At 39.5% G+C, this 58328-nt stretch overlaps 7 protein-coding genes and 1 long non-coding RNA gene across 8 annotated transcripts; 2 read left to right on the plus strand and 6 right to left on the minus strand.

Annotated features, from left to right (window-relative positions):
• Nucleotides 1–1836: 1836 nt before the first annotated feature.
• LOC116057870 (olfactory receptor 142-like) lies at nt 1837–2769 on the minus strand. The gene has a single exon (XM_031310457.1). It carries the CDS (start codon nt 2767–2769, stop codon nt 1837–1839), a length of 933 nt encoding a protein of 310 aa, XP_031166317.1.
• An 8071-nt stretch (nt 2770–10840) lies between these two features.
• Nucleotides 10841–11767, minus strand: LOC116057903 (olfactory receptor 11A1-like). The gene has a single exon (XM_031310487.1). It carries the CDS (start codon nt 11765–11767, stop codon nt 10841–10843), a length of 927 nt encoding a protein of 308 aa, XP_031166347.1.
• Nucleotides 11768–16284: 4517 nt separating this feature from the next.
• On the minus strand, nt 16285–17221 carry LOC116057902 (olfactory receptor 11A1-like). Its single transcript, XM_031310486.2, has one exon. The coding sequence runs from the start codon at nt 17219–17221 to the stop codon at nt 16295–16297; it is 927 nt and encodes a 308-aa protein (XP_031166346.1). The 3' UTR covers nt 16285–16294.
• Nucleotides 17222–24588: 7367 nt separating this feature from the next.
• On the minus strand, nt 24589–35385 carry LOC116057910. The gene is made up of 3 exons (XR_004106899.2): nt 35374–35385; nt 26010–26014; nt 24589–24670 (listed from the first exon to the last, which is right to left on the minus strand). It is a non-coding gene; the product is annotated as an uncharacterized LOC116057910 (long non-coding RNA).
• Nucleotides 30295–31221, minus strand: LOC116057904 (olfactory receptor 52D1-like). Its single transcript, XM_036001662.1, has one exon. It carries the CDS (start codon nt 31219–31221, stop codon nt 30295–30297), a length of 927 nt encoding a protein of 308 aa, XP_035857555.1.
• A 617-nt stretch (nt 35386–36002) lies between the features above and the next one.
• LOC116057873 (olfactory receptor 11A1-like) lies at nt 36003–39579 on the plus strand. The gene is made up of 2 exons (XM_031310458.1): nt 36003–36918; nt 39368–39579. Exons 1-2 carry the CDS (start codon nt 36003–36005, stop codon nt 39577–39579), a joined length of 1128 nt encoding a protein of 375 aa, XP_031166318.1.
• A 570-nt stretch (nt 39580–40149) lies between these two features.
• LOC116057874 (olfactory receptor 11A1-like) lies at nt 40150–41224 on the plus strand. The gene has a single exon (XM_036001108.1). The coding sequence runs from the start codon at nt 40298–40300 to the stop codon at nt 41222–41224; it is 927 nt and encodes a 308-aa protein (XP_035857001.1). The 5' UTR covers nt 40150–40297.
• Nucleotides 41225–52128: 10904 nt separating this feature from the next.
• LOC116057875 (olfactory receptor 52D1-like) lies at nt 52129–53492 on the minus strand. Its single transcript, XM_031310459.2, has one exon. The coding sequence runs from the start codon at nt 53053–53055 to the stop codon at nt 52129–52131; it is 927 nt and encodes a 308-aa protein (XP_031166319.1). The 5' UTR covers nt 53056–53492.
• Nucleotides 53493–58328: the final 4836 nt, after the last annotated feature.

The raw sequence follows: 58328 nt of genomic DNA on the forward strand, positions 1-58328 counted from the left end.
GTAATATAGATATACGGGTTGTAGATTAACCCCCTGTAAACAGATACTTCAAATAAGACCAAGCAGACTATAGGGAGCAGCAGTAACCGGAGCAGCGGTAGCTCAGGGAGCGGTGCGGGCCTGGCCTATACACGCTAATGAAGGGCGGGTCTTGGCGTGCCATAGTGGAATTTGAAAAGTGTACTTAATTACAGTAATGAAGTATTGTACTTTGTTACATTCCACCACTGGTGGTAGAGTTAGCACAGGAAAATGGAGTGCGCGAGGGAGCCACAAATCGAGCTGGACAGATTTGATGCCCCGTGAAGTTTCTACTTATAAGCGCGAGGTCGACCACGGACCAGCTGATGAGAGATGGCAGCAGCCGGTGAGAAAAAGGCGGGCCCGTGACAGCGGTTGCCAGGGTCCTAATACATCCATGGATTCTCCTGGGAATGAACTCTCAGGTGACGTTGTCACGCAGAGGCTGGTGCTGGTGGTGTCGCCTGCAAGGGGGCAAGCCAGCCTCCACAAACGTACCTCCCAGGTGCCATTCATGCTACCTAGCGCTCACCCGCCGTTAGCATTCCATTGACTGCCATTCATGACCAAGCGACAGCTTGGTAGTAATGTATGTTCATTTTAGTTTCTAGCTTGCATGTAAGTTAGATGGCACCAACATTTGGTCTAATCATAGCTGGTCTGGCAACCCAAAGGCCAGGGTTCTGTTTCCAGATTTGTGTGCATTGTGACTTATGATGTTGGGGGGGGGGGGGGGGGGGTCTGGGGATCCACCCCCTGAACATTTTGAGCATTAAACACTTCATTTCCTGCATTCAGGTGAACTTTTATACACCTATTTTTACCTTTTTCTGAATCAATTTATGCTGGAAATGTCTTTATGTAAAGGGAAACATAGATTACAATCCAAATATAAAAACATAACGGAATATATTGCAGTAAGGCTGTCAGGCATTCTGTATTACTTTCATCTATTTATTCTCCTGTAGGTCGAGTTTTCTAATTATATCTGAGTCAGTACACATGTAGCCTAGGCATCATTTACTACTCCTAAAATGTGCATATGACGATTATTCACCTCAATGATACATGAATTCATTTTAATGAATTAATAAACCCCTGGACTGTAATATTTCTGATGTGTTGGAACAAGATATCTGCTCATGTCCAAAACTTTGTGCACATTCAAAATATAACTCATCTGTGCTCTCTGAGATTTGGAGGAGTCGTGATATTTTGAGAAAAATAAAGTGATAATACAATAAGTTATTATAAGCAGAGCACGTCCATTATAAACCTGAAGCTGCACATACCAGGGAAGGCGCGCTGCAGCAGCTTCGTGGTCTGTGCCGCTGCTCGTCTCTATTTTTACAGCGAGAGTGGACACTAAGGTCTGCTTCAGAGATCCATGTGTTTGAGTCTAACCCATAGACTGGAAACGTCACGTCATGGGAACTTCAAACTAAATCATTAGTTTGAAGTTTTCCCCCAATTAGGAAATGATCGACAATAATCATCAATTCAATCTAATAATCAGGTTGACAAGAAAACGTGTGGCTAAGGGGGAGCCCTAGGATGATCATGTTTAATAAACATGTTTTATTTCGCTTGTCATTCTAATTCTATTACTAATGGGAAGCAGACCTAAGGGCGACATGGTGCCCCCAACACATTTGACGCCCTAGGCAATCGCCTAGTTCGCCTATAGCAATCGCTGGCCCTGCACATTATATAGATACAGCAGATAAAAGTACTGTCAAAGGTAACTCATTTAATAAATGTATTTATTTTTATTTATGACGAGCAAAGCTCTTAGTTGTCAGATAACATTTTTAGTTACCTTTCCCCCCCAAAGAGCAGACGTCTACATACAATGCGTATTGTGGACATTTGCAGTCCGTACAGTAAAGGGTTGATGAGTGGTTGGAATGTAAACCAGTACAATGACAGAAAAATGCGCAACATATTGGGTAAATAGTTCATATCAAACCTGCTCTGTACTATTTCAAAGAAAGCTCCAAAGGAAAAGTTGAGCAGAGAAGCGAGGTGAGGTGTGCAGGTACTGAGAGCTTTCTGTCTGGTCTGTTTAGAACCAGAAAAACAAACTATAAGAATTCTAATGTAAGAGAAAAGAATTAAGATTATAAGAGCAAAGATTACTGTAAACATGTGAACAAGTCCAAAAATGTTATTGGCTCTGGTGTCAGAGCAGGCCAGTTTGACAACAGAATAGTTGTCACAGGACACTTTGTTAATAATGTTTCCACACAGCTGTAAAGGAGCAGTCAGACCAAACACTATCAAAATATGGACAAGAAAAGAGTATAACCATGTTAGAGCAATAAGCATGGCAATCTTTTTAGATGACATACGAATGTGATATTGTAGAGGATAACAGATAGCAAGATATCTGTCATAAGACATGATGGCTAAGGTCCAAAATTCACAAGCTCCATAAGAGTGTGCACAATAAATTAGCAGGAAACAGAAGGGAGCAGAAACAGTGTGAATGTCAGAGAGGATCTGAACCAGAAGGAATGGAAACAACCCTGTACTACCAAACAGTTCATTTACAAACAGGCTGCACAGAAAAAGGTACATAGGTTCATGTAAGCTTCTGTTCATACAGATAACCACAATCAGCAAAACATTAGCACAAATTATGAAAACATATAAAGACAAAATAAGCAAGAAAAATAAGTATTTAAAACTCCCGGTGTCAAAGTAGGCAGCAAGTGTGAAATATGAAACCTGAGTAGAGTTTATCATGATCCTCACCTTGGTTTATTACAATAGACTATGCACACCAACAAATAATTATTTTATCTTTTGTTCTACATTTGTAAAACTATATGTAACTAGTTTAAATGTGGACTAGGTTGACACAATGTGCAACATAAACACATAGCACACATGAACATAAGTCATAGTAGTAAATCTAAACAGATTCATTATCATGGAAACAGTTTCAACAAACACCCCCAAATGTACCATTTAGTTCAACATAATGTTCAGGTTACAAATTATTAATAAAACATCTGTGAAAGTGTGTAAATTTGAGCTTACACCCACTGTAGTCAGATTGAATCCGCCCTAACTGAGCTGAAACTTCGTTGCGACTTCTTTTATCCTTTTCGATACAGAGGACACCCACAGCAGCAGAATGACCTCATTATGAAAAGGTCCCATTGAAAGATTCTGTTTGGTCAATGTCAGCAAAAAGTAAACTTTGTAGAAGGCATTTAGAACAACAGAAACATAAAGACAAAATATGGTTTCTATTAGAGTTGTTCCAATACCGATATCAGTATCGGAAAAGAAACTTTAAAGTAGTTTCCCCCTGATGTATCGGCCGTTTGATAATTGATATTGTTAGAGATTATGTTTGATCAATGTCAACAAAAAAGTAAACTTTCTAAATGCATATAGAACATTTCAAGTATGTGTGGGGAAGAAAAACGATACAGCATAGTATCGCATTATTTTCTGTGGCAATACTGTATCCAAACACGGAGGGCAAATATCAATCTTTTATTATATAAATTGCGCATGATAATTTAACTTTTTGGGTACTAGAATAATAACATCAATTGCATTCTCAGTCTGCTATATGGTGCAATTGAGTTTTTTTTACGGTGAGGTCAGTGTTCACGAGGAAATTGCTAAAAGAAAGATAGTGACATCAGAGAAAGAAATAAGGAAAGCACAGTTCTCTATTAAATAAAATTAAAAAAGGGAATTAATTGCAATTTATCGCAGAATATTGCAATATGTTTATTTTAGTATCATCTCATGATACCTGTATCGTGATTGTATCGTGGGGCCCATCCCTAATTTCCAAGAAAGTTCAATTAACTTGAAGATAAAAAAAATCCTTGTTCTTTTTTATGTGTGCTGTTCAGGTCACCTGTCAAAGCACACATTGGCCGAGAAGCTGGGTACACTCTGGATTAGGGGTGTCGTGATAGTAAAAATCCAAAATTTTATTTGACTTTTGAATTTAAGGTTATGGTTCAATCCAATTTTTGATTCAAACATTGTCTTTTCAACAATAGAAGATGTAAGAATAGTACATACTGTGTTACATTGTCAAAGTGTGATCAAATACAGTGCACTACGAATACCCAGATGGTGCACTCATAACAGTCAAAATGTTGAGTGTGGAACGATGGACACTTTCCACCCTCAAAGGTCGCCATCTTCGCTACATGGCGGAAAGGGGTGGAGCTTCCAAAAGTTGCTAATCCTTCGATCCAGTATTGAATTTAAAATCCTTCTCAAGACCTACAAAGCTCTAAATGGTCAAGCACCATCATATCTTGAAGAGCTCATAGTACCTTATTGTCCCACTAGAGCACTGCGCTCCCAGAATGCAGAGTTACTTGTGGTTCCTAGAGTCTCTAAAAGTAGAATTGGAGCCAGAGCCTTCAGCTATCAGGCTCTTCTCCTGTGGAACCAGGTCCCAGTCTGGGTTAAGGAGGCAGACCCCGTCACCACATTTAAGAGTAAACTTAAAACTCTCCTCTTTGATAAAGCTTATAGTTAGGGAGTGAGGAGTTGCAGTGTTCGCCTAGACCGGCAAAAGAGGGTGTATACCTACAGACACGGCACCTCTTCTCTTCTTTGCTTCTCTTCATGGTCGGCAGATTCATCTAGCAACCCCTATAGAACTGGCTCAGGTTTGCCTTGCACCAGCTCTTAATTATGCAGTTATAGTTTTAGACTGCCGGGGGACTTCCTTTGACACACTGAGCTCCTCTCTCCCCTCTCTTTTCATCTGTGTGCATCCATGTTCCAGAAATGCTTGGTACTAACTTAGCTCTGGGGAGCTTATTCCCTGGAGTCCTCATGTTTTTTCGCCCCACAGTTTTCCTTGGACTATAGGGTGGCACCTAAATCATTGTTTGCAGCTGTTGCCATGATCCTGCTCCGCGCCCTGCTATGCCCTGCTACACCTTGCTACACCCTGCAGTGCCTTGATACGCCCTGTAATGCCCTGCTACGTCCTTCTATGCCCTGCAGTGCCCAGCTATGTCCTGCTATGCCCTGCAGTGCCTTGATACGCCCTGCTACACCCTGTAAAGCCCTGCAGTGCCCTGCTACGCCATGAACTACTACAATTATTATTTCTAGTCATAGTTCCATTATCTTTATTGTGACTATTATTGCCACTGTTCATCACACCCCCAACCGGCACCGTCAGACGCGCCTACCAAGAGCCTGGGTCTGTACGAGGTTTCCTCACCACTCAAGGTTTCTGCCTATAAGGAAGTTTTTCCTCATCACTGTCGCACTAAATGCTTACTCTTGGGGGAATTACTGGAATTGTTGGGTCTTTGTAAATTATGGAGTGTGGTCTAGACCTACTCTATCTGTAAAGTGTCTTGAGATAACTCTTGTTATGATTTGATACTATAAATAAAATTGAATACGTAGATGGGAAGATTTTTTGACATTTCGCATGTGCATGTATTCCCTTTTGTCAAAATTATTACAGATTGTCCTGGCTGATGCTCGAATGACAAAAAGGCAGAAAATGCTGACAATTGTGAATAATGGTCAAAAACATAAAATAAATGAATAAATCACTAACACCATTAGGAGTGACCCCCTCCGGTTGGGATGGAACTTTGCATTTTGGGGCCAACTATTTCCAACTTTTTAATACATGTGCACGGGAAATGTCAAAATGTTTCCTATGTATTCATCGGACAAAAGGGCATACTTAAGAAATAATTTAGGACACTTGGGAAGGACTTTTGGGAAGACTTTTACAGTTTAGTTCAGGACACTTGGGAGGATTAAATACCCCATTTACAAAAAGTTAATTTGCAGCTATTCAAGTCTTTGCATTGACTTTGAATGTAGTCGCATCAAATATTTTACTCTGCGTTTGGTGTGAACACAGCATTAAACACGACTGGTCTACTCTATTTCTCTATTTGTGTGCATGTGTCTAACTATAATACTTATTGCTCTAACAATTCAACAATGATCCAACATTAACAAAACTAATTATTTAATCAATAGCATCTGAGGCTCTTCTCTTATATCTTGCTGAGCAAATTCTTGTGCAGATTTTCTTCGCATTTGTGGATTCAAGTGCCCATTATCAATAACATCAACTACCAACATGACCAACCGAACCTCTGGCAGATAATTAGCAATCAATAGTTTGAGAACATCTTGGTCTCAGCTGCTCATGTGGGTAACTGAAATGGATAAACTGAAAAAGGTTTGCTCAGCAGCCTGCCTGATCTGAAGCCAAGTAATGCAAAAAGTAAACTTTGAAGAAGGCATTTAGAACAACAGAAAGATAAAGACAAAAAGGGTTTCCATAAGAGTTGTTCCAATAATGATATCAGTATCGGAAAAGAAAGTAGTTTCCCCCTTATATATCGGCCGTTTGATAATTGATATTGTTAGAGATTATCTGATGATGCATTTGTCTGTGTATATTGCCATGTGCATGAAACAGACGGGAAACAAATCTCCCATGGAACAATAAATATCTATCTTACACAGTTACTGCATTTTACAGAATCATGTAAAGAGCTAAACTGCTAGCATTACAATTCAATCAGGAGAGACTTTGTTGCAGATTTATTGTACGAATGCATGATATGACATGTACAGTCTTTGGAGATTAGACTCCATCATTATGAAATTAAATATATATATTTAGGGGGTTATAAAGCCAGAAGCAGATCCCCCGATGGAGTCTAGACACTGATGGTGGTGAGAGGATCCTGAAGACAGAAACGAGGAGCCGATGGCAGTCTTGCCAGAGGAGGAACCAGGAGCCGTGCAAGATGAAGACCGGAGGAGCAAGGGGAGGAGGAGGGTTGTGCTCTTAGCCTGAAATGACAACTGAGCAGCAGAGAGAGACAGGTTTAAAACAGGGATGTCATGCTGTGATTGGCTCGTGAAATTCAAGGTCGCTTCTGATTGGTTAGATAAAAGTGAACGCCTCTAACAGCTGTTCAGTTTAGAAGAGAGAGAAATGTGATTAAGTTTAGAAGTCTTCCTGCAAGAATTTACGCTGAGCTCCATTAGATGCTACGAACAAATACATGCAGAGCAATAAACCAATTCTCTGACACATTGAAACATACATAACATGATATACAAACATGCTTAGTCTCATCTAGTGTTACTTCAAATCATATTCACTGTATGTTATCTACACAGCAACACTCACATGCTCAACTACATGTGCTCAACAAAACATTCACAAATACAATGGTGTTAAGAATCACCTGCCACAAATACCCTTCAATTCAGGCTGCTATACACTGGTAAAAAAAAGTTCACTTACAGTCATTGCTTTTCTAAGCATTACAACCAAAGATTGAAAGTGATGGCTTCTGGTACTGGCGCATTGATTGTAAATAGAGAGGCATGATGATGGGAGGCTTTTAAAAACTACCTATTTCCTACTTCCTGTTTCCTGCTTCATGTGTGCAACACACCTGCATAGGAAAGTCCAATAGGTGGCATAATTTCACATGATTCCAGGCAGAGGACAGAACAGCTGTGTTTTAGTTCTTCTTCTTCTTCTTCTTCTTCTTCTTTAGGGTTTTACGGCAGTTGGCATCCAATTCGTTGCATTACTGCCTCCTACTGGTAATTACCCGTTAACTATTTATTTATTGCATTACATTATACTATAATTTCCTAAGTAGTCCAGTGCCTGTGTTTTATTTGTTAAAATAGTGTAATGATGTAATATACGATTGGAAGTCTGCACAGGGTGTTTATTTTGAAAATATACCGGATGCTCTAACTCAGGGGTCGGCAACCTTTTTATGAAGTGGAATTTTAATGTTCTTGTTAATCAGCATTAAGCCTGTCATCATCTACCGAGCTGGCTCAGGCAGTGTTATTTTTTTCTCTTTGTGTCGCATTCTGTGAAGAAGGCAATGAGTACTAGCCAATCAGAGGCAGAGTAGGACGGGTCTTCTCTGATCAACATTTGTCAGCAAAACAAAAGTTCATTTTGTATTTACAACAGGTGCATCTGTGGGCTTCAAGGAGTTGAATCAAAATATAATCATTACAACATCCTGTTTTAATTGAATTTGTGTTGGAAAACAAAAGAAGGATCATGATAAACTCTACACATGTATGTAAATGTCTAAATATTAAAAGTATAAGAATAACTGTTGTAAAAGTATAAACAATTCCATAGACGTCATTTACTATGGTGTTGGAGCATGCCAGTTTAACGATGGAGTAATTGTTCACAGTACACTTTATTAATGACATTGCCACTGAAGGAATTACATTTAAGGCCTGTCAAATCTGACTCCAATTTATTAATTCCCACACCTTCTTACATCGTACTTAAGTTTACCAGGACACAAGGATCAATCTGAGACGAAGAGTTCAGTTAAAGGGATAATAGAATGCAAAACCGATTTTACCTTGTCATAGTTGAATAACGACAGTTCGGTGGGTAAATAGGACATTCATAGAAGCTCAAAATCCCATTGATACCCCTTTACTATGCAAATCTCACATTTTGAAACTGCCGCTGAAAACGGGCGAATCTGAACAAAGCTAAAAGTTGACGTAAGCATCTCAACTCCTAGTCTTTGTCACGCCCCAACATTTGCATAGGCTCCACCACTGACCTGAGGTCAGCTTAGTCTTCTGAATCTAGCTAGGTCATGTAGATCTCCAGAGGTCCGCTATTTAATTACTAAATTCACTTCTGAGACTTTTTTATGCGAGAAATCAACTATGTAGAGGTCAAATATGGGCCGTTTTACGAAAATTGATGGCTAATTGCATATTTTGTCCGACTGTGTGTCGCAGTTCAGCAGGAGCTCAGCAGGCTACGTGACAGTGGCTGGTGCTGCCTCGCCGCCCGGTGTGTCCTACTTCATAGATTCCGGCTCGCTGTGAGCTAGCTGGATCTCCATCACAAAGGCAAGCCCACGGCGCTCCATACCCGCGCAAAGTCACCGTTTCTGGGTTACTGGACTACAAAATGCTGAGACCCTGATGGAGCTCCAGGGCCTGCAGCTAGCTGTACCCATAGGATTGAAGGGACAGTAGCAGCTAACAAAATCCCTAATGGTCACAAAAATGCATTAAATTGAAATCAGACACCATTGTTACCTTTATAAGACCTTGCGGTATATGTTATACAAGTGGCGTGACGAAATTCAAACTGTAAATATACTCTAATTATGCCGAAAGTGAAGCTAACTAGCCGCGATCTGTACACATAGGATTGAAGGGACAGTAGCAGCTAACGAAATCCCTAGCTAATGTTCACAAAAATGCATTAAATTGAAATCGGACACCATTGTTAGCTATATAAGACCTTGGGGTATATGTTATATATACCCAAAAGTTTAAATAATTTGTGCAATTAGTATAAAAAAAAACAATACTTGGCTTCAGTTCATCAATATAGAAATGCCACAGAAAATATACAATGCTGTATTGACCCTCCCCCACCCCTAGCGTTAATATTAATATTAATAATAATAATAATAATAATAATAATACATTTTATTTATATAGCGCTTTCCAAGTTACTCAAAGACACTTTACAATAAAGCACATTAAAAGCAAGTAAATCAGTAAAACCAGCAAATAACAGCAGGTGACATTTTATTTTATTACAGGGTTAAGGCTTATTGTGCTTGTTCAGTTACAGATGTGTATGGGTAGGCAGTCCCTCCAGGATTTTGAGGCCTTTTTTTGAGATTGTTGCGGCCCAAAATGCCTGATTTCGCGGGAGCTTTTGTAAATAATTGCGATAAAAGTTGCGATGTCTTTTGTATGTTTGTTGCAATGAAGTTACGGGAGACAGTGAAAGTTGCAAAAAAGTTGCGTTTTTTTTTTTTTCTTTAAAATAAAAAGGAAACTTGTTTTGGGGAGAATAAAATTACTCTGGGCTGAGTTTTCCTAGTAACCTTACCAAAAAGGCTCAGGATTCTGTAAATGTTGGTATAATATGAAAATGGCTGGTGGATTTAAGACAAAAAATAATAATTTATTGAATTAATCAAATTTCAACATATCTGTCAGTGGCCTGTTAGTTATTTTCCTATCCTGGCCTGGGCTGGGACACACATTCATACGGTTTGATAAAGTACTTATTGGACTTTAACTTATCATTGCACTTACAATAACGAGCGTAGCGTAGTTTAGGTCATCGTGTTGTCTCATCTCCTTTTTCTCCTGCATCCACTGTGTGTGTGTTGTTTGTGTGTGTGTGTGTGTGTTTGTGTGTGTGCAAGCGTCAGTCGCGAGGGGTACGGAGCAGTAGCCCCGCCCGCTGCAGGGAGCCGACAGCCAGGATGAATATGGCAGCAACTTCAGCGACTTTTAAATTGTTAAAGTCTACATTGATGTTAAAATGTATCGGATGGTCTGCAATGTTTTGCACGGTCCTTCGCGCTACGTTTTGTTGGTAAATGAGTCTTGTCTTCATATCAAAAACAAGGAAATTATCAACCTGTTCTCACTCCTGCTTGGTCATTGGCTCTCAGAGTGCACGTGGGACTACTGTGATTGGTTGAAGTCGTGGGAAACTTCAGGTTATTGGTCAAATGTGCAGAAAAGTTGCAGTGATTGGTCAAAATTGCGAGTCGCACCAAATTCGCAGTGATTGGTTGAATTTGCATAAATTGACGCGATCGCGGCATCGCGACATCCTAGAGGGACTGGGGTAGGGAATCCAGAGGTATGAGGTCACTCGCCAAAACACCTGCCCAGTTTTCCACTGGTTTTCACAACTCAATTTTTCAAAGAAAAAAAAAAAAAAAAAAAAATTGATTTATGGGGGTCACCAACCAACAAGACGCTCTTTAACTTTAGTTTACATTTGACTAAAGATAATACTTTTACATAAGCTACGTATTTTAGTCATTTGCAGTCCATACATTAAAGGGTTAAAGATCGGTTGGCAGGTCAGAACGTATAATGACAAAAAAATGCGCAACATCATGGGTACACTGCTCATATCAAACCTGCTCTGTAATATTTCAAAGAAAGAACCAAAGAAACAGTTGATCAGAGAAGCGAGGTGAGGTGTGCAGGTACTGACAGCTTTCTGTCTGGTCTGTTCAGAACCAGAAAAACAAACTTTAAAGATCTTCACGTAGGTGTAAAGGATTAAACTGAAAGGACCAAAGACTAAAAGACAAGTGATAAGCAGTCCATAAATGTTGTTCACTCTGGTGTCGGAGCAGGCCAGTTTGACAACAGAGTAGTTATCACAGTAAACCTTGTTAATAATGTTCCCACATAGCTGTAAAGGAACACTCAAAGCTATTGTGACAGAAACTCCAACAAATGGGTATAACCATGTTAGAGCAATAAGCACGGCAACCTTGTTAGATGTCATACGTGTGTTATATTGCAGAGGATAACATATAGCAAGATATCTGTCATAAGACATGATGGATAAATTATGAAATTGTATAGCTGCATATGTAAACACACAATAAATCTGCAGGAAACAGAAGGGAGCAGAAACAGTGTGAATGTCAGAGAGGATCTGAACCAGAAGGAATGGAAACAACCCTGTACTACCATACAGTTCATTTACAAACAGGCTGCACAGAAAAAGGTACATAGGTTCATGTAAGCTTCTGTTCATACAGATAACCACAATCAGCAAAAGATTGGCACAGATAATTAAAGCATAAAAACACATAATGATCAGAAAAAATAAGTATTTAAAGAGCCCAATATTAAAGTATGCAGCAAAAGTGAAATATGAAACCTGTGTAGAGTTGATCATAATTAGAGTTTGGTTCACGTGACAACCTTTCAAGTTTGCACAGGATGAACAATTGAACAAATGTTACATTTTGTAGGAGATATGCAGAAATCATACAGGTTTAGATGTCACATTTATGCTCATTCTGGACTCACTGCATTAACACACAAGCAATATTCAACCTGCAGACAGTAAATACATCAGTTCTTTACCATTGACCTTATTTAACAGTTTATGACATTGCATGAATACTTACATTCATCAGTTGTCTAGCTGCAGTCATGCTGTGACTGCTTCACAACTGAGATGAAACTCTGCGTCTGCTTCTTTTAAAACTTTTCAAGTCAGAGGATGTGAACATCAGCAGTCTGGCCTCATTACCACGTGACACATCTAACTGACGTCTGAACTTCTACTCTAAGCATATTAAAAAAACAACATAGGTCAGTAAAACAAAATATAAGCAAACATGAATTGATTCTTTCTTTTCCATTTCACATGGCTGTAGTTTTTAATCCAATACTCAATCAACGGAAAATGTATGGCAACTATTTACGATAACCAAGAAATCATTAAAGTAATTTTTCAATAATAATAATAGTAATAATAGTTGAAGTAATATTGTTTATACTGAATATGGAAGATTTTATACAAAAAGCTGCAATATAATGTGAATCACAATAGATGACAAATACACTTAAAGGAGAATTCCGGTCGATTTCAACACGTAGCTCTGTTGTTTGGAAATTTGGAGTAAGAGGAGCAAGAAAAACGAAACCAATCGGTGCTGCCTACACCGTGTTATCCTCCTGCTAGCGTTAGCACCCAACAGGCTTAAACAGGGCAAGTTTTAAATGTGTTTTTAGTCTCTAAACATGCTTGAAATGTCATTATAAGTACCTACCCATGTGCAGTGATTCCTTCCGAGGGAACACAGCAAATTTGACTGGAATATTGGATTGTATGAGTTCGACAATCGACTAGTGTGGACTTGACCGGAAAACAGGAAATAAACAGAGGTATGTGGCTGGCTGGATTAACACAACTGTTATGCCTTTCTGTCACATCTACTGCAGTCAGATTCACTGTGTTCCCTCGGAAGGAATCACTTCACATGGGTAGGCACTTGTAATGACATTTCGAGCATGTTTAGATGCTTAAAACACGTTTAAAACTTGCCCTGTTTAAGCCTGTTGGGTGCTAACGCTAGCAGGGGGATAACACGGTGTAGGCAGCACCGATTGGTTAAGTTTTTTTTGCTACTGCCAGCACTCCAAGTTTCCAAACAACAGAGCTACATGTTGAAATTGACCGGAATTCTCCTTTAAAAAGACAGATAACGAAATACAACCATTACAACATATTACAAAAATATAGGCAAAACCTTTTCAAAAGTGCAACTTTTAACATCAAAGGAACAAGGTAAACATGTACACAGCTTATTTGTCAGGAACATTTCCAGTAGTGCAGGTTGAAATTATACAAATCCAAACATTCAAGCTAAGACAAAAAGAACAATGTATAAACAAATCAAAGAAACACCACTAATTACGGCCTGAGCGCTGACAGCAGCGAAGGCCCTATTGAAACTGAAGGAATTATTATTCTTTTTACCATATTCAAAAACTGACCAAAATTGCCGGTCGCATCAAGTCTGGTGAAACGTTATGTATTTTAAGGGTTTCGGGAATAGGCGCACAAAAATGGCTCGCTAACGCCCCCTACAAAGTTAAAAAAATTGAGCCCAGGCAGTGCGTTTAACGTAGACTCCCGAAACTTGTTTATGAAGATACATATGAAGCATGTAAAGATGTACAAAAAACGTCATTGGAGCCATACCCTAAACCCGCCATTTTGATTTCAAAGTTCGAAATTATTACGATTTTGGCCATTTCCACATGTTGTACTTTAACGAACTCCTCTTAGAGATTTCGTCCGATCAACCATTTTGTGAGTTTCGCCATCGAAACAGGAAGTGGGTGTAACTCGAGTGTACGTTGTCCAGTTGGCTCGAAACCTTTCATGATTCATAAGACTCTCACTCTGAGGACATTTACTGGACAAAATTGACTCAATGTCATAACGCCCTCTAGTGGCAACAGGAAGTAGGCCTAAAAGTCAAGGTGCTATACTTTAACAAACTCCTCCTGGAGATTTCATTCGATGGACTTCAAATTTGGTCTGTATCTTCTCAACACCTTAAAGGTGAAAAGTTATTGAAAGAAAAACTTTTTGTCAGACGGTGTGGGTGTGGCGTGGCGGCCATTTTGAGCATTTAGCGATGAACGAGAAAATGGCTGTAACTACAGTGTACATTGTCATATCTGCTTGAAATGTCCCACAACCAACAACAGTCCAGGCCTGAGGACATATACAGGCCAATATTGACTTTTGGTCATAGCGCCCCCCGCTGGCAACAGGAAATCAGCCTTATATGACAAACATCATCCGATTTACATGAAACTTATGTGTGGTCTACATGTGATACTGAGCCGCCCCCTATACATTAACCATGCCCATGTACTCAGGCCAAGCCCCCTTTCATAACATTTGAACCGTTTAAGGTAGAGTCTTGTGTGAGGTGTCATTGAACTTAACAGAGAGTTCCGTTTTCATTTCCTATCCTCACAGGGGGGGTGTCTTCTTGTTTCTTAAGAGAAACTTACACACGACAAGGTCGGGTCTTCATGTGGTGCAACTTCCTCGTCTGACCTCGCAACCTTCAAACAATGCGCCTCTATGCCATGAAAGCCTAAACTATTTTTATGACTTAAACTTAACTTTCTGTGCATCAGAGGTCACCCAGAGTACTTTTAACCACTTCCTCAATGATTAACACAGCTCTTTTGCAATGAGCACATACAGACATTTTGTTAATAAAATATTTCTACAGTAACTGTAGCTTCTGTTATTGATGTTAGCCACGCTGCTGTAAACACATGCATTTGAGCTAAGAGAGGGTTCAATTTCCATCGTATTCCGGGTAATCATTGTTATATCTAGTAACACGAAAAAGTGAAGAATATAACAGCTGTCATCCCAACTGAAGTCTCTTAGCACCGAGGAGTGAGGCAGACAGACCGGGGTGTGCTAGCTGGCTAAATTATCATCAGATTAGTCGTCTATCCATACAGCTATCATTACGTGGCAAACTTAATTATGGGTCAGCCCAGTGCTGGTAACCGTGGTTAAAACAATCATACTAAAAAAAACATTAATGAGCATGTTGTATTATCAATACATTAGGACTCTGCTGCATTAATATATAGAAATATTACATATTGTACCTTTAAAACATATAGCAACGGTGACTGGAACAGGGCAATAACAACACAAAGTGTTGAGTGTAAATTAAAGCGATGGAAATGTACATCATGCTTAGTTCAGAGTTTCTGTTAAAAACATTTTGGAGCAGCGGCCCACCGCTGGACCAAGTGGACTTTGGGGTCAAGTATACTCTGGTCTGGCCCAGAATCGGATGTAAAAGCCCCCCTCCTGAATTTTGTGTTTACCTTCACACATATGAAAATTTGTTTCCACCATTTATTTGGTGCATACAAATGTATCAGGATGCAAGAAATAAAGTGTTAGATGCTCAATGTTTCTTTGGGTAGGACCACCAGACACCACCCCTCCCCCGTCTTAATGTCTCCCCCCAAAGACCCATTCTGAGCCAAGAAAAATCCTAAAGATGACAAATACACAAAAAAGACAGAAAGAAATAGAATTGTTGAAACCGAGACAGACCCTTGAAAAATTGACCCATAGATCATTTGTACAAGCAGTAACAACTACCCATATTTACGTTTTGCAAGTGGCCCACTGTTGTGAAATATTTGCTGCTGCTGCTTCCTTCAAAATATTATAAAATGTCATGAAATCGTAGCAACACAACTGTAGTTGGCATGCACATTATGACAGGCACCATGTCCCCAAAGGAAAACTTTGTCATCCTCTGTTTTATCTTTAAAAGATACATTTTCTTTGTTTGTTCATCTCAATTCAATTTCTCTTTTTTCTTTTATTATTCTAGTAACCAAAAGTTAAATTCTCAAGTGCAATTTGTATTTAAAAATAATCAATACCTGGCTTCTGTGTATCAATATGGTTATGCCATGAAAAATATCGCCATACTATGCCGTATCCATTTCCCCCCCCCATCCCTGGCATTAACAACTCAAACTAACTCAAAGACAATTTACAATAAAGCACATTAAAAGCAAGTAAAACAATTTAACCAGTAGGTGACATTTTATTTTATTACAGGGTTAAAGCTTATCTAAAGTGTTAGGCTTTGATAAGTCATTTTAATGTGTCCAGGTCAGTTCAGTTACAGATGTGAATGGGTAGGGAGTTCCGGGGGGGGGAGGGCTGCGATGGTGAAAGGTGAGGTATCATTAGCCAGTCACTCGCCAAAACACCTGCCTGTTTCTCCACTGGTTCTCACAACTCAACTTCTTGTAGAGGACTGTTTGTAGTTCTAAATAATTTTCCTACAAATTGATTTATGGGGGATCACCAACCAACAAGATGCTCTTTAACATTAGTTTACATTTTACCAAAGATAATACTTTTACATAAGCTACGTATTTTAGACATTTGCAGTCCATACATTAAAGGGTTGAAGATCGGTTGGCAGGTCAGAAAGTATAATGACAAAAAAATGCGCAACATCATGGGTACACTGCTCATATCAAACCTGCTCTGTACTATTTCAAAAAAAGAACCAAAGAAAAAGTTGAGCAGGGAAGCGAGGTGAGGTGTGCAGGTACTGACAGCTTTCTGTCTGGTCTGTTTAGAACCAGAATAACACACTTTAAGGATCTTAATGTAAGTGTAAAGGATTAAAATGAGAGGAACAAAGACTACAAGACATATGTAAATGAGTCCATAAATGTTGTTTACTGTGGTGTCAGAGCAGGCCAGTTTGACAACAGAGTAGTTATCACAGTAAACCTTGTTAATGATGTTCCCACACAGCTGTAAAGGAGCACTTAAAGATATCAAGACAGCAATTTCAAGAAATGGGTATAACCATGTTACAGCAATAAGCACGGCAACCTTGTTAGATGTCATACGTGTGTTATATTGCAGAGGATAACAGATAGCAAGATATCTGTCATAAGACAGAATGGATAAATTATGAAATTGTATAGCTGCATATGCAAACACACAATAAATCTGCAGGAAACAGAAGGGAGCAGAAACAGTGTGAATGTCAGAGAGGATCTGAACCAGAAGGAATGGAAACAACCCTGTACTACCAAACAGTTCATTTACAAACAGGCTGCACAGAAAAAGGTACATAGGTTCATGTAAGCTTCTGTTCATACAGATAACCACAATCAGCAATAGATTGGCACAGATAATGAAAGCATAAAAACACATAATGATCAGAAAAAATAAGTATTTAAAGAGCCCAATATTAAAGTATGCACCAAAAGTGAAATATGAAACCTGTGTAGAGTTTATCATAATTAGAATTTGGTTCACATGACAACCTTTCAAGTTTGCACAGGATGAACAATTGAACAAATGTTACATTTTGTAGGAGATATTAGGAGTTTAGATGTCACATTTATGCTCATTCTGGACTCACTGCATTAACACACAAGCAATATTGAGCCTGAAGACAGTAAATACATCAATTCTTACAATAACACATATTCACCAAACTTACCATTTACCTTATTTAACAGTTTATGAGATTGCATAAATATTTACATTCATCAGCTGTCTAGCTGCAGTCATGCTGTGACTGCTTTGCAACTGAGATGAAACTCTGTGTCTGCTTCTTTTAAACTCTTCAAGTCAGAGGGTGTACATATCAGCAGTCTGACCTCATTACCACGGGACACATCTAACTGACGTCTGAACTTCTACTCTAAGCATATTAAAAAACAACATAGGTCAGTAAAACAAAATATAAGCAAACATTAATTGATTCTTTCCCATTTCACATGGCTGTAGTTGTTAATCAAATAGTCAATCAACAGAAAATGTATGGCTATTTATGATATCGAAGAAATCATTAAAGTAATTTTTCCATATTAATAATAGTATTTAATAATTGAAGTAATATTGTTTATACTGAATATAGAAGATTGTATACAAAAAGCTGCAATATAATGTGATTCACAATAGATGTCAAATACACTTAAAAAGACAAATATGACCATTAAAACATGTCCTCCCCGAAAAACTATGTTGTTTGTACAAGCAGTAATTATGACCTATATTTACATTTCTTGGTAGGCAGTGGTGCCTTCTAGTGGCCGTAACAAGTATGATGGGAGCAAAGCAATAATAATGAAATGGGTTTTTCCTGCATAGAGACATTTTTGGCGCCCCCCAAAGAGGTTTTAGCCAGCGTCAACATTTAATCACCAGCGCAAATAAGTCTTTGAGTTCCAACTCTCCTCTCATCCACAGCTGCTATATTTTAGACATGCGTCTGGCGCTGATAAGCCAGCACTGCATTGTGTTGACTGGACATGAACGCTCCACTGTGAAGCAAGGGCTAATGGGATCTAAGTTTTACCGATCAGAGTCATACCGTACCAAACTCTTCCAGTGACTCTACTGCCCCGGGGACCGGCGGCGCAGCAAGGTGAAGCTCTGCTCCTGGTCGGCTGAGGAGCAGCTGCTGTCTGGTGCAGAGCTCTCAGCCTCCCGCCGGATCAACCAACTGTGCCCGGTACAGTACGCAGTGTGCTCTTCAACTACCTGGACTTTGGGGTCAAGTGTACTCTGGTTAGGGTTAGGGTTGTTATTTTCCTAGGACATCTATTGTAATAGGCGAGGATATGTTGTGTATTTTGGGCTATAATCAGATTCGTAGTTGAGATACACCTGATGGATTGTGGGTAACTGTAGCTTCCATTGTTGATGTTAGCCTCGCTGCTGCAGTGGCGGCTGATGGTCTTTCAAAGAGGGGAAGCTAATTTCCAGCCTAAATCATAAAAATTGTCCATTTATTTATACGTAAATTATAAAGTACTGTACTGTAATATCAACCGGTCCTTGCGGTCTTCAAATCAACTGATTTTAGAAGTCCCAAGGTCAAGGTATAAATGGTCTTTTGCGATTGCTGCCCCGAGACTCTGGAACAAGTAACCCCCTGATATTCGGACGATTACAGATGTAGCTCTTTATAGGTCCAAACTCAAAACTTATTTGTTTAGAATGGCTTTTAATTAGGGCTGTCAACGTTAACGCGTTAATCGCGTTGCGATTAATTTTTTTTAATCGCATTAATCGCATGCCAGCATTTATTAATTCATTTTACACTTCACTCGACTTTGCGTCGTGCCTAACAGGCTACTATTTTGACCCTTTGCAGCACCGTTACTTATCATCAAGCTGCCACTTCCTCGTAACACATCCTGCTGCTGCAGGCTGCAGGAATGATGGATAAAGACAGCAGCAATGAAATCCTGAATGGCGCTTTTTATTTTCCAAAACTCCCGGACAGCTTGTAGATAAGTCGAAAGCCATCTACAAATTGTGTAAAGCCGAATTAAAATATCACCGAAGCACGTCAAGCTTGTGAAAGTGTCCGCTCATTAGACAAAAACTGGACTACATCCAACTTCAACGAAACTCCCAACGCGAGTTCAGAGACTGCTGTGTTTTTGTTGTTGTGGAAACAACAGTGTACCGGACTATCCAGCCTGTTTCTCTGTTGCCGGGTAAGAGTGGAGATGGGCTGTGTTAACACGGACTTGTGCAGAAATGAGCTGCTCATTAACCGGTGATCACTGGACGTCAGTGAGTAATCAACATTATTTAGGAGTTACTAAACACTATATTGACTCTAGTAAGGATAGGGATTTTTAGTTGTTTAGTTAGGTACTTGGAGGAATTGTGCAATAATGACAGATTCACACATTTTTCTTTTGTTTACAGTAAATAAATAATTACAAATCTTAAAATGAAGTTCATAAAGTAACTTTCTTTGCATTCATTTGATTCCCAGTCAAGATACACTGGTAAAAATTGCTTTCTAATGTTAATATGTACTTAAAAACTGTTCTGAAATGCAAAATAATAGACTATGGACTAGCACTATGGATACCTGCTGGTTACTGTAAAGTACTATATAAATTAATGTTGCTTTATTGATTAATTGATTGAAATAGGTTGCAGCAGTTCGTCTTTCGACTACACTTGCAAAATCCGCGATGGGACTGAGCTGAGCTCTGCTCGAATAGCTTCGGCGTCTTTTTATAGTACAAAATTGCTGTCAATCAAAAGGAGATGCAGTCTTTCGACAGACCCTCCAATCATCATGCAGAAGCCCGGAGTCCAGGCCAGCCCACTCCTCCATTCACCCCCAGAGACGCTGAGCGTCCATGGGCCGGACATAATCGCAGCATTTATCCAATGACCGTCTAGTTTCGAAATACTGAAAAAAACTGTTGAAAGCAGCTCCATTGATGTCCATGGACACCAGGCTTCAACATGGAAATGCACTGTGACGCTACGGGAATGTATGAGAAGGAAATCGAGTCAGTCAACCTGCTATATGTAGCTGATTCTGAACGAACTTGTCTTCTAGATTAACGTGTCCTAACACATTTTCAGTCAATGAAATTTTAACACAATAGTACATATGTGACCATTACTTTTTGACATTTTAGGGGAAGCCGAGCTTCACTTGCAGTCTTAAAGAACTCGCCACTGCGCTGCTGTAAACATGCTGTTGAGCTAAGAGAGGGTTAAAATTCCATCGTAGTCCGGGTAATCATTGTTATATCTAGTAACATGAAAAAGTGAAGAATATAACAGCTCTCATCCCAACTGAAGTCTCTTAGCACCGAGGAGTGAGGCAGACAGACCAGGGTGTGCTAGCTGGCTAAATTACCGTTTTATCGTCTATCCATACAGCTATCATTACATGGCAAACTTAATTATAGGTCAGCCCAGTGCTGTTAACCGTGGTTAAAACAATTATACTAAAACAACCTTAATGAGCATGTTGTGTTATCAATACATTAGGTCTCTGCTGGATTAATATATAGAAATATTACATATTGTACCTTTAAAACATATACCAACAGTGACTGGAACAGGGCAATAACAACACAAAGTGATGATTTATTAAATTATCGGATGTAAAAGCCCCCCTCCTGAATTTTGTGTTTTAAAAGATACATTTTCTTTGTTTGTTCATCTCACTTCAATTTTTCTTTTTTGTTCTATTATTCTAGTACCCAAAAGTTAAATTCTCAAGAGCAATTTGTATTTAAAGATAATCTTTACCTGGCTTCTGTGTATCAATATGGTATTGCCACGAAAGATATCGCCATACTATGCTGTATCCACCCATACCCCTAGCATTAACAATAAAAATACATTTTATTTATATAGCGCTTTCCAAGTTACTCAAAGACATTTTACAATAAAGCACATTAAAAAAGGTACATAGGTTCATGTAAGCTTCTGTTCTTACAGATAACCACAATCAGCAACAGATTGGCACAAATTATTACAGCATAAAAACACATAATAATCAAGAAAAATAAGTATTTAAAGAGCCCAATATTAAAGTATGCACCAAACATGAAATATGAAATATGTGTAGAGTTTATCATGATCATCTGTTTGGTTCACATGAAAACCTTTCAACTTTGCACAGGATGAAGAGTTGACAATGTTATATTTTGTTGGAGATTTGCAGAAATAAAATTAGTTTAGAGTCACATTTATGCTCATTCTGGACTCACTGCATTAACACACAAGCAATATTCAGCCTGCAGACAGTAAAGACATCAATTCTTAGAATAACACAGATTCTCCAAACTTACCATTTACCTTATTTAACAGTTTATGACATTGCATAAATATTTACATTAATCAGCTGTCTAGCTGCAGTCATGCTGTGACTGCTTCGCAACTGAGATGAAACTCTGCGTCTGCTTCTTTTAAATCTTTTCAAGTCAGAGGGTGTACACATCAGCAGTCTGGCCTCATTACCACGTGACACATCTAACTGACGTCTGAACTTACGACGAACTACTCTAAGCATATTAAAAAACAACATAGGTCAGTAAAACAAAATATAAGCAAACATTAATTGATTCTTTCTTTCCCATTTCACATGGCTGTAGTTGTTAATCAAATAGTCAATCAACAGAAAATGTATGGCAACTATTTACGATAACCAATAAATCATTAAAGTAATTTTTCAATAATAATAATAGTAATAATAATTTAAGTAATATTGTTTATACTGAATATGGAACATTTTATACAAAAAGCTGCAATATAATGTATTCACAATAGATAACAAATACACTTAAAAAGACAGATGAAGAAATACGACCATTAAAACATGTTCTCGCTGAAAAACTATGTTGTTTTTACAAGCAGTAATTATGACCTATATTTACATTTCTTAGTAGGCAGCGGCACCTTCTAGTGGCCGTACCAATTATGACGGGAGCTAAGCAATAATAATGAAAAGGGATTTTCCTGCATAGAGATATTTTTGGCGCCCCCCCAAAGAGGTTTTAGCCAGCGTCAATGTTTAATCACCAGTGCATAAAAGTCTTTTGAGTTCCAGCAGTCAACTCCCTTCTCATCCACAGCTGCTTATCAGTCTAGTGCTGATAAGCCAGCACTGCATTGTTTTGACTGGACCTGAATGCTCCGCTGTGAAGCAAGGGCTAATGGGATCTAACTTTGACAGTCCAGAGTCATGACCGTCACCAAACTCTTCCAGTGACTCTGCTGCCACGGGGGTTGTGCCCGGTACAGTATGCAGTGTGCTCTTCAACTAACTGGACTTTGGGGTCAAGTGTACTCTGGTTAAGGTTAGGGTTGTTATTTTCCTAGGACATCTATTGTAATAGGCGAGGAAATGTTGTGTATTTTGGGCTACAATCAGATCCGTAGTTGAGATACACCTGATGGATTGTGGGTAACTGCAGCTTCCGTTGTTGATGTTAGCCACGCTGCTGTAAACACATGCTGTTGAGCTAAGAGAGGGTTAAAATTCCATTGTAGTCCGTGTAATCATTGTTATATCTAGTAACACGAAAAAGTGAAGAACATAACAGCTCTCATCCCAACTGAAGTCTGTTAGCACCGAGGAGTGAGGCAGACAGCTAACTGTCTGCTAATAGTGTGCTAATTGGCTAAATTACCATCAGATTAGTCATCTATCCATACAGCTATCGTTACGTGGCAAACTTAATTATGGGTCAGCCCAGTGCTGTTAACCGTGGTTAAAACAATCATACTAAAAAAATATAGCTGCAAGCAGCAATGAGGGGGCCAAGCAGTCCACTTGCAGGAATGGCATTGCCATGGCATGAACAAGCACTTACAGCAACTTTGATGGCAATTGGATAAAGAATGGCTGAGATATCAGCTCATTTACTTTGTGACAGTGCCCCTAGAGGCCAAATTACACCAATGTCCTTGTGCGTTCTCACAATCAATGTCCATGTACCATGTTTGGTTTTGATACATGAAAGCATTGCTGAGATATAAGCTCATTTCCTGTAACTCTAGTGCCCCGCTCATGGTCGAAGGTCACCAAATTTATTGTGTGTCCTCAGAATGGGGTCACAAGTCCATATACAAAGTTTGGTTTCTACACTTAAAAGCATTTCAATCAGGAGAGACTTTGTTGCAGATATGCAAAGATTTATTGTACATATGCATAATATGAAATACAGTACAGTCTTTGGAGATTAGACTCCATCGTTATGAAATTCTATTTTTTTAAAGGGGTAGAAAACCAAAAGATAATCCCCCCAAAACATGACGAGAACTGGTGAAAGGAACATACATACTTTAATGGGCCGCAATGGATCTGTATAGTGATTCAGGCCGTGTAGTTTAATTCAGGCCCCAAAATAAAAGGCAAATAAATATCGGCAATTGAGGCCAGTATTGGCAATTCTGGCTAGCAAAAGAAAAGAAAAAAAAATCCTTTTTTTTTTTAATTACCCTCAGCACAGCGTCCGGGTTTGGCTATTCTTACCTCGGCACAGCGTCCAGGTTTGGCTATTCTTACCTCGGCACAGCGTCCGGGTTTGGCTATTCTTATCTCGGCACAGCATCCGGGTTTGATCAGTGATCATGACAAATACACCACCAGTTATATGCAAGCTTACCAGAAATTATGGCTTTAGAGATTTCTGGTTTGCGAGGACGTCGTTGACATTGGGACGAATGTAAGAGGAGTAGGCAGAGAATGACCATCTACCAAGTTGTTGTAGAGACGTACATGAGATACCTTGATTTGCCACCGTATTAGCAGCCCCTATCCTGAATGAATGACCCGAATAATGCTGAGGTGAAATGTTATATATGATAAGGACTAGCTTTAAATGATGGCTAAACCAAGATTTGACAGGGGGAAATTCCTGTGAGTAAGAAATAATGGTGCGGGGGAGCTAGTCTGAGGCCTTAGCAATAAGTATTTCATCATGGACTTGAAAGGGCAGAAGAGTGTATCCGTTCGAGCAACAATGATGGAGCAAGCGCCTCCACATTTAGAATGCTTAAGTTTTAAACAATAATGATGAGAATGAAAAGCCAGATCAGAAAATGTGGGTAGCACTTTATAATAACTACACATAATTCATCATTTATTAAGCATTAGTTACCTATTAGTTAATGGTTTGTTCATCATTATTCATTTTTTGTTCATACATAATTCATCATCAGTAAAGCATTTGCTCACACAGTTATGAATGGTTTGTTCATAGTAAATAAGCCTATCTAGAAAAATATGTTTGTAAGTACATGATTTATACTTAATAAATAATGAAACAACCATTTATAAATGAAATCATTCATCGTCATATAATGACAGTCATCATTTGTAAAGCATTGCTCCTATGTTAATTCTCATAAATGAAGCATTTGTATACACACTCATAAATGGTTTGTTCATAGTAAATATGGCTAGAAGTTTGACACTTAATAAGTATTGCGAAAACCATTGGTAAATTTCATAATTTTCCCTTTATAAACTATTTACAAACTATTAGTAATTTCTTTGTTTATCATTTGTAAAGCATAGTTCCTACATTCATTCTAATCAGTAAAGCATTTGTAAATACAGTTAGTAAATGGTTGGTCCATAGTAAGTAAGCCCATGTAAAACGTTTGAGTTGATGTTTTTAATAATTCATAAATGATGCATTAATCATTTGTAAATTAAGTCATTTTACCATTATTAACTAGCTACTCAGGAATGTATAAGGTCAGTTAAAACTAGGAAGTTAATGATTAACAGACTATCTAGACCTACATTTGTTCATGCCTTAAATAAAATGTTATGATTTAGAAATAGGCCTAAACTAATAGCTGGGGTGTTAAAACATCTGTTACAAATACTTACCAATAATTTAATCCATTACTAATTCAGGAGTTACTGATGATTAGTTAAGTATATTGTGTGAGCCCATCTAAAGTGAGCACTTTCTATGCTTTACAAAGCATTTATAAATGAGTTGCAAAGGCTAACAGAACCTGGACACACACATGTATTGTTCTATTTGGGCACGCCTTCAGAAATATGCCTACGGATCGTTAGTGTGTTAATGCATCTTTAACAAGCACTTACCAAAACATCAATTCATGATTAACTCATGAGTTACTACTCATTAGTTGACTACATGGCGTGAGCCCATCTAAAGTGAGGACTTGCTATGCTTTACAAAGCATTTATAAATGAGTTGCAAAGGCTAGCAGATGCAAAGAGACACATGTAAAAAATGTATTTGTAACCCTTATTATGATGTAGTAAGAATGTACATTTATGAAATAGCTCATAGTAGTGTTATGTAGTTGATATCAGTGTGAATTTGGACCAGAACCAGAAGAAAACTAGATTGTTAAGAGCCAGAGAATTGAACATTAATAAAGAGACTAGGAAACCAGGATACAGTTTGAGAAGTGTATTAATACACACAGAAACATGGCATACATACAGATAAACACAGGTATGAAAAATAACAACTAAAATAATAAAGTGCACACATAACAGAAACCCTTTTCAGTTCTATGAGCTCAATTGTTCCTTGATGACAAGAGTTCAGAGATATTCAACGTTGGGGCCCATTTGGGTTTGGTTTCTGTTTGTCCTACCACCATGAAGGAATCCAGGGCAATCCATCTAAGTTCAGATTCTCCATTCTGTAGCTCGCCACCCAGCCAACTGAACTGGGAATCTCTAAACCCTGGAAGTGTCTGGGATCTGAAGAGTCGATGTGATCCAATATCCCTCTGTGGATTGGACCTCACCTGTGTAGCGTTTCTCAAATCTCCACCTCCTCCACCTGTAGATAAGGCCAAACCATTTCTCTCAATTACTATTCAGTAATAAAATCAATTGCTTAGGCTACATTGAAAATAAAATGAGGTAATATTTCATTTAATCCATATTGAAATATCTAAATCTCTATTCAGTTGTAAAACCATTCTTAAATGTCTTCTCTTAGGTATCAAAAGTATCTAGATCCCTTTCAGGTATCAAAAGTACATTAATAATTAACAGGCAACCTTCATACAAAAAAATTCTATATTTTACACTAATATCTGCAATATACGGAGTGTAATCGGCTGCCTATGATCAGGAGTAGAAGGATGAGCTTTAGAGATGCCTTTCAGAATTAGTTTAATTGCCTGATTAGAAAATAGACTTGGGAATGAAGGATCGTAACACTTGATGTTAAACTGAATTCCCGCGAGCAAACTGCGAATATACTGCGGCTTAAAATGCCGAGTATTGGTACAATAACAAATGAATGCAGAAATACTGTTAATGAGAACAGGTTTAAGTGGTACATCAATGGAAACACACAAAAAAAGCGAATGTACACCAAGCAAATCATACGTTTTTAAAGTGGAAACAGCTAAGCCCTTCCTCATATAATACCTGTAGGGGGTTTGGAATCAGTGGAGAGCTAACTCTTGAAGAGAGGGAAGTATAACTGGTACTGGGCTGGCTGCCGGGCAGAGGTTCTGAAAGGTCTGAAAATTAAACGGGAGAGAGCATCAGCCAAATTGTTATGATGACCAGGGACGTGATGGGCAGTGATGATGAAATTGTGAATGACAGCTGCCCAAGTGATGCTTCTCATGAAAGGCATGATGTTTTTACAAGAAGAGCGCCCTCTATTGATTATGCTGACGACTGCTTGATTGTCGCAAAGAACTGTGATGCGTTTGCGCTTCCATTGACAGCCCCAGACGTGACATGCTACGGCAATAGGGTAAATCTTGTGTAAGGCTGAAGAATCGAACGGAGAGAAAGAGGGAGGCCAATGGCCGGCGAACCACTGGCCTTGAAAAGAAAAACACGGAGGGGGCAGCATCTGTGAAAAACTGCATAGAGTCAGAGGAGTGCACCCTGATGTGAAGGTAGAGGCGTTCAGACAGCACTCTGACTCCCTGCTGAACAATGTGGTCCAGGGCTTTGTTGGCCCGACACAGAGAGTCCTCGCTGACCGACGGATCACACTGAGCACAGCGCTGCACGAACCCAGGGAATTTCGTCGTAGAAGAAGGAAACACCATTCAAGTGAGCGAGAAGCCGAGACCAGAAGCACAGATCGGAACGGCAGCCGTCATCCAGGGAGATGAGGTCCTGCAAATTAGAAACGGAGGACGCCATCTCCAGTAAACAGGAGATGAAAGAACACCCCTGAGGAATGACGTGCATGGCGAAGTTCAAATGCCCGAGTAGGGAGAGCAGCCATTTAGTTACGTTAGCTGCAGCAGAAAAAGAAGTAAATGCGATATCGAAGTCTCTTAGCACCCAGGAGTGAGGCAGACAGACTGGGGTGTGTAAATTACCATCAGATTAGTCGTCTATCCATACAGCTATCATTACGTGACAAACTTAATTATGGGTCAGCCCAGTGCTGTTAACCGTGGATAAACAATCATACTAAAAAAAACCTTAATGAGCATGTTGTGTTATCAATACATTAGGTCTCTGCTGCATTAATATATAGAAATATTACATATTGTACCTTTAAAACATATACCAACAGTGACTGGAATAGGGCAATAACAACACAAAGTGTTGACTTATTAAATTAAAGCGATGGAAATGTACATCATGCCTAGTTCAGAGTTTCTGTTAAAAACATTTTGCAGCGGCGGCCCACCGCTGGACCAAGTGGACTTTGGGGTCAAGTATACTCTGGTCTGGCCCAGAATCGGATGTAAAAGCCCCCGTCTGAATTTTTCCTTCACACAGATACAAATTTGATCCACAATTTATTTGGTCCATAAAAATCTATCAGGATGCAAAAATTAAAGTGTTAGATGCTCAATGTTTCTTTGATTAGGACCACCAGACAACCCCCTCCCCCCCTCTTAATATGTCTCCCCCCCAAAGGCCAATTCTGAGCACAGAAAAATCCTAAAGATGACAAATACACAAAAAAGACAAGAGAAATAAATTCGTTAAAACTGAGACAGTCCCTTGAAAAACGGACCCATAGATCATTTGTACAAGCAGTAATAACTACCCATATTAACGTTTTGCCAAAGTGGCCCACTGTTCCTGCTGCTTCCTTCAAAATATTATAAATTGTCATGAAATCGTAGTGACACAATTGTAGTTGGCATGCACATTGTGACAGGCACCATGTCTCCACAGGAAAACTTTGTCATCATCTGTTTTATCTTTAAAAGATACATTTTCTTTGTTTGTTCATCTCAATTTGTCTTTTTTCTTTTATGATTCTAGTACCCAAAAGTTAAATTCTGAAGTGCAATTTGTATTTGAAAATAATCAATACCTGGCTCTTGTGTATCAATATGTACTATATATATATATATATATATATATATATATATATATATATATATATATATATACTATGCTGTATCCATTAATACAATTTATTTATATAGCACTTTTCAAGGTACTCAAATACACTGCACAATAAAGCACATTAAAAGCAAGTAAACAGATAAATTTGACCCATTTTCTATATCAGAAAATTGGTTTTCTTTCAACCTAATTTTCAAAGAAAAGTAATGTGGATGGTTCTCTACAACTCTCTTCACAAGTACAATAAATGATCAGTTCCCTACTTTAATTGACTTAGGTTGTTTTATTAAATTTAATAGCATTTAGAGAGAAATAAATTGATGAAAGGACGTTGAAAAAAGTGACAAAAATGTCGAAAAAAGCTTCAAAAACATAAAAAGGCACAGAAAAGAACTAGACAAGACAATAACTGGGGGCCTGGGTGGCCTAGTGGTAGAGCGAGCGTCCATATAAAGAGGCTCAGTCCTTGACATAGAAGTTGCGGGTTCGATTCTGACCTGCGGCACTTTCCTGCATATCATTCATTCCGCCTCTCTCTCCCCTTTCATTTCTAAGCTGTCCTGTCACTGAAGGCCTAAATGCCAGAAAAAAAAATCTGGTTACACTTTACTTGAAGGTATGGTAAGGTCATTAACGTGTCATAAATGCTTATGACATAACGCTTGTTTTAGTAAGTGTCATTCATTTTTTGTCATGACAAGTTATGGTTAGGGTTAGAGTTCATGTGTTCATGAGGAGGAATGACAAAAATGTCAAAAAAAGATGACCAAAACCTTGGAAAGAAGTTTTAATTTTAGATTTTGACCCAGAAAAAACAAAAAGTTGCATGGTTGACGGGAAGACAAGGGTTAACATTATATATGTATTGCCACAATAAATATCGCCATACTATGCTGTATCCATTAATGAAATTTATTTATATAGCATTTTTCAAAGTACTCAAATACACTACACAATAAAGCACATTAAAATTAAGTAAACAGATAAATTTGACCCATTTTCTATATCAGAAAATTGGTTATCTTTCAAACAAATTTTCAAAGAAAAGTAATGTGGATGGTTTTCTACAACTCTCTTCACAAGTACAATAAATGATCAGTTCCCTACTTTCATTGACTTAGGTTGTTTTATTAAATTTAATAGCATTTAGAGAGAAATACATTGATGAAAGGACGTTGGAAGAAGTGACAAAAATGTCGAAAAAAGCTTCAAAACCTTAAAAAGGCGCAGAAAAAAATGACAGAAATCTGAAAAAGTGACAAAAACTGTGTGCCTGGGTGGCCTAGTGGTAGAGCGAGCGCCCATATAAAGAGGCTCAGTCCTTGACATAGAAGTTGTGGCTTCGATTCCGACCTGCGGCAATTTACAGCATATTATTCATTCCGCCTCTCTCTCCCCTTTCATTTCTAAGCTGTCCTGTCACTAAAGGCCTAAATGCCAGAAAAAAAAATCTGGTTACACTTTACTTGAAGGTATGGTAAGGTCATGAACGTGTCATAAACATTATAAACAAGTCATAAACGCTTATGACATAACGCTTGTTTTAGTAAGTGTCATTCATTTTTTGTCATGACAAGTTATGGTTAGGGTTAGAGTTCATGTGTTCATGAGGAGGAGTGACAAAAGTGTCAAAAAAAGATGACCAAAACCTTGGAAAGAAGTTTGAATTTTAGATTTTGACCAAGAAAAAACACAAAGTTTTACGGTTGATGGGAAGACAAGGGTTAACATTAGTTTACATTTTACCAAAGACAAGACTTTTACATAGGCTACGTATTTTAGTCATTTGCAAACCAAACATTAAAGGGTTAAAGATTGGTTGGCAGGTCAGAAAGTATAATGACAAAAAAATGCGCAACATCATGGGTACACTTCTCATATCAAACCTGCTCTCTACTATTTCAAAGAAAGAACCAAAGGAAAAGTTGAGTAGAGATGCAAGGTGAGGTGTGCAGGTACTGACAGCTTTCTGCCTGGTCTGTTTAGAACCAGAATAACACACTTTAAGGATCCTCACGTATGTGTAAAGGATTAAACTGAGAGGACCAAAGACGAAAAGACAAGTGTTAATGAGTCCATAAATGTTGTTCACTGTTGTGTCAGAGCAGGCCAGTTTGACAACATAATAGTTGTTACAGTACACTTTGTTAATTATGTTCCCACACAGCTGTAAAGAGGAACTTAAAAATATCGGGACAGCAACTCCAATCAATGGGACTAACCATGTTACAGCAATAATCATGGCAACCTTGTTATATGTCATACGTGTGTTATATTGCAGAGAATAACAGATAGCAAGATATCTGTCATAAGACATGATGGATAAGTTAATAAATTGTATAGCGGCATAAGTATACAAACAATACATCTGCAGGAAACAGAAGGGAGCAGAAACAGTGTGAATGTCAGAGAGGATCTGAACCAGAAGGAATGGAAACAACCCTGTACTACCAAACAGTTCATTTACAAACAGGCTGCACAGAAAAAGGTACATAGGTTCATGTAAGCTTCTGTTCATACAGATAACCACAATCACTAAAAGATTGGCACAAATAATTACAGCATAAAAACACATAATAATCAGGAAAAAAAAGTATTTAAAGAGCCCAATATTAAAGTATGCACCAAAAGTGAAATATGAAACCTGTGTAGAGTTTATCATAATTAGAGTTTGGTTCACAACACAACCTTTCAAGTTTGCACAGGATGAACAATTGAACAAATGTTACATTTTGTAGGAGATATGCAGAAATCATACTAGTTTAAATGTCACATTTAAACTTATTCTGGACTCACTGCATTAACATACATGCAATATTCAGCCTGAAGACAGTAAAGACATCAATTCTTACAATAACACAGATTCTCAAAACTTAACATTTACCTTATTTAACAGTTTATGACATTGCATGAATATTTACATTCATCAGTTGTCTAGCTGCAGTCATGCTGTGACTGCTTTGCAACTGAGATAAAACTCTGTGTCTGCTTCTTTTAAATCTTTTCAAGTCAGAGGATGTGAACATCAGCAGTCTGGCCTCATTACCACGTGACACATCTAACTGACCTCTTAACTTCTACTCTTAGCATGTTAAAAAACAACATAGGTCAGTAAAACAAAATATAAGCAAACATGAATTGATTCTTTCTTTCCCATTTCACATGGCTGTAGTTGTTAATCAAATAGTCAATCAACAGAAAATGTATGGCAACTATTTATGATAACCAAGAAATCATTAAAGTAAACCCATGGAGGGCGAAGGGAGAACAAGGGAGGAAAAATAGGTGCGCTGGAACAGACGACTCAGTGGGTCTCGGGAACTGAGGGCAGCTAGGCTCAGGGACCGGGGGCTGCGGGCAGCGGCAAAGGCGCAACCCCTCTGGCAGCTGACTGGGACGGCAAAGACTCTCTGGAGGCCGGCAATGATGCTGATGCCGAAGACTGACTCCCTCTGGAGGCTGGACAGGCGAGGATCAACTCTACTGGAGCCAGACGAAGGGTCAGCTGGGCCAGGGTCCAGCAACAAGGCAACTGGAACATGAGTCGGCCAAGCCGCCAACAGAACACGGGGAGCAGGAGTCGGCTGGGCTGCCGACAGAACACGGGGAGCAGGAGACGGCCGGGCCGGCGACAATGGCGCAGTCTCTGGGTCGCCATACACCGGCAAAGCCTCTGGGGCGCCGGACATTGGCAAAGACTCTGGGAAGATGGTCAGCGAAGTCACTGGGAAACTGGATGGCAACGAGAGCTCTGAGATGCTGAACAGCACGGGCTCTGGGCAGCTGCACAGCACGGGCTCTTGGGCTCTGGGCCGCTGGACAGCGAGGACTCTGGGAGGCGGGTCAGTGACGAAAAGTCTGGAACACTCTCCAGCTCAGAAGCAGGGTGACTTGACTGACTGCTGAGGGTTAACAGACTTGGAGACAGTATGGCGAAATTCATGCTCCGTTGACTCCCAGTGAAGCTCCATAAGGTGTTTGGCCAAAGCTGGGTCCTTTTCATGCAACACACGGAAAAACTTAATGATATTCTCAGACTCATCAGACTCCAAGGGGTGAAAATGCGGCTTAAACTTGGGGAGCTGGAGCTGCTGCTTGGGAACAGCATACTCATGGCAAGCAAGCTGTAGTGGAGACTGACTGCTAGCAGGTTGGTGTGGAGGCGGGCTGCTAACAGGCTGGCGTGGAGACTGGGTGTTGGCAGACTGGAGGATGGACTGGCACAACGAGGACCCCCCAGCTCAAGTCGGGTTCCCAGAAACCGGTCTGGGGCAGGAGCAGTGTATCTAGCCAGAGAACCTGACTCCTGCTACCGCTCCACTCCTGCCATCCACCGGACCAGACAACCACCACTGGACCCCACAACTAGCCGGCCTACTGTCTTCCTTTGACTTACCCGCTCCTTCCCGGAACACACTGGACTTGTTCTCCACCCTGGCAACCTGGACTTGCTTTTCCTCTCGGAAACCTAAAGTACCTTAAAGTACTTGGGTACTTTAAATAAGCCCTGTTAAATCTGCATTTGGGTTCCATTCACCATTCAAACCTAACACCTTTGGGGACATGGTGCCTGTCATAATGTGCATGCCAACTACAGTTGTGTCACTATGATTTCATGACATTTTATAATATTTTGAAGGAAGCGGCAGCAACATTTTTAAACATTAACATTTTAAAACAGTGGGCCACTGTGGCAAAACGTAAATATGGGTAGTTATTACTGCTTGTACAAATGATCTATGGGTCTGTTTTTCAAGGGATGGTCTCGGTTTTAACGATTTTATTTCTTCTGTCTTTTTTGTGTATTTGTCATAAGTAAACACTACTTGTGACAAAAACAACAGTTCGAAAAAATATATTGACATGCGAAATAATCGTCCCTGGTGTGCAATGGTCTTTAATCTCACCTCTGATATTTTTGATTAAGAGCTACTCTCTGGCGAAGCCACAAACCAGAAATGTAAGACTCAAACTATGATGTCATCAGGTTACTAAGCTGCTTCATAGACAATGAATGTGAAACTAATTTTGTAGAATAAAAAAAAACCAAATGAGGTTTATTCTATGTTAGCATTTTATTTCTGAAACAGAAACTCTACCCGTTACCTCTGAACATCCCCCTGGGTGATCTCAGTGTCATCTTTCAAATATTTCTCAATTCATTGTTTTTCTCCAGACATTATATCAGATGACATCACAAATTTGAGTTTTTAGATTTTGGAGAGAGTTGTTCATGTTCACTGACATTTTTAACACACATGTATGAATTCCCAAATTGCCCATAGTTCCCCTTTTGCTATAATTCAATGTACCAGACAGTTCTTGCTCCCATAAGTTTATTCATATGTGAACTTTTAAGGATAGCACTGTTTAAGTGCATTTCTTTGTAAAGCATGCAGTAAATGGTCATTCTATAATACTTTCTGGTTATGATACATCTTAAAATCTCATACATCTCAAATAGGGATCTTCAGTGAATGGATTGGACAATGCTGTAAAATGTCAGCAGAAAAAATTATATATTTATTGCGTGTAAAAGTAGTTGATGCAATTGCACTTTTACATAGCCCTTTTTGTTTTTGTACATTCAAAACCCCATTTACTAAAGAGGAAGTTGTGAACATATATTGGATAGTAATAGTAATTACTGTCAAATAATGTTTATAAAGTAAATCCCATGCACTTATAAGAAAAGTCTGTAGATATATTGGTGTTGCTTGTTATTACTGTCAAATGAAGTTTATATAAAATAAACATGTATGTACATATAATGGAGAGTTGCTTGTTATTACTGTCAAATAATGTTTATATAAAGTAAACCCCCTACTTCAATGAGGAAAAGTCTGTAGATATACCAGATAGTTGCTTTTAAGTTACTATAAAACAATGTTTATATAAAGTAACCTCATATATTAATAGTAAAGGTATGTAGATATATTGGAGAGTTGCTTCTAAATTACTATAAAACTATGTTTATATAAAGTAAACCCCGTACAATAATGGTAAAAGTATATATATATATATATATATATATATATATATATATATATATATATATATATATATATATATATATATATATATATATTGGATAGTTGTTTGTAATTACTATAAAGAACAGTTTATATAAAGTAAGCCCCCATACAATAATGAGGTACAGTCTGTAGATATATTGGATAGTTGCTTGTTATTACGGGCAAATAATGTTTATATAAAGTGAACACCCATACAATAATGGTAAACCTATGTGTATATATTGGATATTTGCTTGTATATATAAAGTAAACCTTGTATATTAATGGTAAAGGTATGTAAATATATTGGAGAGTTGCCTTTTATAACTATAAATGAATGTTTATTTAAAGTAAACAACATACATTAATGGTAAAAGTATGTAGATATATTGGAGAGTTGCTTGTAAATACTCTCAAATATTGTTTATATAAAGTAATGACTATTATTACAATGTTTCTGGAAGGTATTATCCCATTATCTTCTCTTTTTTGTACAGTAAAAAAAACAGTATTAAACAGGAATTTACCGTAAATAGATTGGATAATCATAAAATAAATGCCTAAAGGAGGGTATTTGAAAGTCATTTTACATAATTTTTATGTGTTTTACATCCAAGAATCTGTACTTTAACAGGGAGTTCTTGTGGATGGATTGAATAATCTTGTGAATTTACCAAAGAAAACCGTATGAAAACAGCAGTTTTCATTTAAATTATGTAATTTTAAGGTATTTCTGCAATATTTCTTAGTTTTGATAAAGATTTATACAGTTGTTTAACATTCTAGAAATGTTTTAGAACAAGAATTTGTTTTAATTCTACAATAGTTAGACTGTAAAAATACAGAAAATATTTACAGGAAATTTCTGTATTTAAAAAAAGAATTTTTCTGTAAAATAATGTAAGGTTTTTTACTGTAATTAACTACAAGCCAGGCGAAATGGGAAAGAAAGAATCAATCCACGTTTGCTAATATGTTGTTTTACTGACCAATGTTTTTATTTTTAATATGCTTAGAGTAGAAGTTCAGACGTCAGTTAGATGTGTCCTGTGGTAATGAGACCAGACTGCTGATGTTCACACCCTCTGACTTGAAGAGTTTAAAAGAAGCAGACGCAGAGTTTCATCTCAGTTGCAAAGCAGTCACAGCATGACTGCAGCTAGACAGCTGATGAATGTAAATATTCATGCAATGTCATAAACTGTTAAATAAGGTAAATGGTAAGTTTGGAGAATCTGTGTTATTGTAAGAATTGATGTCTTTACTGTCTGCAGGCTGAATATTGCATGTATGTTAATGCAGTGAGTCCAGAATGAGCATAAATGTGACATTTAAACTAGTTTGATGATGCATATCTCCTACAAAATGTAACATTGTCAATTGTTCATCCTGTGCAAAATTTAAATGTGTTGTGAACCAAACTCTAATTATGATAAACTCTACACAAGTTTCATATTTCACTTTTGGTGGATACTTTAATATTGGGCTCTTTAAATACTTATTTTTCCTGATTATTATGTGTCTTTATGCTGTAATAATTTGTGCCAATCTATTGCTGATTGTGGTTATCTGTATGAACAGAAGCTTACATGAACCTATGTACCTTTTCCTGTGCAGCCTGTTTATAAATGAACTGTTTGGTAGTACAGGGTTGTTTCCATTCCTTCTGGTTCAGATCCTCTCTGACATTCACACTGTTTCTGCTCCCTTTTGTTTCCTGCAGATTTTCTGTGTGTATGCATATGCAGCTGTACAATTTCATAATTTATCTGTCATGTCTTATGACAGATATCTTGCTATCTGTTATCCTCTGCAATATAACACACAAATGACATCCATCAAGGTTGGCGTGCTTATTGCTCTAACATGGATATACCCATTTGTTGGAGTTGCTGTCACAACATCTTTAAGTGCTCCTTTACAGCTGTGTGGAAACATCATTAACACAATTTACTGTGATAACTACTCTATTGTTAAACTGGCCTGCTCTGAAACTAGAGTCAATAACATTTATGGACTCTTTATCACTTGTCTTGTAGTCTTTGGTCCTCTCATTTTAATCCTTTACACGTACATCAGGATCCTTAAAGTGTGTTTTTCTGGTTCTAAACAGACCAGACAGAAAGCTCTCAGTACCTGCACACCTCACCTCGCTTCTCTACTCAACTTTTCTTTTGGTTCTTTCTTTCAAATATTACAGAGCAGGTTTGATATGAGCAGTGTACCCATGATGTTGCGAAATCTTTTGTCATTATACTTTCTGACCTGCCAACCAATCTTTAACCCTTTAATGTATGGACTTCAAATGTCTAAAATACGTAGCTTATGTAAAAGTCTTGTCTTTGGTAAAACGTAAACTAATGCTTAAGAGCCCCCTGTCGGTGCATTATTTGGAAAATGATGTAGAAACTAAAAATAATGGCCATCTGTGAGAGGTTGAGTTGTGAGAACCAGTGGAGAAACAGGTAGGTGTTATTGGCAAGTGACCGGCTAATGATACCTCACCTTTCACCATCGCAGCCCCCCTCTGGAACTCCATACCCATACACATCTGGAACTGAACTGACCTGGACACATTAAAATGACTTATCAAAGCCTAACACTTTAGATACGCCTTAACCCTGTAATACAATAAAATGTCACCTGCTGTTATTTGCTGGTTTTACTGTTTTTGTCTTTATTTTAAAGTGTCTGAGTACCTTGAAAAGCGCTATATAAATAAAATGTATTATTATTGTTAATGCAAGGGCGGGGGGGAAATGGATACAGCATAGCATGCCAATGTTTTTTGTGGTAATACCAAATTGATACACAGAAGCCAGGTATAGATTATTGATGACAAAGTTTTCCTTTGTGGACATAATGTGCATGCCAACTACAGTTGTGTGACACACTATTTCTTGCATCCAGAAACATTTGTATGTACCAAATAAATGGTGGAAACAAATTTTTATCTGTGTGAAGGAAAACAGAAAATTCAGGAGGAGGGCTTTTACATCCGATTCTGGGCCGGAGCAGAGTATACTTGACCTCAGAGGCGCGGGAAGTCATTTTCAGCAGGGGGTGCTGGGGCTCTATGTCTAAAGATACTATGTTACACAGGCTCTGTATTCTGCAGACCACTCACCCGCCCCTCCCCTCCATGAAGTACAGCTGAGCTGACAGTGTACAAACTATATCCCAACATAGGGCCTTCTGCACAGCGAACTCTGATGAAAAAAGTAGGCCTACCTAAATCTGTGTGAATGCGTGCATACAAACTAAAATGTTATTTATATAGTGGCACATTCTAAAACGCTTAACATGAACCTTACCTAAACAATGATCAGTGATCGCCAAACTTCTCTCTCATATTGCTCCTAATAACCACTGAAAACTGTAAAAAAAATCAAACCCAAAGTCCAATTATTATGGACGTTATCTGACATTAAGCGTTTCTGCTTCACATTTTCAGCAGGTCAGAGGAGCGGCTGTGGGTTGATTTTCCACGGTTCTCATGGGCTTTATAAGTCCTTACGTGGAAAAGCTTAACGTGGTTTAATGTACCTAAACAACGATCAGTGATCACCAAATTTCTGACAGTTTTCAGTGGTTATGAGGAGCAATATGAGAGAAAAATTTGGTAATCGATCGTTGTTTAGGTACATTAAACCATGTTAAGCTTTTTCACGTTAAGCATTTTAGAATGTCCCCTCGATGCACCAGGATCGGTTTTCTAGATGACAGTGTATGTTTATTTTAAAACAACCACAAGTAGATTAAGTGTTCATAAACCGCATAATGGCAAAAAAAGGCCTAAGTGCCACAAAGTAACTATGCAACATCTTTTTTCCGACAGTATGTGACAAATTCTAAAAAGTTATAGACTATTTGTTTCTTTATAATAGGCATACATAAATCACAATCATACTAGGCTAAATATAGGCTAACATCTGGGCCTGCAGGGAGGCAGAAAAAAAAGACATGGAGATGTAAGACACCGTGGCCCTCATTTATGAAACAAATGTATGACATAAAACAAGCGCAAAACCAGCGTGCCGTCATTTTCACGTAAAGCTCGGCATTTATCAATATAAATCTCACGTCAAGTTTAAACTTGTGTACGCACGTTTTCGAGTCAGTGTGGACTTGCGGTGCAACATATCAATTTAAGAGGAAAAGAAGTCATCAGTTGATCACTTATTGGCAATGGCAGATCTGGCTCTTTTAGAGACCTCTATGCACCGGTTCAACATTGCATATACAGGATACATGGCAATGCACAACATTTTAATTTATTCTTCAGATTTTTGTTTCTCTTTTAAAGTGTAGTTAATGGCCAGAAGTGAACGATTTATGTCTGCCATTGACCGACATATTTCAGCTTGTTTTACCAGCCCCTCTGCTGTCAGGAGACAGGGTCGGGATGGTGGTCCAGCACGGGGGGCGGAGGACACGTGCTTTCCCTCACAGCTCAAGGTTGCCTGGCTCTGACTCATGAAAAAAACATGAGTAAAATAAAAGACACTGCTCCCCATGTTCTGTCGGTGGCTTGGACGACTCATGTTCCAGTTGCCTTGTTGCAGGTTCCAGTTGCCTTGTTGCAGGTTCCAGTTGCCTTGTTGCCGGACCCTGGTGCAGCGGCCCAGAGCCCTCCTTACCGTCCAGTTTCCCAGAGTCTTCGCTGACCAACCTCCCAGAGTCTTCACTGACCATCCTCGGCGCCATTGTCGGCGGCCCGGCCGACTCCCACTCCCCGTATTCTGTCGGCGGCTTGGCCGACTCATGTTCCAATTGCCTTGTTGCTGGTTCCAGTTACCTTGTTGCTGGACCCTGGCCCAGCCACCAGTGACACTCAGCCTTCGCCAGCCTGCCCGGCCTCCAGAGGGGCTCCGCTTTCGCTGTCCTGCTCGGCCTCCAGAGGAAGTCAGTCTTCGCCGTCTGCCCGCAGCCCCCCGGTCATTGAGCCCCGCTGTCCTCAGTTCCCAAGCCCCACCGTTGCCTGTTCTTCTTGGGGGAATTACTAGAATTGTTGGGGCTTTGTAAATTATAGAGTGTGGTCTATACCTACTCTATCTGTAAAGTGTCTCGAGATAACTCTTGATTTGATTTGATACTATGAATAAAATTTAATTGAATTGTTCCAGCTCACCTATTTTTCCATTCTTGTTCTCTGTTCGCCCTCCATGGGTTGACTTTAATGATTTCTTGGTTATCATGAATAGTTGTCAATTTTCTGTCGATTGACTATTTGATTAACTACAGCCATGTGAAATGGGAAAGAAAGAATCAATTCATGTTTGCTTATATTTTGTTTTACTAACCAATGTTGTTTTTTAATATGCTTAGAGTAGAAGTTCAGACGTCAGTTAGATGTGTCACGTGGTAATGAGGCCAGACTGCTGATGTTCACACCCTCTGACTTGAAGAGTTTAAAAGAAGCAGACACAGAGTTTCATCTCAGTTGTGAAGCAGTCACAGCATGACTGCAGCTAGACAGCTGATGAATGTAAGTATTCTTGCAATGTCATAAACTGTTAAATGGTAAGTTTGGAGAATAAGAATTGATGTTGTTACTGTCTGCAGACTGAATACTGCTTGTGTGTTAATGCAGTGAGTCCAGAATGAGCATAAATGTGACATTTAAACTAGTTTGATTTCTGCTAATCTCCTACAAAATGTAACATTGTCAACTGTTCATCCTGTGCAAACTTGAAAGGTTGTGTTGTGATCCAAACTCTAATTATGATAAACTCTACACAGGTTTCATATTTCACTTTTGGTGCATACTTTAATATTGGGCTTTTTAAATACTTATTTTTCCTGATTATTATGTGTTTTTATGCTGTAATAATTTGTGCCAATCTGTTGCTGATTGTGGTTATCTGTAAGAACAGAAGCTTACATGAACCTATGTACCTTTTTCTGTGCAGCCTGTTTGTAAATGAACTGTATGGTAGTACAGGGTTGTTTCCATTCCTTCTGGTTCAGATCCTCTCTGACATTCACACTATTTATGCTCCCTTCTGTTTCCTGCAGATTTATTGTTTGTATACTTATGCAGCTATACAATTTATTAATTTATCCATCATGTCTTATGACAGATATCTTGCTATCTGTTATCCTCTGCAATATAACACACGTATGACATATAAAAAGGTTGCCATGCTTATTGCTGTAACATGGTTAGTCCCATTGATTGGAGTTGCTGTCACAATATCTTTGAGTGTTCCTTTACAGCTGTGTGGGAACATCATTAACAAAGTTTACTGTGATAACTACTTGGTTGTCAAACTGGCCTGCTCTGACACCAGAGTCAATAACATTTATGGACTCTGTTATACTGTCATCTCCATCATCATTCCTCTACTTTTAATCCTTTACACTTACATTAAAATCTTTAAAGTGTGTTATTCTGGTTCTAAACAGACCAGACAGAAAGCTGTCAGTACCTGCACACCTCACCTCGCTTCTCTGCTCAACTTTTCTTTTAGTTGTTTATTTGAAATAGTACAGAGCAGGTTTGATATGAGCAATGTACCCATTATGTTGCGTATTATTTTGTCATTATACTTTCTGACCTGCCAACCAATTTTTAACCCTTTAATGTTTGGTTTGCAAATGACTAAAATACGTAGCTTATGTAAAAGTCTTTTCTTTGGTAAAATGTAAACTAATGTTAAAGAGTGTCTTGTTGGTTGATGACCCCCATAAATCAAGTTGTAGGAAAATGATGTAGAAGTAAAACTAACAGTCTTCTGCGACAAATGTAGTTATGAGAACCAGTGGAGAACTGGGCAGGTGTTTTGGCGAGTGACCGGCTAATGATACCTTACCTTTCACTGTCGGCTGTGATGGTGAAAGGTAAGGTATCATTAGCCAGTCATACTTCTGGAACTCCCTACCCATACACATCTGTAACTGAACTGAGCTGGACACATGCTAATTACGTATCAAAGCCTAACACTTTTGAAAATGTCACCTGCTGTTATTTGCTGGTTTTACTGTTTTACTTGCTTTTAATGTGCTTCATGGGAAAGTGTCTTTGAGTAACTTGGAAAGCGCTATATAAATAAAATGTATTATTATAATAATTATTAATATTATTATTAATGCTAGTGGTGGGGGGGAATCAATACAGCATAGTATCCCAATATTTTCTGTAGCAATACCATATTGATACACAGAAGCCAGGTATCGATTATTTTTAATTACAAATTGCACTTGAGAATTTAACTTTTGGGTACTAGAATAATAAAAGAAAAATTGAAGTGAGATGAACAAACAAAGAAAATGTATCTTTTAACGCGAGACACTACAGGTGAATAGGGTACAATTTTAAAATAATAGATATTACAATGAAACTTCCTCAGTTGATTACTTTCACAAGTATAAAAAAATGTATTACAAGTTTTTGAAATTTTTATGTTTAATTATGCAAATTAGGCATTATCTCATTAAATATGCGCAATTTTGCATATATTTTCAGTAGATAGATCTGAACATATGATAAAGCCAGGTGCAAAATTTATTTTTCATTTTGTTTACACACAAGATGAAAACAAAATTTCAAAGGGATTTCAGGATATCTGCTTTCATTACCTAGGAAATCAAAATATACTGTTCATAGCCTTTTTTCGCCATACAATTTTCGCCATATTGTTTTGATTAAAATGTCACATAAATCAGGCCAGGAATGATTTATTAACAAATACCTCTGTAAATATCTTCAGGATACTGCTAAGTGTATAACTGGAAAGGTGGGTGTACATAGGTGCTACATAGACTGTGATGTTTATACTGGAGAATGACAAAAAACTCATTTTGAGAAAACAGCATTTAAAGATTTCAATAAGGAAATTTAATAAATTCTATTGGATTCTATTGGATAAAATTGCTCAAAAACAGAATAAATGCTCAGGCCCTTAGTAATAATAATATAGATTATTTCAAGCTCATGAAAATTAACATGGCAGGAATATAAGACCCTGTTTACACGATGATGCTCGCGGGTGAAAACGAAAAAATATTTTATCGGATGTGCCTTTCGTTTATACGGCGACGGCGTTTTTGGGGCTTAAAAACGCAAAAAAGTGAAACCACCTTCCAGAGTGGAAATCTTAAAAATGCTCCACCCTCTCGCGTTACCGCCTAAAGGGTAAAAACGCAAAAGTCTGAAGACAGCGGTGTGGAGAGAGATGAGAAAAAGGCGTCCAGATAGTCTGTTGTTATGGAGTAGGCTACAGAAATTATAGGCTCCTGTTATCTAAAAGATTTTCAATGTAATGGCTCAATATTTAAATGATTTCGACAATGTGGATAAGGTTGTTATAGTATGATGACCATATGTAGGCTATTCATTTGAGCCAGAGTAGGCGACAACGTTACGGATGGAGAGAAAGAGAGAGAGCGAGTGGCAGCGGGCAGTGGTCAGCGGACAGCGGCCAGCATGCAGCGGAGGGTCAGAGGAGGGTCTGCTTCAGCCTCCTCTGCCCGCTGCCTCTCGCTCTCAAGCAGCGGCTGAAGGGCTGCGAGGCTCAGAATATTGGTAGTGCTCCCGTGGGTGCTGTGCTGTGGCTTATCACGGTCGACTGTGTCGGTCATCATCAGACAAACATGCAACTCCACCTCCTCGTCTTTCCAGACAAGCTTTTGTTGTTCGCTTCAACATGTTTTGGTTTTGTGCTACTAAGGAGAGAACAGTAGAAGGAAGGTTCTACGTGTTGTGTGGCAGTGCCACCTAGCCGCCTGGCGTGCATACAACATCGAATTTCACACACTTTTGCGTCACCATATGCATACAGATTTTCCCCCCAAAACTCACGTCTAAACGCGGAATAAAAAGTGAGAACGCAATGCCACGTTTGTGTTTTCTCTTCAGATCGTTTCCGTCTAAACGTAGCCTAAGGCCTACAACTGCAGTAACTCAATGAATTATAACATTGGAGTATCATGCACAAAGTTGCCGACAAAATCCATGCTAGACAGTTGTATGGACAAAGAACAAGACCAACAGTAGATGTCACAGCTTTCTAAAGTCTAATCGTTCCAGCACCATATGTATTTTAGCTGTGCTTAGACTCTTGCGCCTATGTTTTACACTGACAGTTATGATGGCCTCAGCTTTCAAGATCATGAGCATATTAGTTTCTCTCATTTAATTGACCATCACAACTGTGCTCTGAAGCCACAACTTCTCCATAACAGAAAGCATGGCAGAGGCACCTTCGTTGAAGGTGGAGATTCTCATGGTTATGTATGTTCTGTTTCCTGTTTTATTTTGAAGTCTGTCTTTTCTCCCTGGTCATGTCTAGTCTGGCCCACCTTTTTTGATTGTTCTGACCTGTTTCCCAGCCCTAGTGTCACCTGTCCCTTGTTACCTCATTACGCTGTGTTTTTAGTCTCTGTGCTGTCTTTGTCTGTTACTATTCTGTTTTTCGTGTTTTGTCAAGTGGTGTACTGTGTGTCCCTGCTTGTTCCTGGCTTCCTTGCTTCCTGGCCTGCATGCTTTTTGGACTACCTGTTTGTAAGTTTAACAGAATGATCCAACAACAGACAAAGACAGCACAGAGACTAAATACACAGGGTAATGAGGTAACAAGGGACAGGTGACACTAGGGCTGGGGAACAGGTGAAATACATCAGGGCTAGGCAGAACAATCAAAAAAGGTGGGAAAACACAAGGCAGGAAGTAAAACCAGACATGACCAGGGAGAAAAGACAGACTTCAAAATAAAACAGGAAACAAAACATACACAACCATGACAAAGATGGCCATACTTGCTGCTGCCTCAAGCTTACTTTTCCCCACAAAACAGTCCCTTCAGTCAGCTGATGGTGAAGCTAAATAGCCAGGCTCCCATCAGCACTGGTTCATAACAACACAACAGAACAAAACTAATTATGAATTATTCAAAAGATCATTCAAAAGACCAATATTTAGAACATTGGAGAAAGCAAACAAAGTAGACTAAATTGTTATTTGACAGAGTATCTTCACACTGTCAGAGATACGAAGAAGAGCGGATCCTGACTAAATACAGGCTCAGTGACCACCAACTGGGTCAGACAGAGATGCACTTCCTCCTCCACTGGGAAAAAACTAATCTTCACTAAGAGAATTACACCTTGGAAAAATAGCCCAAAAAATAAAACTTCCCAAAGTTAACACCAGAAAAGAAGCTCCGCCAAGAGAGGGAACAGCAGCTCCACTGACAGCTAAATATGTATCTGCCTGCCACAGCCTGACTCACAACCACTTTAGGATTCCTATATATTTAATATATGACATGTATGCTATGAATTTCTGTAAACTGCTTAGAGAGAGAGAGAGAGAGAGAGAGTTTCCATACCTGTTACTCTCCTTTGGTGTCTCTGATACGTGTTTATATTTTTATTTATTTTTTTATTTTACCTTTATTTAAAAATCTCTCTTTTTCAAGAGTGTCCTGGCCAAGACAGGCAGCAGTACAACCACACATAAGTAAAACTGAAACAGCAAATCCCTCAAAGTCAACCAGAATCCTAAACAATCAGGCAAAACATCTACAGCCAGGTGTGGCTGCCTCCAAGTAAATCAACATCCTCTTAAAAGCGACCAATGAGACAAGCTCAGTAAGTTTCATGGATTTCTGTGACTTCCCTCAGTTCTAACCTTTGGAACAGACAGAAGGAAAAGATCCTGGGAAAGAAGATTGTAAGTCCAGGTACTAATATATTTACACTGATATAGGTCAGAAGGTAGGATGGAAGGAGACATAAAATAGCCTTATATACGAAGATATGCCAGTGTTGAAGTCTCTGTGTTGATAAAGACGGCCATCCAACTTGTTCATACAGTTCACAATGGTGATTGAGGCCTTTCATACCAGTGATGAACCTCAGAGATCCATGGTATACAGTGTCCAGTGCATGTAAACTTTGAGATGAAGCATGCATGTATAAAACATCACCATAGTCAAGTACAGACACAAAAGTGGCAGCGACCAGCCTCTTTCTAGATTCGAACGAAAGGCAGGATTTGATTCTGAAATAAAACCTAGTTTAAGTTTTTCTTTTTGCTAGCTGCTGAATATGAAGGGTAAAAGAAGGAGATTCATCAATTAAAATACCAAAATATCTGTACTTAGAAACATCCAATTTCCGTACCCTGGGAAGTGAGGATTGAAGGCAGAGTTAATTTAGATTTCGAATTTCAAAAAAGCATGACTTTAGTTTTTTCTGCATTTAAAACAAGTTTTAAATCATAAAGATTCTGTTGTAGCATGTTAAAAGCAAGTTGTTACTGGGAGAGAGCCTGGTCTGCGGTCGGTGCTGAGCAATACAGTACAGTGTCATCAGCATGAAAATGAAATTTTACATTAGACACGTTATGATCAATGTTATTGATATAGAGGATGAATAGCAGTGGCCCCAAGACTGACACTGAGGCACGCCTTTTGTTATTTTGAGATAGCGAGAAGTGCTGCCCTCCGCCTGCACACACTGAGTTATGTCTGTAAGGTAATTAACAAGCCAGCCAGTTTGTTCACAAAGCCCAGCCCTATACAGTCTATGTTTAAGCATTATGTGGTCCACTGTATCAAATGCCTTTGAAAGGTCAATAAAAAGGGCTGCACAATGCTGCTTATTGTCCATGGATTCAACAAAGTCATTTAAAACCTTAAGAGCTGCCGACGTTGTACTATGTCCTTTCTAAAACCAGATTGGAAGTCAGACAACACATTATAACTGTTAAAACATTATTTAACTGATCACTGACACGGGATTCTAGTACCTTGACCAGGACAGACAGTTTAGAGATTGGTCTGTAGTTATTTAAGATGGAAGGGTCACCACGTTTTAGCAGGGGAACCACAAAGGCTGATTTCCAGATGGGAGGAATGACATTTGTGTTCAAACACAGATTAAAAATATTAGTTAAGGGCACAGCAATAACATTTCCTGCTAGATTTAAAAAGTAGGGATCCAGTTTATCAGGGTCTGTGGATTTTGTTGTGTCCAAATGCTTGAGGGCTTTATTTATGTCTGAAACTGTGATAGGACTGAAACTAAAAGACTGACTAGAAGGATCTAGACCAACACTCTCAGCTGTAGAGGAACACTCATGTTGAGGACTGAATGACTCAAATAAAAATCCTGAGGCTATGAAATGTTCATTGAAACAATCAAGCATTTTGGCCTTGTCGGTAACTTTTTGAGAGTCCATCACAATGCTTGAGGGAAGCCCCTGACCTTTACTGTTTTCTGATAATGATTTGATAGTTTTACAAAATTTTGATGGATTATTCAGATTATGAGAAAGGTTTGAGAAAGAAAATGATCAGCTTTGGCTTTTCTAATTTTGAGAGTACATGCATTGCACAGTTGTCTGAAGACCAGCCAGTCAGAGTTCTGATTCGATTTTCGGGCTTTTGCCCATGCCACGTTGCGCTCATGGAGGATATTTGCTAAATCAGGTGAAAACCAAGCATTGTTTTGGCCTTTGACTCTGTACTTCTTTAGTGGAGCATACTTATTAATTATATTGGTAAACCCCTCATGAAATAGGTTCCAGGCACTTTCAACATCTGTACTGATATACATTTTTAATAAGATGATAAGACCAGATACATACTTAGACTGCTTTTTACCTATAGACCTTAAACAACAACTAATGTTAAGGGCCTCTTCAGCTAAGCCAACTACCTGTCTCTTGGACCCCATTCCAACGAGGCTACTTAAAGAAGCACTACCCGTGGTCAACACCACATTACTAGACACAATCAATTTGTCTTTATTAACAGGTTATGTACCACAGTCATTTAAAGTAGCTGTGATAAATCCTATTCTGAAAAAACCCACCCTCGATCCTGAGGTCCTAGCCAACTATAGACCTATATCTAACCTTCCCTTTCTCTCCAAAATACTTGAGAAGGTAGTCGCTAATCAACTGTGTGACTTCCTACATAGGAATAGTCTAGCGATCCCAATTTGTTAATATTAACGATGAATCCTCCAAATACGCCAAAGTTAGCCATGGCGTTCCTCAAGGCTCAGGGCTTGGACCAATCCTATTCTCCTTATATATGCTTCCTCTCCGCGGCGACCGATGATGTTGTGTCGTCACTCGTAAACAGGAAGCAAGCGAGTGAAGCAATGCTGCAGATAAAAGAGTTAAAATCAAGACCAGCCGCCTCTAAAACATCAGGCTATATCTTAAAACCAGCAGTAAGAACGAGGAAAAAAGCACTTTCCTTCATCATGAAGAGATCAGGCACATTAAAATCAGCGACAAGTCTGCGCTCGAGCTCCAGCAGGTGAACAGGCTCCAGGCACCGACTAGTCAGCATGAAACAGATCCTCCAGAAACGGCGAAGAAGTAAGCCGCGGTTCCAGGTAAATTTCTATACCAGCGTGATGGTCGTGATCACTTTGTCAGACAGGGATTATACGGATACTGTGCGTTTTCAGAATGCACTGCTAGGACTACAGAGCCAGTTCACTGGGGATGTCAGTCCCGACTTACACTATATGGATTTTCGTCATAAACAACCATCGAGAATGACAAATACCGACTCTTCATTAGAGTAGTAGTATTGTTCGAAAGCTCACAAAGTGATCAGATGGCAATCATCCCATGAACAAACAAATATTAATGCACAAAGAGTCACATGCAAACAGAGACATGCTGCCATCTTGGATGAACTGAAACAGTTAACCTACAGAGTGAGTTTTAACATGAATGCCAGGAATCCCCAACACTTAGCTGATTTTTCTGCATATCCCAAGCCTAACTCGTGCGCTAACAGCACCATTCGCACATTCACATCAGACGCTGCATCGTTCCTGGATATGTCTTGAAGACGCGTAGATGTATAGACACTTTGCCTGTACCTGTCTTCTTTGCAGAGACTACACTCTAGTATTAAACTGCTACAGAACCCATGATTCTGCGGATCAATACTAACTTTAAGCCCTGTCCCTGCGCAATAAGGACAAATTAAACCACCGATCAGTCCATTCAAACGCGCTACATGAATTATCAGTCACTGCTGTGCGCGCTCTGATTACCTCTGCTGTCTGAAAACTCCTGTTTTCCGAACGACATCAACACACTATGTAAAGGCATTTCATCATCTGCTGTCTTAGTTTGTAATCCCCTGTGTCTTTTTGCTAATGACAACTGTTTTCGTCTTCTCTGAGATGATTTTCGACACTCTTCTTTCGACATTTTGAACTACCGCGGAAAAGTCAGAGCACGTCACGTGACGATTCTGAACGAATCATGTTGTCAAATATTGGCATCAGTCAATGAGATTGCGCATTTAGAGTTAAATCCCCCCTTTTACTTTCACGATTGGTTGCTGATAAAAAGGAAATTACCATATTTGGTTCCGACAACATTGCACAGGAGAGAGAGAGAGCTTTCTAACGCTATATGTGATGACAGGGTGCAGGCAGCAATCGCAGCGCAGCATGATGATTTAGGACGGCAACTTTTGTTGAATTCAGGAGAAATCTACTGACGCAAACAGACAAGTGTAGTAAAATAAAGACCTAAATGTGTATTTTGGACTTTTTTTCACCACAATTCTGAAAGAATACATGTTATTGAAGACAAATAGCCCAAAATCTCAAAATTGACCAGTGAAAAAAAACTGATGTTTTTGCCTGTGAGTAAACATGATCCAGAGTGTTCTCCCCTCTAGTAGGACACTTGACATGTTGGTAAAATTTCGGGAGTACACTCTTCAGGTTGGCCTTATTAAAGTCTCCTGCGATTATATGAACACCGTCGGGGTGGGCCCGCTGCTGTTCATTTATGGTGTCCAGCAGGAGAGAGAGCGCCATGTTTACATTGGTGTCAGGTGGGATATACACAGCCATGACGATCACTTCTGTTAGCTCTCTCGGCAGAAAAAAAGGCCGGCATCTTACAGACATGTATTCGAGGTCAGGGGAACTGTGTTTACCTATGATTATCCCGTTATTACACCAGTTATCATGTACGTGCATACAGAGCCCGCCTCCTCTTCTCTTACTGGAGTCCTCAGTCCTGTCTCAGCGTAGCAGAGTGCGGCCTGCTAGCTGCATGCTAGCATCGGGTATCCCCGGGTGAAGCCAGGTTAGGGTGATAGTCAAAACACAACAGTCACGAACATAGCGGTTTCCAGCGAGTTGTAGTTCCAAGTCGTCCATTTTATGCACCAGGGATCTGTCATACAGTATGCAGTGTGCTCTTCAAATAAATGGACTTTGGGGTCAAGTGTACTCTGGTTATGGGTAGGGTTGTTATTTTCCTAGGACATCTATTGTAATAGGCAAGGAAATGTTATGTATTTTGCGCTACAATAGAGATCCGTAGTTGAGATACACCTGATGGATTGTGGGTAACTGTAGCTTCCATTGTTGATGTTAGCCACCCTGCTGTAAACACATGCAGTTGAGCTAAGAAGAGGGTTAAAATTCCATCGTAGTCTGGGTAATCATTAGCCTGGATGCCAGCCGAACTTAGCCCACGACATTCAAGGTCGGGAAGTTCGGTCTGGAATTGATCCGTTGTGGAGCAACTTTGCTCGAACCAGAGCTGTTCGGACCAATCAAATTGTCAGGGTGGGCTTTATACGATGATAGACAGATCAACAGTAATGTAATCAACCACGTCGCCAAAGAGCGCTTGGGTTGAATTTGTTTCTGTTAAAAACATTTTTGCAGCAGCAGCCCACCGTTGGACCAACTGGACTTTGGGGTCAAGTATACTGTATGTAAAAGCCCCCCTCCTGAAATTTGTCGTTTCCATTTATTTGGTGCATACAAATGTATCAGGATGCAAGAAATAAAGTGTTAGATGCTCAATGTTTCTTTGGGTAGGACCACCAGACACCCCACGGTTCCCCACTCTTAATATGTCTCCCCCCGCCAAAGCCCATTCTGAGCCAAGAAGAATCCTAAAGATGACAAATACACAAAAAAGACAGAAGAAAGAATCGTTAAAACCAAGACAGACCCTTGAAAAACGGACCCATAGATCATTTGTACAAGCAGTTTTGCCAAAGAGGCCCAGTGTTGTGAAATTTTTGCTGCCGCTTCCTTCAAAATATTATAAATTTTCATGAAATCGTAGTGACACAACTGTAGTTGGCATGCACATTATGACAGGCACCATGTCCCCAAAGGAAAACTTTGTCATCATCTGTTTTATCTTTAAAAGATACAGTTTCTTTGTTTCTTCATCTCACTTCAATTTTTCTTTTTTCTTTTATTATTCTAGTAACCAAAAGTTAAATTCTCAAGTGCAATTTGTATTTAAAAATAATTGATACCTGGCTTCTGTGTATCAATATGGTATTGACACAAAAAATATCGCCATACTATGGCGTATCCATTTTCCCCCCACCCCTGGCTTTAACAATAATAATACATTTTATTTATATGGCGCTTTTCAAGGTACTTGTTAGGGTAATTATGTATCAAAGAATGGACAAAATCACTGGAGTTTACTTAAAAGTTAATTTACTTGCATCAAGTAGAGTCAGTTTAACAGCACCAACAGCAAGTACAAGAAATGACTGAAGATTTGTTCACAACAGTGTCTTTTTATAAGAATCAGGGAGTAATATTACAAAAAAGAGAGACTGTCTTTGTCTCTGGTCAGGCCCGGCTTCTCCACATGCGCTCTGCCCTCAGGGGCATTCGGTGCTTTTCACAAGATCAGTGGCTCTCATGATTATCTAATGGGTGACTTAAATAGTTTGCACACAGACTTCATGCAAATAGGTTAACACTAAAATGAAGTAAGCACAACTTTTCTAACAGTACACAAAGACACTTTACAATGAAGCACATTAAAAGCAAGTAAAACAGTAAAACCAGTAAATAACAGCAAGTGACATTTTATGGTGAAAGGTGAGGTCTCATTAGCCAGTCACTTGCCAAAACACCTGCCTGTTTCTCCACTGGTTCTCACAACTCAACTTCTTGCAGATGGTGTTTCATTTTCTTGAATTTTGAAGGAGAGGTCCAATGAAGATTAACAAAAAGATTTAATAAGAAGATGGCATGACAAAAACAAGTTTTAACACTGCAGCGGACTGAAAAGATGCTTCTCCCTTGTGGATTTACATTTTACATTCCCAAACATTTCTAAGTTTCACCATTATATACCCTTGAAGTTGTGGGCGGTTCCTTGGATGAAAACTATCTCAATTGGTCCATCGTCGCCCAAAAGAAGGCGTTATTTCCAAATCCATGTGTTTTGAGGTTACATCCGGTCACAAACAAGATCCTACCAGACGGCCCACAGACAGAGACAACAAAAGTTGTTCCTGCTGTGTGAACAAAGAGCTTCCTTCTGTATGCTAAGTGACAGACATGATCTAATTAGCACAATAAGCTGCAGGGGGCAGGATGTTGATTGGGATGCAGTTGTCCTGCCTAATGCAGCTGCAGCGTACATTGTGACATCAAAACATAGAAGTACACTGATATCAAAGATCAGCATTGTTTTAACTTTTTAAACTCAACAATGGTCATTATTTCTAGTTTCTACATCATTATCCAAATAATGTATCGACAGGGGTCTGTTAAGCATCAGTTTACGTTTTACCAAATATAAGACTTTTACATAGGCTACGTATTTTAGACATTTGAAGTCCATACATTAAAGGGTTGAAGATCGGTTGGCAAGTCAGAAAGTATAATGACAAAAAATTTCGCAACATCATGGGTACATTGCTCATATCAAACCTGCTCTGTAATATTTGAAAGAAACAACCAAAAGAAAAGTTGAGGAGGGAAGCGAGGTGAGGTGTGCAGGTACTGACAGCTTTCTGTCTGGTCGGCTTAGAACCAGAATAACACACTTTAAGGATCTTGATGTACGTGTAAAGGATTAAAATTAGAGGACCAAAGACTACAAGACAAGTGTAAATGAGGCCATAAAGGTTATTGACTCTAGTTTCAGAGCAGGCCAGTTTGACAATAGAATAGTTATCACAGTAAATTGTGTTAATGATGTTCCCACACAGCTGTAAAGGAGCACTTAAAGATAACAAGACAGCAATTGCAAGAAAAGGGAATAACCATATTAGAGCAATAAGCAGGGCAACCTTGTTAGATGTCATACGTGTGTTATATTGCAGAGGATAACAGATAGCAAGATATCTGTCATAAGACAGAATGGATAAATTATGAAATTGTATAGCTGCATATCCATACAAACAGAAAATCTGCAGGAAACAGAACGGAGCAGAAACAGTGTGAATGTCAGAGAGGATCTGAACCAGAAGGAATGGAAACAACCCTGTACTACCATACAGTTCATTTACAAACAGGCTGCACAGAAAAAGGTACATAGGTTCATGTAAGCTTCTGTTCATACAGATAACCACAATCAGCAAAAGATTGGCACAAATTATTACAATATATAAAGATATGATAATAATAAAATATAAATATTTGAAAACCCCGGTGTCAAAAAAGGCACTTAGTGTGAAAAATAAAACCTGCGTAGCGTTTACCATGATCCTCCTGACTCTAAGAAACAAAAATTATAACATTTTACAAGATAACTTTTGTTAAAGGATTTCTGAAAGTTTAGTTAAACCTTTTAAGCTTTCTTCAGACATTGTATAGATAATGCATTGATCACAAACAGTACTCAATCAACAAACAGGAGAAAAATTAATTCCTCATACGTACCATTCCTCAAGTGTGTGTTGTAATACTAAAGGTAAGACATTACAGAACAGTTTATGACATTGCTTGAATCCTAACAATCATCTGCTTCTGTCGGACTGTGAGTCCGTCCTAACTGAGCTGAAACTATGGTTCTACGTCTTTTAACCTTTTCAAGTGAGGAGACGCCCACAGCAGCAGTCTGACCTCATTATCAGAGCACCTGATCGTTGTGGCAACGAGAAGGTGCTTGTTTCTAAGAGATGCTTGAAAAAAATAACACATTTCTGTTTTGCACAGCGCCATGAAACCATAAACATCACTGGCTCTACCTGGTTTGCTAGTTCCTGTTTGGTGCTGGAGGGAGCATTGGTTGTTGACAACGTTCACATGATTTAACTTTACAGGGTCAGACCTATGTTCCCAAATGTCTAAGATTTTTCTTAAAATTAGGCCCCATGTTCCCACAGTCCTATGTTCCCATATTTCTAGGACATTTTCAAAATTAGGTCTTGTGTTCCTACATTTCCCTTCCTCCCACAACATTTTTCATGGTTAGGGTTAGGGGAAGTGAAAATTATCTTGATGATTCCCCCTGGGGTTAGGGTTAGGTTTAGGGGTTAGGGTTAGGGGAATAAAATCTGATACAAATTTATGAAAACGGAAATGTGGGAACATAGCACCTAATTTTAAGAAAAGTCTCAAAAATGTGGGAACATAGGGCTGTGGGAACATAGGGCCTAATTTTCAGTAAAAAAAAAAAAATCTTACAAATGTGGAAATAGGGCTGCGGTAACATAGGCAAGCTCCCAACTTCACTAGCAAGACTTCAAACTTTCAATAATATCAAACAGGTTTGGATTTTGTCCTCACACTAACAGCTCACCTTCAGTCCTGTCTCACTTTTTTAGCCACGCTACATTTGAGTTAAATATTGATTTTGAATAAGCTCCAGTGGTTAGCATGGTTAGCTCCCATTGTTATAAGCAGCTGGTGATCCTGAACACGGTGGCTAACAGCTAACTGTTAGATCAGAGCTAAACTCTTCAACACAAACCCATTTTCACAGTTTGATGAAACTAACAGATCAGAAATTAGCTGAAACGTGTCACTAACCAAAAGTTTAACCTGGAGGAAACATGTCTGCATCACAACACGGAAGGAAGTTAAAGTAAACGGCTGCTGACACACACACACACACACCAGGAAGTAGGGGAAAGGGGAAGGGTGTAATCTAACAGTAAGTTTGTGACATACCTGTCTGTATCTGGGAGCTCTTTTCAAAATGTGATAAAAAGTAGTTACATATGTCTGCTGTTAAACGGTGCACCTGTTAGAATAAAAATAAACTTTATTCTATAGCATTTTTCTTAAGAAGGTTGCTGTTGTGAGTAACAAACTCAACAAAGACATGCATCTGTTTTGACTGTTAAATTGAATGGGGGTAATAGCACTGATTCAAGAACATTTAAAAGGGCGCCTGGGTAGCTCACCTGGCGCCCCTATACAGAGGTTTACTCCTCGATGCAGCGGCCACAGGTTCGACTCTGACCTGCGGCCCTTTGCTGCATTTCATTCCCCATCTATCTCCCCTTTCATGACTTCAGCTGTCCTGTCAAATAAAGGCCTAAAATGGCCACAAAATCTTAAAAAAAGAAAGAACATTTAACACGGAAGCTTATTCTGTCATGTTTAACCTGTGCTAGGGCTACGATTTTTTCTTCTGATATTAACTCACATTCAACTTGACATGAAAACTATTTCCATTTGCATATTTGTCGTACATCAAGACATCAATTTTTTATCCGATATACTGCACAAGATCGAAAGCCGTTGTACTTGATGTAACACACACATGTTGTCATTGTCCTGTATCTTTAGATGAAAATGAGTGCAAAGTTCATGGCCGATGTGTCTTCTGTGTCACTGCGATAAGAATAAAACTTCATGGAAATATGTGAATCCTACCAGAACTTAATGATGCTCAAACACTAACACATTACGTCAACCAGGTAAAGGTCATTGACAACTTTATTTCCTCTACAGGCCAAAGATCTTAAACATGTATTACATTGTTTGTGCTACAGTGAGATGTATGGTGGACAGAGAATGGGCAGTGGGGACTCTGATGTGTGATTTCGTCATGTTTACTGTATCGTTTCTGTGTCAGCGCCATCAACAACAGCAGCAGTTATTTCCATCTGTACCACAACAAAAGGTCAAACCCCAGAGGCGTCTGTGGACACTTGTACACTCTGGAGGCTCAAACCAGCTTCACCAACTGGCCAATTAGCACACTCTGCATCATGGGAGGACACTCTGCTGTTGCGATAATTACTGTTTCCAGTGTTTGTGCTCCTGTGGAGTCCGGTTTGGTTTCAGCCCGTTGACCTCCGACTGGGCCTCAGATCCAAAGAAGGGTTGCACACTTGGGAAAAATGTGTTTGGACTCGTATTGAAATAATAAACCAATAATAAACTTTACATCATGAAAAGTTAAACTGTTCTTTCAGTGTAACAATGAGACCCATAAAATTGTGAGTTCCACAACTGAAGGTGCATTAGATATAAGTAAAGTCAAGTTTATTTATATAGCCCGTTTCAAATAACCAAAGTTGACCAAAGTCCAGGTTTCCGCGGGGGTCCAGGTTTCCAGGGTGGATAACAGGTCTGGTGAATTACGGGAAGGAGCGGGTCCATCAGAGAGAGACAGTAGGCCGGCTAGCAGCTGGGTCCAGTGGTGGTGATTCTGGTCCGGTGGATGGCAGGAGTGGAGCAGAAGGAGGAGTCAGTCCAATGGCGGCTGGTGGCACAAGAGAAGGGATCAGGACAGGCAAACATACAAGTAGACTAAACAGATAGGCAAAGGTTTGTCAGGAGCAGGACTAACTGTGGCAGTCTTGACTATGATCTGATGCAGAGTGGAGGAATGACCGGGTATATGAAGCAGAGATTGATTGTGCTAGATGAGAGGCATTTGGAACCCTCACTCCCGCACACCAGACTCCACTACTGCAATTAGGACAGACAGAGGGAGGGAGAGAGGAGAGAACAGAGAAGCTACCTAGGGGCAAAAGGCCTAACAGTACACCCCTCTACCGGCGCCACCTGGCAACTGACAGGGCTTGTCAGGATGCAGCCGATGGAAATCACAGACAAGAGCGGGATCCAAGATGAAGCTTCGTGGAACCTAGGAGTGCTCCTCGGGACCATACCCCTCCCAATCCATGAGGTACCGGAAACCATGGCCCTGCGTACACTGGCCCACAGCCCACAACCCTGGGCGGAGGAGGCGGACGAGACAGTGGGCACAGACGGCTGGTGGACACAGGCTTAATCTGAGACACATGAAAGGTGGGATGAACCCGTGGAGAGGCAGGAAGCTGGAGTCGCACATCAAAGGGGTTGATAATAGACAGAATCTTAAATGGTCCAATAAAATGAGGTGCCATCATTTTTGATTACACCTTCAGAGGAAGATCATGTGACTTGAGCCATACTTCTTGCTCGCGAGAGTAAGTGGGAGACAGAGAGCGGTAATGGTTGGCTTGCCTCTGCATTTTCAAAGATGCCCGGCCCAGGGCTGTCCTGGCCTTCCTCCAAACCTTGAAGCGGCAGCGCATGTGTGTTTGAACGGAGGGTACCGCCAGTTCCCCTTCGCCTTCCATGGAGCTCCAGGACACAGGGTTGGCCTCCGTTGCGCAGCGGAGCGCGGTCTCCATTACCTGATTAACTCTTTCGGATTGACCGTTGGTTTGGGGGTGGTATCCAGAGGAAAGGCTGGAAGTGATGGCTATGGGCATCACTTCAAGCCACATACTTGTACTTACTGAAGACAGACGCCAGGTCATGATAAATGTCGGGAACAGCAGAGAGGTCCCCTGTATCTGGTGGGGGTAGAGATTCTGTACTGGCAGGGGTTATATCAGGATACAAACAGTTACAATGACAAAAAGTGCTCCAGGAAACAATTTTACCAGTCGACCAATCAATGTGCGGGTTGTGTTTCCGTAACCAGGGGATACCAAGGACCAGGGGGGGTCTGAGGGCAGTCAATTATGTGCAACTTGATCTTCTCCTGATCATTTCCTGAAATCCAGAGTAACACAGGAACAGTCTGATGAGTCACTCGAGCCAGTAATAACCTGTTAAGGGCCTTAGCCTGCAGTGGACAGTCAAGGAGAACAGTCTCAATGTCCATTTGTTGGGCCAATTCACAATCCAAAAAACTCTCATCAGCACCAGAGTCAATAAGCGCACCGACAGGGAAACTCCGGGACTGCCACTGGAGGGAGGTCTGGAACCGAATATGGGGGGGAACTCGCCGCTCGGCTCACCAAAACTTCTCCCATTAATGATGAGCCGACCCCAGACTTTTGTTGAGCTCTCCTTGGAGCTCAACATTACAAAAATGAAAGAGCTATGTTGTGGGGGCAGAGACAAGGCATCACCTCTGTTCCAGCCACTTAGCATCCAGGATCAGCAAGTGCAGGTCTTCAGGTACCTGGGCACAGAAATAGACACTTCCCTCTCCTTTTCACAACACACAGACACAACATACAAAAAAGCACAACAACGTCTCCACCCGCTCAGAAAACTCAGAACTTTTCAGATCAGCAAGGTTGTCTTAACTTTGGTTTACCGCTCCCTGATTGAATCAGTTCTCACTTTCAATATCTCTTCCTGGTACAACCAACTCACCATCAAACACAAAACAAGACTCTCACTTATAGTGAATCACGCTGCCAAAATAACTGGCTCCCCCCACCCTCCCTATCTGAGCTGTACAGCCGCTCAGTGATCAGGAAAGCCAGCCTGATCACAGAGGACCCCTCTCACCCCCTCCATCACTCCTTCCAGCTATTACCATCAGGCAGGCGTTTTAAGGTACCACTGGCCTGGAAAAACATCTACAAGAAATCCTTCATCCCCTCTGCAAAAGCCATATTAAACAGCACAAAATGAACACCACAGCCAGCTGATACCTTAACACCCCATGTCTTGTTTTTATATGTCTGTATGAATGTCTCTTTATGACTGGAGCCTTGTCAAAGACAATTTTCTATAACCCTTGTGTAACAGACAATAAAGTATTATCTTATCTTTTACCGAACGAGCT

The sequence above is a fragment of the Sander lucioperca genome, chromosome 5 (genome assembly GCF_008315115.2).
Source record: "Sander lucioperca isolate FBNREF2018 chromosome 5, SLUC_FBN_1.2, whole genome shotgun sequence".
Lineage (NCBI taxonomy): Eukaryota > Metazoa > Chordata > Actinopteri > Perciformes > Percidae > Sander > Sander lucioperca.

Bases quoted from the DNA above. Each gene is read 5' to 3' on its own strand.
- LOC116057904 (XM_036001662.1), bottom strand. From the start codon at position 31,221: ATGATAAACTCTACACAGGTTTCATATTTCACTTTTGGTGCATACTTT.
- LOC116057903 (XM_031310487.1), bottom strand. From the start codon at position 11,767: ATGATCAACTCTACACAGGTTTCATATTTCACTTTTGCTGCATACTTT.
- LOC116057875 (XM_031310459.2), bottom strand. From the start codon at position 53,055: ATGGTAAACGCTACGCAGGTTTTATTTTTCACACTAAGTGCCTTTTTT.
- LOC116057902 (XM_031310486.2), bottom strand. From the start codon at position 17,221: ATGATAAACTCTACACAGGTTTCATATTTCACTTTTGGTGCATACTTT.
- LOC116057870 (XM_031310457.1), bottom strand. From the start codon at position 2,769: ATGATAAACTCTACTCAGGTTTCATATTTCACACTTGCTGCCTACTTT.
- LOC116057874 (XM_036001108.1), top strand. From the start codon at position 40,298: ATGATAAACTCTACACAGGTTTCATATTTCACTTTTGGTGCATACTTT.
- LOC116057873 (XM_031310458.1), top strand. From the start codon at position 36,003: ATGATAAACTCTACACAAGTTTCATATTTCACTTTTGGTGGATACTTT. The intron at 36,919-39,367 runs GTAAAACGTAAA...TGCTGGTTCCAG, and splicing joins ATGTAAAAGTCTTGTCTTTG to TTACCTTGTTGCTGGACCCT.